Source organism: Aethalodelphis obliquidens, unplaced genomic scaffold, assembly GCF_003676395.1.
Source record: "Aethalodelphis obliquidens isolate GAN/ISIS:26980383/991018 unplaced genomic scaffold, ASM367639v1 scaffold18, whole genome shotgun sequence".
NCBI lineage: Eukaryota > Metazoa > Chordata > Mammalia > Artiodactyla > Delphinidae > Aethalodelphis > Aethalodelphis obliquidens.
The window spans coordinates 3,785,472-3,857,560 of record NW_020837962.1 but is presented as its reverse complement, the minus strand read 5'-3'; the positions used below and the strand labels follow the sequence as shown (position 1 = coordinate 3,857,560).

Below are 72,089 nucleotides of genomic sequence, written 5' to 3'. Positions count from 1 at the left end.
TTGCAAGTTTACTTAGAAAAGTGAAACCCAGAACCATAAAGGAAAAAAGTATTTTAGTATGCAAGATTTCATTAATTAAAATAGGGTAACTGTTATATTTGTATCATTAACACACACACACATGTATATAACACATGTAGACAAGAGACATATAAAACATATGTAGATCCCTAAAATACAAAGAACTGCAAATCAAGGACAAAAATCCAATAGCCTAATAGAAAAGTAGTCAAGGCATAAGAATAGGAGACCCACCTCTGAAGAAATGCAAATGTAAGTTAATACACATAAAAAGATATGCAGCTCAACCAACAATAATATTATAAGAAGCACCTTTAAGTGACTTTCAACACACTAAGCAAAAATCAAGCTACTCATTTTATAGAAGAAATGATAGTTTCTCACACCTGGTCCAATAGGCAACCGTTTAAATTTTTTTTTGAATATAAGAAATAATTTCCCCCAAACAGCCAGTTACCTTTCAAGCGAAATGTCTTTAGATGAAAAGAGAGTCAACATGGTTCTGTGTTTCTTTTTTATGATTTAGGCTCTTGACTGGATAATTGAAATAACATGGGTTCTCATGGGGAACAATTTTCACACATCAGATTATTTTTTTTTCTGGTTTAATCCGATAACGTAAATACCTTGATTCTATAGATTTGAAGGAAATTCCTAGCAGTGAGAGACTAGGGCCAAATGCATATAGTTCATTCAAATGTCCAATGTAAAAAAATAATAAGAGGAAGTAAAAACTCGTTTACTCTGTCTTTTACTTGGCGGTTTCATTTGATTTCACCTGCTGAGGATTTGGTAAAGATGTAGTGGAAGCAACTTTTTACTACCAGGTTCGTTATACCAGTGTTTCCCTACCTCGCTGAGCATAGGACTCATCTGGCCTCTTGTTAAAAACACAGATTCCTGAAACTTCCCTGGTGGTCCAGGGGTTAAGACTCTGCGATTCCACAGCAGGGAGCATGGGTTTGATCCCTGATCAGGGAACTAAGATCCCGCATGCCACTCAGCACATCCAAAACCCAAAAAAATACACAGATTCCTATGTCCCACTGTGTGTAATTCCAGTGATTAAGTGGGCCTGCAATGGAACCAGGAGTGTGCATTTTTCAAAAGTGCCACCCCTCACTTCCTAAATAGGAAATAGGAAATTTCCTATTTCCTCTGTGCTCTCAATGATAGACATTTAAGGGAGTAAATTGCAGGAGTACTGGCGTTTGTCCACTGCAAAATAATTTCACTAAAGAAATGTTAGAAAATATAGTTTAGAAGAAAAATACTTATGCATAGGAAAAATATTGTAAGAAAATATATCAAAATATTAAAACATGAACTGTGCTTATGTTTGAGAGGTGAAATTATGGGTATTATTTACAGATTTTCAGACTAAAGACTGCAGAGCGCACTAAAAATAGTTCATGGCAGTATTCCCATTTCAGAGATGGAAAAAACAAGCACAAATATTTATGGTTGTTTCAAAACAGGATACCTCAAGAGAATGAGAAGACAAGCCACAGACTGGGAGAAAATATTTGCAAAAGGCACATCTGATAAAGGACTGCTATCCCCCAGTATACAAAGAATCCTTACAACTCAACAATAAGGAAACGACCTGATTTTTAAAATGAGCCAAAGCTCTTAATAGACACCTCACCAAAGAAGATGTACAGATGGCAGATAAGGACATGAAAAGATGCTCCACATCATCTGTCATCAGGGAAATGTAAATTAAAACAATGAGATACCACTACACACCCATTACAATGGCCAAAATCCGGAACACTGACAAGACCAAATGCAGACGAGGATCTCTCATTTACTGCTGATGGGAATACAAAATGGTGCAACTAATTTGGAAGACAGTTTGGCAGCTCCTTACAAAACTAAACATACTCTAATGATATGATAAAGCAATCACACTCCTTGGTATTTACCTAGAGGAGTTGAAAACTTACGTCCTCACAAATAGCTGCACATGCATGTTGATAGCAGCGTTATTCACAATTGCCAAAAACTTGGCATACAATAATGCTAATATTCCGGGCAATGGAATATTATTCAGCACTAAAAAGAAATGTGCTATCATCAAACCATGAGAAGACATGGAGGAATCTTAAGCACCTACTACTAAGCGAAAGAAGCCAGTCTGAAAAGTCTACCGACTGTATGATTCCAACTCTATGACATTTTGGAAAAGGCAAAACTATGGAGACAATAAAAAGATCAATGGTTGCCAGGGGTTCTGGTGCAGGGAGGGGAGAAGGATGACTAGGCGGAGCACAGGTGATTTTTAGGGCAGGGAAAATACTGTGTGTGATACCATAATGGTGGATACATATTATCAACATTTATCCAAACCCATAGAATATACAACATCAACAGTGAACCCTAAAATAAACTACGGACTTTGGGTGATAATGACGTGTCCGTGTAGGTTCATCTGTTGTAACAAATGCGCCACTCTGGTGGGGATGTTGGTGATGGGGGAAGGCTATGCATGGTGGGCATGGGGGTGGAGGTGTATAAGAAATCTCTGTACATTCTGCTCAATGTTGCTGTGAACCTAAAACTGCTCTAAAAAAATTGTCTTAAAAACAACCACCACCAACACAGAAGACTTACATGCATACACGTAAGAACTGCTGATATGTAAGATTCATGAGGAATGACCAGGTGGTACTCTGAGATGGAAAAACTAGATGTCTTTGCTCTACTCTCTAGCTCTTTGTCATGAGGGTTGAGGGGTGTCTTTTGACAAGTTTCACTTCTTGTAACTTTTCAGTAAGTCATGAGAATAAGGAGAGAAACTCAGTAATTTTCCTTTTATTTTTTAAACACTTTTTTCTGATTATAAAACTAATTCCTGTGCCTTTTGGAAAATTTAGAAATTATAGAAACACAGAATAAAAACAACCTATAATTCACCACCCAGAGATAAACGTTATTAGCATTTTGTGGAAATTAGCTTTTCCAAGTCTTTTGGTGCACATATTAACTTTAAGACAGAACTGGAAAGAGATTGTATATCATGTAACTTTCTCTGTGCCATCAATAATAAATAGTAAACATCCCACGTTTATTAATTTAAACATCGAATTTAAATATTTCTTAGCATACTTTTCTATAACATTTGTAATGATTGCATAGGTTTTCAATGAATTGCTCTGTGTCCAAACCATAAGGATTTAACCAAATCCTTATTGTAATACTATATTAAATTTGTTTTCTGTTATTTTTCAAATATTAAAAATCAGTACACATTACATATAGACCATGGCATGCAACTTTGATTGTTCCACTAAAATAATTATCTATTCCTAACAGTTTAATTGCTGTGTCAATGAGTATGAACACTTGAAAGCTAAAGCCATTCTAGAATGCAGGCTTAAGGCTTCATTGCAGGCTCTAAAGGGGAACGTCAGTTATACTTGTCATCAAAATAGATATGACTTATTAAGTACCTACTACATGCCACTTTTTTTTAACTTTGCTTACCTTTATTTATTTATTTACTTAATAGATATTTATTGGAATATAATTGCTTCACAATACCGTGTTAGTTTCTGTTGCACAACAAAGTGAATCAGCCATATGCATACACATGTCCCCATATTCCCTCCCTATGAACCTCCGTCCCAGCCTCCCCATCCTACCCACCTAGGTCATCGAAAAGCACGAAGCCGACCTCCCTGTGCTATGCTGCTGCTTCCCACCAGCCAACTATTTTACATTCGGTAGTGCATATATGTCGATGCTACTCTCACTTTGCCCAAGCTTCGCCCTCCCACCCCATGTCATCAACTCCACTCTCTATGTCTACCTCTTTATCCCTGCCCTGCAACTAGGTTCATCAGTACCTTTTTTTTTTTTTTTAAGATTCCATATATATGCATTAGCATACGGTATTTGTTTTTCTCTTTCTAACTTACTTCACTCTGTATGACAGACTCTAGGTCCATCCACCTCACTACAAATAACTCAATTTCATTTCTTTTTATGGCTGAGTAATACTCCATTGTATATATGTGCCACAATCTTCTTTATCCATTCATCTGTCGATGGACACTTAGGTTGCTTCCATGTCTTGGCTATTGTAAATAGTGCTGTAGTGAATATTGTGGTGCATGTCTCTTTTTGAATTATGGTTTTCTCAGGGTATATGCCCAGTAGTGGGATTGCTTGGTCATATGGTAGCTCTATTTTTATTTTATTTTATTTTTATTTTTTTTGCTGAACGCGGGCCTCTCACTGTTGTGGCCTCTCCCGTTGCGGAGCACAGGCTCCGGACACGCAGGCTCAGCGGCCATGGCTCACGGGCCCAGCCGCTCCGCGGCATGTGGGATCCTCCCGGACCAGGGCGCGAACCCGTGTCCCCTGCATCGGCAGGCGGACTCCCAACCACTGCGCCACCAGGGAAGCCCTGGTAGTTCTATTTTTAGTTTTTTAAGGAACCTCCATACTGTTTTCCATAGTGGTTGTATCAATTTACATTCCCACCAACAGTGTAGGAGGGTTTCCTTTTCACCACACCCTTTCCAGCATTTATTGTTTCTAGCTTTTTTGATAATGGCCATTCCAACCGGTGGGAGGTGATATCTCATTGTAGTTTTGATTTGCATTTCTCTAATAATTAGTGATGTTGAGCAGCTTTTCATGTTCCTCTTGGCCATCTGTATGTCTTCCTTGGTGAAGTGTCTATTTAGGTCTTCTGCACATTTTTTAACTGGATTGTTTCTTTTTTTGATATTGAGCTCCATGAGCTTTTTCTATATTTTGGAGATTAATCCTTTGTCTGTTGTTTCATTTGCAAATGTTTTCTCCCATTCTGAGGGTTGTCTCTCTCTTTTTTTTTTTTTTTGGCCACGTTGTGTCTTCGTTGCTGCACACAGGCTTTTCTTTAGTTACAGCGAGCAGGGGCTACTCTTCGTTGTGGTGCACTGGCTTCTCGTTGCAGTGGCTTTCTCTTTTTGCCAAGCATGGGCTCTAGGCGCGTGGGCTTCAGTAGTTGTGGCACGCAGGCTCAGTAGTTGTGGCTTACGGGCTCTAGAGCACAGGCTCATTAGTTGTGGTGCATGGGCTCAGTTGCTCCGCAGCATGTAGGATCTTCCCAGACCAGGGCTCGAACCTGTGTCCCCTGCATTGGCAGACAGATTCCTAACCACTGTGCCACCAGGGAAGCCACTGTCTTTTTGTCTTGTTTATGGTTTCCTTTGTTGTGCAAAAGCTTTTAAGTTTAATTAAGTCCCATTTGTTTATTTTTATTTTTATTTCTGTTACTCTATGAGGTGGGTCAAAAAAGATCTTGCTGTGGTTTATGTCAAAGAGTGTTTTTCCTCTAAAAGTTTTATAGTGTCTGGTCTTGCATTTAAGCCTTTAATCCATTTTGAGTTTATTTTTGTGGATGCTGTTAGGGAGTGTTCTAATTTCATTCTTTTACATGTAGCTATCCAGTTTTCCCAGCACCACTTATTGAAGAGGCTGTCTTTTCTCCATTGTACGTTTTTGTCTCCTTTGTCATAAATTAGGTGCTCATATGTGCATGGGTTTATCTCTGGGCATTCTATCCTGTACCCATTGATCTATATTTCTGTTTTTGTGCCAGTACCATACTGTCTTAATTACTGTAGCTTTGTGGTATAGTTTGAAGTCAGGGAGCCTGATTCCTCCAACTCCATTTTTCTTTCTCAAGATTGCTTTGGCTATTCAAGGTCTCTTGTGTTTCCAAACGAATTGTAAGATTTTTTTGTTCTAATTCTGTGAAGAATGCCATTGGTAGTTTGATAGGGATTGCACTTATTCTGTAGATTGCTTTGGGTAGTATAGTCATTTTCACAGTATTGATTCTTCCAATCCAAGAACATGGTATATTTCTCTACCTGTTTATGTCATCTTTGATTTCTTTCATCAGGTTTTATAGTTTTCTGAGTACAAGTCTTCACCTCCTTAGGCAGGTTTATTCCTAGGTATTTTTTTGTTGTTGTTGTTGCAATGGTAAATGGGAGTGTTTCCTTAATTTCTCTTTCTGATTTTTCATTGTTGGTGTATGGAATATCTTTTTCCATCCCTTCACCTTCAGTATGTATGTGTCCCTAGGTCAGAAGTGGGTCTCTTGTAGACAATATATATATGGGTCTTGTTTTTGTATCCATTGAGCCAGTCTGTGTCTTTGGTTGGGGCATTTAACCCATTTACATTCAAGGTTATTATTGATATGTATGTTCCTACCATTTTCTTAATTGTTTTGGGTTTGTTTTTGTGGGTTTTTTCTTCTCTTGTTTCCTGCTTAGAGAAGTTTCTTTAGCATTTGTTGTAAAGGTAGGTTATTGGTGCTGAATTCTCTTGGCTTCTGTTTGTCTGAAAAGCTTTTAAGTTCTCCATCAAATCTGAATGAGATCCTTGCTGGGCAGAGTAATCTTGGTTGTAGGTTTTTCTTTTTCATCACTTTAAGTATATCCTGCCACTCCCTTCTGGCCTACAGAGTTTCCACTGAAAAATCAGCTGATAAACTAATGGGGATTCCTTTGTATGTTATTTTTTGTTTTTCCCTTGCTGCTTTTAATATTTTTTCTCTGAATTTAATTTTTGGTAGTTTGATTAATATGTGTCTTGGTGTGTTTTTCCTAGGGTTTATCCTGTATGGGAGTCTCTTTGCTTCCTGGACTTGGGTGACTATTTCCTTTCCCATGTTAGGGAAGTTTTTGAGTATAATCTCTTCAGATATTTTCTCAGACCCTTTCTTTTTCTCTTCTTCTGGGACCCCTATAATTCGAATGTTGGTGAGTTTAGTGTTGTCCCAGAGGTCTATGAGATTGTCTTCAATTCTTTTCATTCTTTTTTCTTTATTCTGCTCCTTGGCAGTTATTTCCACCATTTTGTCTTCCAGCTCACTCATTCGTTCTTCTGCCTCAGTTATTCTGTTATTGATTGCTTCCAGTGTATTTTTCATTTCAGTTGTTGTGTTGTTCACCTCTGTTTGTTTGTTCTTTAGTTCTTCTAGATTTTTGTTAAACATTTCTTGTATTTTCTCAATCCATGCGTCCATTCTATTTCTGAGATTCTGGATCATCTTTACTATCATCACTCTGAATTCTTTTTCAGGTGAATTGACTATTTCCTCTTCCTTTATTTGGTCTTGTAGGTTTTTACCTTGCTCCTTCATTTGTGACATATTTTTTGCTGCCTCTCTCTCTCTTTTTTTTTTTTTAATGAGTGGGATTGTGTTCCTGTTTTACTGGTCTTTTGGCCTGAGGCTTCTAACACTGGAGTTTGTAGGCTATTGGGTGGAGCTGGGTCTTGGTGCTGAGATGAGGAACTCTGTGAGACTTCACTCCAGTGAATATTCCCTGGGGTCTGAGCTTCTCTATTAGTCCAATGGTTTGGAGCTCCCACCGCAGGAGCCTCCGCCTGACCCCGGGCTCGTGAATCAAGATCCCCCAAACTGCGTGGGGTGGCAAAAAAAAAAAAAAAAAAAGAGAACAATAACAAAGTAAAAAATAAAATTAGACTAGGAAACTAACAGATATGTTAGAAAGAATATAAAGATAAAATATAGATGAATCAACCATCAGAAGGTACATCAGTTCCACAATAGTAAAAAAGAGGAGGAGGGAAAAGAGAAAACAAAACAAACAAAAAAAACGGGGAAAAGGTCTTGGTTGTGGGGGGCGGGGCTTAAGCAAGGGCGAGGTTTGGGTGGTGCGCGGGGCCTATGCGCAGGACCCACAGGGCTGGAAAAGGTCCTGGGGGGGTGGGGGTGGGGCTTAGGCTCCAGGAACAGAAGGGGGCCAGGTGAACCCCCCACCCCTGGTCTCAGAGGGCAGGGGACCTCACCTGGGAGCCCAGCAGGCTTCCTGGGCTCGAGTGGGTGGGGCAAACACCCTCTGCTCCTCTCCCTTTCCTCCCGGAGGGCCCCTCCCGCCTGCCTCTCTTGATCTCCCTGGCCTCAGGGGTGCCGATCTTGTCTGACCTCCACTTTTCCTCCCCCCTCAGTCCCCCTACATCCTACCAGTTCACTCTGGGGTTCCTCCTGTCTCCTTGGGGGTCAAAGTCCCCCAGCAGCGGCTGGCGGGTGTCCTAGTTGTGGGGAGACGCTAACTCCGCATCTTCCCACAGCACCATCTTGACTCCTCCCCTCTACATGCCACTTTTATAACTCTAAATCTTGTGAGTACCCTCTACAGTAAGTACATTAATTCCCATTTTATAAATTAGAAATCTGAGGCTCAGAGAGGTTAGGGTTGAGTGGTGGCGCAGAAACAACAGAATTAGGATTGAAACTCAACTCCATCTGGCTCTAGAATTATTCCCTTTCTGCTAACCCAGTAGGTACATAGTTTCCTCACGTTAGGGCGTACTTGGAACATGTCAGCATCTGTGTGGTACACAGAGAGAAACCGGAAGGGATTTAGAGGCATCCATATGAGATTTGTGGGGAAAATGCAAAACATTCTTTACATTCTAGAATTATATTAAAATAAAATATACCCTGTTAGGTGATATTAAATATTGAATAAAACTCCCAAATGTGTTTTTATATTTGTAAATGAGAAGTTTGAACTTGCTTCTGTGAACATAAATTTTTCTTATCAAAGCTGTATTGAGATATAATTCATGTAACATAACATTTACCCTTTGCAAATGTACAATTCAGTGGTTTTTAGTATTTTCACAGAACTTTACAACCATCACCTCTAATTCCAGGACATTTTCATCATCCCAGAGAGAAACCCTGTACCCATTAGTGGTCACTTACCATCCCCTCCCTGCCCCTGACCTTGGCAACCAATAATCTACTTTCTGTCTCTATGGCCTTGCCTATTCTAGACATTTTATATAAATGAAATCTTACAATATATGGTTTTTGTGTCTGGTTTCTTTTACTTACCATAGTGTTTTCAAGGTCCATCCATGTTGCAGCATGTATCAGTAAGTCATTCCTTTTTGTGACTGAATAATATTCCATTGAATGGATATGTTACATTTTCTTTATCCATTCATCAGCTGGTGGACATTGGGTTGTTTTCACTTCCAGTCTACTAAGAATAGTGCAGCTATAAACATTCAGTTGCAAGTCTTTTTGTGGACCTATGTTCTTAACGCTCTTGCGTGTATACAAAGGAATGGATACAGTAACTCTACGTATTAAACCCTTTCAGAAAATGACAGACTTTCCCAAAGCAGCCACACCATTTCATATTCCCACCTACAATGCAATAAAGGTTGCAATTTCTCCACATCTATCTTGTTATTGTCTTTTGGATTACAGCCATCCTAGTGGTGTGAAGTGGTACCTCATTGTGGTTTTGATTGGTATTTTCCTGATGACTAACAATGATCATCTTTTCACGTGCTTGTTGGCCATTTGTATACCTTCTTCAGGCAAATGTCCATTCTGATCCTTTCCTCATTTTAAAAATTGGATCTTTTTGTTACTGAATTATAAGTTTATGTATTCTAAATACACATTCCTTCTCAAGTACGTATTTCCTTTCATTCTGTAGGTTGCCTTTTCACTTTTTTTTTTTAAATTTTTATTTATTTTATTTATTTTTGGCTGTGTTGGGTCTTCACCACTTCGCGCGGGCGTTCTCTAGTTGTGGCGAGCAGGGGCCACTCTTCATTGCGGTGCGCGGGCCTCTCATTGCGGTGGCGTCCTATTGCAGAGCACGGGCTCTAGGCACGCGGGCTCAGTAGTTGTGGCTCACGGGCTCTAGAGCACAGGTTCAGCAGTTGTGGCACACGGGCCTAGCTGCTCCACGGCATGTGGGATCCTCCCAGACCAGGGATCGAACCCATGTCCCCTGCACTGGCAGGCTGATTCTCAACCACTGCGCCACCAGGGAAGCCCCACCTTTTCACTTTTTTGATGGTGTTTTTTAAGGCACAGAAATTTTAAATTTGGATGCAGTCCAATTTTTCAACTTTTCTTTTAGCACTTGTGTCTTAGGTAGCATAGCTAAGAAACTACTGCCTTACCTAAGGTCATGAGGATTTACTCCTGTGTTTTCTTTTAAGCGTTTACATTTAGGTGTAGGATCCCATTTTATTTTCCATTAGTTGAAGACTGTCTTTTCCCACTGAATTGTCTTGGCACCCTTGTCAAAAATCAGCTGAGCTTAAACGCAAGGGATTATTTCCGGATTCTCTATTCCATTCCATTGGTCTATATGTCTGGTTCTTTTTCTAGTCCCTTCCTACGATCTCCACTAGCACTTCCTTCTAAAAGCATATTCTACATTTAAAACATTTGACAGACATCAAGAGAAGTTCCCTAACCCCTGGGCCCACCTCCTTGCAGCCAAACTGTGCCCCTGTATCAAAATTCTGAGGATGCCACTCCACTAACTAGACTAGGGCATCTCTTGAAGGGCAAAGCTGTGTTTTGTGAATTAGTTTTTCAAATCTAGTACCTTGGCAGTTTGTAGAAACTTAATGGTTAAAGGGTATGTGGGTAAGTGGCTGGCTGAGTGAATGAAATAAAAACTTGGTAGCTCAACAGCTGAGCTCAACAGTTTTTGAGACTGTAAGGTTGAGTACACTGGAGGAATAGATTTTGAGGGAAATCTGTAATGAAAAGTTGATTGTTTGATTCACATAAGCTAACATCTTTTAGATAGCTAAGAAACATCTTTTTAGGTGAGTCAAAATCATACACATGCCCTATTTCCTGTATCTTCTAGTACAGAAAATGCCCCGAGTTATACAAACAAGGATTAATCTTTTTAAGATAGTGTTAACTAAGATGTAGAATCTGGGATTAAATATATCCACCTAAATAATTTGCCATTTTCCCTCCAGGACCATTATACAGAAATCACTATAACCAAAATTTTATTTGTGGTCTTTTATCACATGCATTCATTCCTTTAAGATCCAAGCACCGATGAGGGCTTCTCGCATTTCTTAAAGTCCTAATTGGGAATCTTGGCACTGCGACTACTAACACACTAATTGCAGGCAAGGAAAACATAGCAAATTTAAGAGATAAAAATGCAGGTAGTGCAGAACGTTCAAATATTTAATTAAATGACAAAAGACTTCTTTGCTAATTAAACCCTAAACATCCATCAACTGAATGAAGTACATAAAGTGGTTTTGGTCTGGTGACAAGACAAAATGACTTAGCAATTTCTTTGCATTCAAATATTTCTCAAGACTATGAATAAAATGTAACCTTTATTAAACACTTGGACAGTTTTAAATACATTCAAGGCATTTAAAATATTAAAATTTCCATGCTTATTACAGTTCCTAAGAAACAAATTAACTAAGATTCAATTACTTCTTCAGAACAAAAACGTGGCAAATTTCTCCCACCAGATCTGGTTTTGTCCATTAAATCTCTATGGCATGGAGGATGAATCCAGAAAACCCAGTGTTGACTTCCACTGAAACATAAGCCACATACTCAACCTCTTATCCCACAAAACAATGTAATTTACTGCACAGATTTCCAGTACTCCTCTTGGCCCCTGGATAGGCCATTATTGGCTCCCAGCCCTCGCAGCCATGAGGTAAGGTGCCTCCCAAGCTTAAGCCTTGGAAATCTAGCACCATGATGTGAACATTTTCATTACAATTCAGAATTATCTCTAACTCAACTGTGGCCTTCAATTGTCAAAAAACTATCATCCTACTCAAGAAACTTAAGTAAATCTGCTCTTTTCAACATAGAGAGCTATGAGAATTTCTACAGAGGGAAACTAGACGCACAGTGGAACAGGAAGGTAAACATCTGCTTGGTATTCAACAGGGACTAAGCTACAGGCCAAAGAACCACTGGGTGTTGCAAAGTCTTTAGGTGGCTAGAGGATGGGATTAAAAAAACATACAGCTAACCCCAGAAAACTGTCAGGGAGAGCACAGACTATATGATTAGGTAGGTAAGTTTGCCCTAAGCAAAGCAGTAGACTTAAATCTTCATCTTTGAATAAGTTAAGTTTCTATGGTAAACAAATCAATTACACTAAAACCCTACATTAAATGTAGTATACTCACTTTTACAAGCCTAAAGGACAGTGGAATGAAAAACAAATTATTTTGTATTTCAGAGGTTTTCATGATTTAAAAAGCTGTCTCAACTCCTTGACTTGCTGGAGAACCATCTGAAGCTTTGATTCCTTTAGTCGTTATGTTCACGAACCCTATTACCTTTGAAAGCATGCCTCACTGGCCTTTCCTATACTACACTGACTATGTCACTCACTATTAGAGATGCGTACCCCAGTTCAAATGCAGGGAAAGGCCGAGTACCTGAAAAGTCACGTACTGCCTCAGGATATATTTGACAATGACCCAAAGTTTAAGAGTCTACTCTCCCAAGCTTCCTACCCTAGAGCTCTCACATAAAAATAGGTCTGTTTAGGGTGAGGAGGAATCTGGAGGAAGATGGAAAGGCTTATGGAAGACAAATATTTTCTTGCCTCCAGCGTTCAGGATTCGATCCAGTGCCTCTGTGAATGACTCCATGTTAATCTCCCCCAACAAATGTATGCTAACTCAGTGATCTGCAACCTTGGCTCATCACCATCCGGGTCCTGGAATCGATTACTTTAATTTCGATTCCAAGGCCTTTTCTAAGACCCATCTCAGCATGAGGGCCACGGCTGACTTGCACGCAGTGAGCCCATCAGTGGCCTGCAAACAAGCTTTGGATGTGTCTGCACAGATTACTGTGATGCAGCTGTCATGTGAACAAATGGCTTAAAGCAGATGAGGAAAAGGGTCACATCATAGGCATTCAAGTGAAACCAACAAGACATGGGATGCCAATTTTATACTGAGAAACAAATGTTTACTTTAATAACAAAAAAACACAACCACAGAGAAGCACTGTATTTTCCCTCTACTGCATTAGCAAATACAAAGAGCAATGAAATAAATGGATTTACTTCAAACTACTGGTTCTTACACCCATGAACATGTATGAGAATTACTTGTGGAGGTTTTAAAAACTATTTAAGTCTAGGCCTCACTCAGCGGTTCCAACAGGGGTCAGGACCCAGGTATTTTTTACAAGCTCTTTAGATAGCTCTGATGAGTAGCCTGCTGTTTGAGTCTCTGACTTTAGGTTGACTGGGGTACTTTGGGATTTTTGGGCCACTGTTTGGGGGTACGGGGAGCTTTTTTCGCAGATTTACTAGCAGTAGTGAAGAACTTGGCCTCTGGCTTTTTAGGAGTCTGTCTTGGGTCTTTTTTCCCCAGCGAAGAGGTTCTTTCTTTCTCCAACTCTTCTCTGATTCTTGCCTTCTTCCCTGGGCCTTTACCTGGGGTCTTGGGCTCCGGAGCTGTTGGGGTCTCCAAAGCTGGGGAGGCCTTTCTCTTCTTCCCATGAGGTGTGTTGGGACCAGGACTCTTCTTTCGAGACTTCTTTCCTGCAGCATCTTTTTGTGTCTAAGAAAAAGAAAAAAGTGTGTGTGGTGTGGGACAGACAACTGATGATGTAACTCTAAGAGTTACTGTTTTTAAAATTTAGGGAACCCCTAAGAGGGAAACTGCAGCACGATGAATGAGGAATGGCTTTTTCCTCCTGCCTCAAAATCATTTTGAAAGGCAGCTGTACTCCACTATTAATGACTGTAAAAAGGACTCTGGCACCTCCCTGGTCTAACCATCTTTCCTTATGGCTGCGGCTAAGGACTCCTAGAAGCACTGGGAGCACAGGAAGACCTGTGACCTAAATACTGACTCTTCTTCACCTCCAGTTGTAAATTCCTCGCACGTGGGTTATGGCAGGGGGTTCCGTAACAGTGTGTGTGAAAACCAACTGGGGTGCCTGTTAGCAAAAGGGAGGACCGTGTTCCAGACTGGAAATCCTGGATTTTCCAAGCACCCCAGATGATGTGGCTGATGATCCAAGGACAACATTCCAGCAATGGACTCTGTCCCACACAGAAAGAGGTTATACAGACAAAACAACCAACAAAACTTTGTTTTTGAGTTAACATAAAACAGATGGAAAATTTGAAAAACATTGAAAATATAAAAAACAAAACTCTCTAAAAACTTTACCACACAATATTAATATTATTCACTACCTTTTCCCCATGAGTATGTATTTAAAAGCCAAGTATTATGCTCTTTCCCCAACTATCTCATTAGTATTTCCTAAGCACTATAAACTCGTACTAAACGTTATCTTGAATAACTTTATAAAAACTACCGCAAGGGTACATTAGCATTTTCTCACTTTTGCTTCTACAGTGAACAATGCTGAAACTTTCATATCTTTCCCCTCATCAAATTCCCTAGATGGGTTCAAAGGGCATACACACTTCCACACTCTTTTTTAGGCCTCGCCTCGTCGCTTGTGGTATCTTAGTTCCCTGACCAGGGATCGAACTCTGGCCCCTGGCAGTGAAAGCGCTGAGTCCTAACCACTGGACTGCCAGGGAACACCCAACACTTCTACACTCTCGATGCGTATCACCCACTCAGGAAGCTATGCTTTCCACTCTTTAATTTCCAACACATTACCTGCCAGTCCCATTATAACAAATATAGCTTACTTTTTCTAGAAACAATTATACTGCCTACAGTTAATATACTGATCAACATTAATTTCAAATATTTTTTAAAAAAACCTCACTAGCAGCTTGGGGACACTGTAAAAGGAATACTTCACTAGCAGAGGAAAATTATAACTCCGTTGAAGATGTTAAGGATTACTGTGAGGAAAAAATACATAACAGGTAAAGCGCAGTAACAGCCCTGGGTTGACTCTAATGGGCTGTGCCAAGGGGCCATGTGTCTCATGCGCACATGGTGAGGGCAGCCCTCTACTCTCTTAGGGACCCATTTCTCTCCTTATTTTCAAGAGGTCTCCCCCCAATATTTGGATAGATACTATGAGTATGAGCAAAAACATTATCAAAATGGGAATCCCCTGGCTGTCCAGTGGTTAGGACTCAGCGCTTTCACTGCCATGGGAACGCGGTCGATCCCTGGTTGGGGAACTAAGATCCCGCAAGCCTCGTGGTGCGGCCAAACAAAACAAAAACAAAAAAACATTATCAAAGCACCCCAAAACAAAAAAACTCCGTTCCTTTAAATCACCTCCTCTGAAACCCATGAAGTCAGATTTCTGTAAGAACCATGCAGGGTGGGGTGTTTGAAAGGTTTCAGAGGCAGACTCCAGCACCCAAGTTTCCCTTGGTAAATTTTCTGAAACTAATTATGTGGTGACTGAGGACTCACCTTCAGAAACTGAACCTGCTTTTCAAAACCACAGGCAACGTTTTTTAGAACTATTAATATGGCCGAGTCTCCCTTGATTCCAAGGTACACAAAAGGCTGTGCTGACTACACATCGCTTCACTATTTAGGAGGGGGACAGAGTCAGTCGGGGTTCTTGGGATTTACCCTAGTATTTTTCATCCATGACTTCACAATCTCTGGCAGAACAGACTTTTATAAACGATGCCTCCCAGCTGCATAGCACTTCCCGTCCCTCACCAAGTGCCTGCCTGGCACACGGAGCCCTGGAATCCGTCCATGATGGATATTAAATATTAATGAAAATACCTCTATGCTTCTTGCAGCTGGAGTTTCCTTCACTGCTACCAGCAGTGGGATTTCATCTTCAGACTCGTCTTGAGCTTTAGGGGGGGTGCTCACCCCACCGGTCTCCTTCTGGGGTCCAGGGTCCTGGGCTGGAGCACCACCAGTTTTGGGGGCCGGTGCATCGGTAGTCGGGGCTGGTGCAGCCTTTCCAGCCTGTTTCATAAGCTTCTTGTTTCCTTTCTTTTCCTGCTGTCTTTTAAGACGTTCTTTCTTCTTTTGGCTTTTCTTTGATACCTATCAAAAAAAAAAAAAAGCATAATATTAACGGGGGACTCTTTTGTTGGTAAATAAATGGCACAGACTTAGCACGCGCAGTCAGGTCATCCATAAGATCCCTGAAAGGGCCTTGACCTGTACAAGATCCAAGCACATGAGTCCCATTGCCAGCACTTGAACCCCAACTCTGCTTTGCCTCAGAGTCCCAGCCAAAGATGCATTTTATGTGGTAAATTATATTCAGAATCTAGGTATCTGAAGTGTGCAGTCACCAGCTGTGTGGAAGTCAACCTCATTTACAGGCGAGTTACGAATAATCCAGAATTGTATAGTATGTGATGTGTTGAACTTCCATATATGCAGGTTCCACATCTGCAGATTCAACCAAATGTGAATCAAAAGTATTCAAGGGGGCTTCCCTGGTGGCGCAGTGGTTGAGAGTCCGCCTGCCAATGCAGGGGACACGGGTTTGTGCCCTGGTCCGGGAAGATCCCACATGCCGTGGAGCGGCTAGGCCCGTGAGCCATGGCCGCTGAGCCTGCGCATCTGGAGCCTGTGCTCCGCAACGGGAGAGGCCACAACAGTGAGAGGCCCGCATACCACAAAAAAAAAAAAAAAAAATTCAAGGGAAAAAAAAAATTCCAAAAAGTTCCAAAAAGCGAAACTTAAATTTGCTGCACTCTGACAACTATTTACATAGCACTCACATTGTATTAGTCATAAGTAATCTAAAGATGATTTAAAGGGCGTCCAGTGATTAAGACTCTGTGCTCCTGGGAGTGCTGGGGGCCCGGGTTTGATCCCTGGTTGGGGAACTAGATCCCGGATGCTGCAACTAAAGATCCCGCATGAGGCAGCGGAGATCCTGCGTGCCGCAATTAAGACCCGGCACGGCTAGCTAGCTAGCTGGCTAAATACACAGATAGATAAATAAATATTAAGAAAAAAAAGATTATTTAAAGGGTGCCAGAGTTTATGTGCAAATACTATGCTGCCTTATACAAGGGACTTTAGCACCCACAAATTTTGGCATCCTTGGGGGGGATCCTGGAACTAATCCCCCCATGTATGAGATGGGTGACTGTACATCTCCGTGAAGCTGCTACAAAAACAAAAAACCCTGATATTTTTTTCCTGCCTGAGTTTGTGGTTGAGAGTTAACACAGTAGCAAGTTTACATAGCTAGAGGTCCATTATCCTTACCACAGAGTACTGTTAGATAACGTCTATAACTGTGACAAAATTCCATTTTAACCAGCAATTCCAACATTGTCACCAAGCCCTCAACTGAATCTGACAAACAGCAAAAAATTCAGACTTCTTGTTTCCAGTAACAGCAGTTTATGTTATTTTGGATTATGAAAACAAGTAAAAAGTAGGGTAAAATATTAACAACTTTTTTCATAAAAGCACTGATGAGCTGATTACACTGTAAGAAATGTTTGCCCCGAGAGTATTTGCTGATCCCTAACTTTTAACAGCTGTTATGACTGGGCACAGGAGGGCAGGGGTGTGAAGTGGAGAAATCAAATCCTAATGTCCATACCAGGCAGGGATTCTAAGTAAAAACCTCATTACAATAAGCTGGGACCCCAATGAGTCGGACCCTCAGGATAGAGACGAACAGGGGGCAGAGCCGTGAGGATCTGTCACCGTGGGTGGATTTGAATCATTCAGGGAACCTCAAGCCTTGAGTGTGCTTCTAGGTGGTTCTGGGTTGAGAGTGCCCCAAGGTGCCTGGCTGCCATAAGTCTAAATCCTCTCGGGAAAGATCTTCATCCCACCCCTCAAGTTACTTCTACAAATAATTTTCCAAATGGACTATCCACGATACAGTCCACAATAACTAAGTACACAGGAACCAGCAGGTAGAGACAACCCGCTACATCACCAAGACGGCTAATGGTCTGAATTATCAGACAATAAAACAACTATGCTTAATGGGTTCTAAGAATTAAGACAAACTGGAAGACTATTTAGATAACAGGAAACCAAAAAAAGGTAACGATAATTTGAAAAAGAACAAAACACAGAACTTCTAGAAGACAAAAAATTAAAAGACTGAGTCTAAAAACTCATTGGACACATCGATGAACATGGCTGGAGAAGGACCAAATGAACTAGGAGATTGGTCCAGCCAATAGCAAAAAGTTCCATTTTCTCTCATGCGGCTTTCTGCAATATTACCAGCAGCACTGAAAACCTACAAACCAAAACCAAGAGGTATGCCAGCCTCATACGATCTTGAATTTCGCCCATAAATAACCATGTATGAATACTGAATAGACTCGATTTCGGTTTTCCTCTTTCTCTCAGCTCCTCCTGACACTGCACAGGCCCCTTCTGAGCCTTTGTTCTCTCTTCCTGGGCTGCGCTTACAGCCTTGATTACGCCTGCCTGGGATGTGAACTTCTACTAACCTTTTTCTTCTGACTTTGTGTGCGTAGTCTCCTGGCTTCACCACAACTGCTGACAAATGAAGAAAAGACAGGCAGGGAAACCGATCTCTCAGTCTTCACGTACAAGAGCTTCACGCTCTCCCACTTCTGAAACAGAGAGAAGAGTAACATCATTTGTAGGTCTTTTGTTCCTTTAAACAAATGGCCAGTGGAAGCATCTGCGAGACCGTACCTCCGGCAGTTTCTGTGAAAGCCTTCTTGTGACGGCAACAACGTTTTCCACGATGTGCTGAACTTGCATCCCAGTGTGACCAATGCGGATGGTACTGAAATTTAATAAAGCATTAGATACAGAGAGCTGAAAAAATAACTTGGTTTTCAAAATAAAGCATAAGCAGGTATGTGAGAAATACACAATCCTAAAAAAAATTTTTTTAATGTAAAATCATTGAAATCTTTAGGTTCTCAATTTATTTTAAAGGAAGATGATCATCCTTCATGTTCTAGAAGTGCCCTCCTCCTGAAATATGCCCTACCATCAAGAGGTGACTGAGGAGCTGGCACCTAACCATGTGAGGCTGGGAGGGGCAGTGGGGAGGGCCAAAGGGAATTCCACCTTCATTCTGGAAAACACAGGTCACTGAGTCAGCCCTCAAGCTTTCCTGAGGGCAATTACCCCCAGCAGCGGCTGTTCTGAAAAGGACCACCCCCAGGAGGACTGCTTGCTACCTTTATAGCTCCACTGACCTGACACAGCGGCCACCTCTAAAATGAACAGTTGCTCGTGTAATAGCACCTTCTGGCCAAGAGCAAAACCATCCCCTCAGCTGAAGCAGAGGGCAGCCGCAAGCCAACGGGGAAGCCCAGAAATGCCCACTGCTCAGCCACTGGGTCCACTGGTCCTGGCAGCCCCCACTCTCCCCACCATGGGAGCTAAAAGGCAGGCTGGCTGTCGGCAGGATGAGTGCAGAATGAGGATGAGACGGGCTGATGCTCCTACCTCCCTCCCTCCAAAGATGGGGCTCTGCCCATTCTGTGTGCCCACTGTCACTGACCTGCATGTACACCCTGAACCAGGCTTATTCTCCTGTTTTCCTAAACATCTAAAGGTGCCCTGTACAGGGACTTCCCTGGTGGTCCAGTGGTTAAGACTCCATGCTCACAATGCAGGGGGTGCGGGTTCAATCCCTGGTTGGGGACCTAAGATCCCACACGCTGCATGGCACATCCAAAAAATTAAAAAAAAAAAAAAGGGTGCCCATCCAGTACAGTAAAAATCAGCAGACGTGCCTTTTAAAATTTCAGTTAGTTAAAATCAGGTGAAGTTAGAAGTTCAGATCCTCAGCTGTGGAAGCCATGTTTCAAGTGCTCAGCAGCCATCTGTGGCTCATTCTTCTGCATGAGACTACACAGCTATAGACCATCTCCACCACTTTGGAAGGTTCTAGGGGGCAGCACTGTTCTAGAGAATTGAATACTTCTAAAGAATGAATTTTAGTTTTAACAGAAGAGTCTGGTTTCATTAATACTATCTTATTTTAAAAAGTTTATAAAATCATTATTAAATATAAAATGAAACAGAGGCACACCTTAACGCCTTTTACCTACCTGCAAGAACCACTTTTAGAGATGTTTAAGACAGTTCCCCCTACACAGTCACTGATCTCTCTGGATAAATTCTTGGCCTGAAGGTTTACAGGTACTGGAACTCTAAAACAATACAAAGGCGTTTACAGCAGCACATACACACCCATAAATTTCACGCTACTAAAGTCCAGTCATTGCTGAGAAACTTACTTCTTTCTGTTGTAGAAATGTCTCCCGAGGTGTGAGGGTAAGAGCCGCCTGATTCTGGCGTCCGTGATGAAGAAGTCGAAACTACCCAAGAGGCGGAGCTTAGCTTCATAGGCTTTATATTCCTTTTTTAAAGTTCGGAGGGGGATAATCTAGAAAATGTAAAAACATGAATCTATATACAAAACAGAAACAGACTCACGGACACAGAAAACAAACTTATGGTTACCAAAGGGAGGGGAGGGACAAATTAGGAGTTTGGGATCAACAGATACAAACTGCTATACATAAAATAGATAAGCAACATGGATTTACTGTATAGCACAGGAAACTATACCCAATATCTTATAATAACCTATAATATAATCTGCAAAATAAACAAACAAAAAACCCTGAATCACTATGCTGTACACCTGAAGCTAACAATATTGTAGACCAACTATACTTCAATAAAAAAGAGAGAGAGGGGAAAAAAAAGGTATAAAAACAAAAAATTAAGAACCTGAACAACAAGAAGAAGAAATACTGGGGCAATTTGTATTTGGATTTTAAAATGCCCTGGGGTCACAGTTTAGTGAACATGTGAGTATCTAAAACAGCACAGGCACAGGGGCAAATGAGTCGGGACCTCAGCTAAAGAAACCGAACCAATGACTACAAAACGGGGGAGGGGTGCCAAGTCAGAGGCAAACCCAGGATGCTCTGGAAGGAGAGAGAAGTGACACAACGGAGCAGCGTTCTATAAAATCTTCAAGATATAATCATTACTGATGCACGTGTTGAGCTTTTAGGTCAACATACCTCAACAGTCCATCTGTCACAGGGAAGAGGGAATATGCCCTACCTAAGGCCAATGAGAATTAAATTAAAAAGAGAAAATTAAGTTAAAAATTAAATTCCTAGGAGAGAAACATGTACCAGGAATGTCACTTTAATTGAATCCAATCTTTTAGTTGTCTTGAAAATATTAACCTGCTCCCTACCTGAGAAATATGCTTTTTTCCCATAACATATTTTATTGAACACAACAGATCTAAAATACCATGTTTAACTGTAATTTACAGAAATTATTTTATATTCTTTTTCCATATTAAGTCCTTAAGATCCAGTATTTGTGTTACATCTTAATTCTGACTAGCCACGTATCAAGTGCTTAATGCCATGTGTGGCTAGGTGCTACCATGATGGACAGCTTAGCATTCGTCAGTTACAGCTATTCATTACCTGAGAAATGATTTTAACTCCATGCTTGTTCAAAAGCTTCTTATAAAAACGTTCTGTCTGTTCGGGAGTTAAATTAGGTTCATCTTTGGTAAATAAACAGATATCTGCTAAATCTGATCGAATACCATGAGGCAAGGACCTGCAAAATACATGAGAACGAACCAAGGAATAAAGCATTATAACTGATAACATGTATGTTTATATGCCACAGAATACACAATAAATTCACTGTCATCTCAATAAACTTCATTCATGCTTTTAAAGCAAATACACTACTGAGAACATTTAAAAATATATCTAGGGCTTCCCTGGTGGTGCAGTGGTTGAGAGTCCACCTGCCGATGCAGGGGACACGGGTTTGTGCCCTGGTCCGGGAAGATCCCACATGCCGCGGAGCGGCTGGGCCCGTAAGCCATGGCCGCTGAGCCTGCGCGTCTGGAGCCTGTGCTCCACAACGGGAGAGGCCACAACAGTGAGAGGCCTGCGTACCGCAAAATAAATAAATAAATAAATAAATAATCTAGTTTTCAGTGGTACAGAGGAGAGATTTAACATTCAAATACTAAATCACCACAAATATCTGCAGGCCAAAACATCAACTAATATTTGGGATACAATTAAGACTTAAAATATAATCAAAGATACTCAAAGTAGTGCACATGTAATTATTATTATTTTACGTGTTGCTATATAAGCATACGTACTACCATGTGCTAGAATAATCTAGTTTCATCAGGACAGTTCTGATTCAGAACTCTACCTTGCAGAAACCCCTGGGCTCCATAAACATAACTCTCAAGACCAGAAACAGAAAACGGAGCAAACCTACAGGGACCAGCAAACATGAATTATGTTGAGTCTCAAAAAGGTTTAGCTCACTTTCTAGGCCTACATGTTCTGAGGAAACATTTCCTCAGTTTAAAAAGAGAGCAATCCGCAGTAGCAGGACTTGGCAAACGAGATGGCAAGTGGCAGAAATCACCAAGAGGTGAGCAGTTGGAAAAACACCGCGGAGAAAGTAAGGGCTTTCCAGAAGCAAAAACCCGCCTGGGCAGAGGTATGGAATAAAGAACGCACCCAGATACATAAAGCAATAACTAAGGCAATCTGGCTGGTGCGGTTTGTGAGAATGAGTTAAGAGAGAGTCTGAGGGTCAAAAGGGTCTTTCCAATTTGTAGTCATTCTTAACCCCTATCACCCACCTTTATGGGGAAAAGAAAAAGAAGTTATCCCACACACTGCTTTCTATAGCACAGCTGGCTTTTTAACACCCAAGAAATGAGAGACTCCACAGAGAGGCAGGGTTACCAGACAGAATATAGGACATCCAGTTAAATCTGAACCATTTTTTAAGTATAATTATGTCCCCAACATTACATGGGACCTACTTATCTAAAAAATTGCTTGTATTTTTATTTGCTAAATCTGGCAACTCTGCAGAGAGGGCATCTCTCACCTACGAGTCCTAGCAATAAGAATGTGCTATCACCATGGGTTTTTTTCTCTTAGGAAATCACGGCCAAATTTTTAATTGTCTGTATAAAGGAGTGAGTTCAGGACCTCAGGGATTTTAGCTTGCAACTAGCTTGACGTGGAAAGATAACAGATCCTATGAAAATATGAAAGCTGTTGCATTTATTCTAACCTCTGTCCTCTCAAAAACCAGGTTTTCAGATTCAATAGAACAGCTTAGGTCAAACTGTCCACCAAACATCCAGAAAACTGGTGACATTTCTAGAAAACTTAAGCACATCTGAAATCCTAGAAAACTTAAGAATGTCTGAAGACCTATGTTTTTGGGGGGCACAATTATTTCAACTCAAGATATCCTGAGTTTGCAAAGTTTCCACCAGAAACTAAGCTGCCGTTTGTTAAAGTTCCACGGAATGGCCAAGCCGATAAAAAGAGCAAAGGTAGAAAATCAGAACTTACAATCTGACCCTCAGTTCTTTACTTGGAATTTTCCATAATACCACCATTAAAAAGAAATTTTCATTCTCATTCAAAAGCAATCCATTTGCGTTTTTCCTGGATCTGGAATGTGCCAACAGAGCTTCTACTGCCTTTTTAATCTGCAAGGTGGAGATACACAAATAAATTACATCTCAATCGAATTTAAAACTTGCCCCCGCCCCAGAATTTGTCCCTGATAAATTTCTATTTTAGCAGGTAACCTCCACAACCGTATCCATTAGGATCCTGCAATTTGTAATCAGAGGAATGTAGCCACCTAAGTATCCGCTAATAGCATCGTCTACAGAAACGAGCCTCTTCTAAATATAACATCGAGACAGAGAGAACGTGCTTCCCCTGCCCTGGATGATGAAGGCAGTAATACCAATAAAAGCGCAATACACCTGCATCTAGTATTTCTTGAGCGCTTATTATGTGCCAGGCTCCCTGGGTACCGCGCTCTAGGTGCATCACCTCCTCTCAGAGACCATTTTAAATGCGAAGTTACTGAGGCTGGTAAAAATCAAGCGACTTGGCCAAAGTCAAAGGCAGGGAAGCACAGCCAGGTGGACCTCACCCCAGGATCCCAAGTTATACCTGCAATCCAACTCAAGATAAGAGACTTCCCTGGTGGTCCAGTGGTTAGGACTCCGCGCTTCCACCGCAGGGGACACAGGTTCGATCCCTGGTCGGGGAACTAGAATCCCGCAGGCCGCGCGGAGCAGCCAAAACAAAAAAATCCAACTCAAGAGAGCCAGGCCGCAGGGCTGGAGGAGGCGGGCGTCTACCCGCGAGTACAAAGCAGCGGGCGAGCCGAGGGCACCGCGAACGAGCGACCCTCCCAAAGCTCCGGAGGCGCCCACACCGGCCCGGAGCCCGCATTCCGCACCCGCGCCGCCCAAGGCCACGGCCATCCCGCTTCCGAACGCCCCTCCCCAGAGGCCACTCACCTGCTCTTCGTCCAGCTGCTCCAGGCCGGCCGAGGTCGCTGGAGTCGAAGCTGAAGTTGCGGTTGAGGTTGACGGTGGGGTAGAAGCCGAGGCCTCCATTTCGCGTTCACCTCGTGGAGACGCGCATCCGGATTCCAGGAGCTGGTTCCTGAGGCGCACGCGCGAAACCAGGCCCGTAGCCGGAAGTCGGGGGGCGGGGACTAGGCCCTCGAGTCACTTCCGGGAGCGCGGGGTCGAGTCTCTGGGCGTTGCGGCGACAGAGTTTGGCGGGCGAAAGCAAACAGAGGTAGGTATTCGCCCCGCCTGTGGTCTGTCACTTCCCAGAGGGATTACTTCTCTTTCTCTTCTTTTCCCGGTGTCTGTGAGGCGCGGGGAGCAGCCTGGTGACATCTCGCTCTCACTCTTCCACCGAAGAAATCGAGCGCCCGGAGGCGGGAGATGAGGCCTGTCCGCCCACCCCGTGGGGCCACCTGCTGTCAGTGGACTCCCCCCGCCCTCGACTTTAGGCTGGCGGCGTGGGGCGTGGGGAGCGCGGGGAGTGCGGCCTCATCACTCACCTGCCGGGTGACCTTGGGCGAACCTAGCCACAGTCCCCGCCATGGCCAGGGTGGCGGGCCCCTCCCCGCTGACTGGTGAGGATTCCGTGGGCTCGTGCGCGGGAAACACCAGGCGCGTCGTTAAGCGGTGTGGAGCCCGAGCGGTGAGCCGGAGCCAGTCTCCTGAGCTTCGGGGCTCACAGAGGGGGGAGGTAAGAGCATGTACACGTAAAGGTGCAGGCTGGAGAACGGGAGGAAGCCTCCCTTCCTCCCCACGGCCCCAGAGGTGACCACTGTTACCTGTTTCTCCTGGAACCTTCCAGGGATGTGCTAGGCATGTTTAGGAAATACTTACACTTTTTTCTCTTTAGCGATGGCTGGGTTTCAATTTTCTTTTCTTTTCTTTTTTAAACACAAGTAGTAGCCTGTACGCCCATTGTTCTGTACGTTGTAGAACATATAATATGTTGGAGGTTGTCCAAGTCAGTACCTAAGGCTATGCCTCTTTTTTAACAGCCGTATGGCCTTTCACCATATAAATAAACAAGAGGTAATTTAGGAACTTTTTGATGGATATTCAGGATGGTTATTTTTGCAATTAGCTACAGAAGATTTTGAGAGATCAAAGAATGGGAGTAGGATGCTTTCCGTGTCAGTTGCTTCCAAAGAAATGCTCCTTCCATATTGCCAAAGCTGGAGGAAGGGGTGTTTTGCTGCTGATCTCTAATACTGGCTTTGTCTTTTTTTTTTTTTTATTTTAATTGGGGTATAGCTGATTACCAGTGTTACGTCTGGCTTTGTCTTTTTATTTTAATTAATTAATTAATTAATTTTTGGCTGCATTGTGTCTTCCTTGCAGTGCGCGGGCTTCTCATTGTGGTGGCTTCTCTTGCTGCAGAGCACGGGCTCTAGGCGCACGGGCTCAGTAGCTGTGGCCCATGGGCTTAGTTGCTCTGCAGCATGTGGGATCTTCCCGGACCAGGGCTTGAACCCATGTCCCCTGCATTGGCAGGTGAATTCTTAACCACTGTGCCACCTGGGAAGTCCTGTCTGGCTTTGTCTTTAACCAGAAACTTGTAGGAGAAGTGTTCTAAACCTTTGGCACCTACTCGCACTTGTCTGTTTTAGAATCTAGTATAAGATGGAATTCGTTTTAGCATGATATTATGAATTGTCACGTTAGGCTTCATGTATCTGTGTTTCCTAGTATTCTGAAGAGAGCATCGGGGCTGTCACATGTTGTGTCACCTGAATTCAAGTTTGAGAACCAGACTTTCGGGCCAGGGGAACAGCATGAATTCAGGTGAAAGAGGATGGTGGTGTTTGGAAGTAGTAAGTGGCTGGAGTAGGGATGGCAGAGGAAAGAAATGGGAGATGAGGCTAGAGTGGGGAGGTTAAGGAATTTATTATCAAGCTGAAGGTTTATATTTTGGAGAAATCATACAGATACAAGGTTTTTGAACTGGTACTAGGGAAGAAGAGGAGGTGATGAATTATGCTTTAGGAAAGCTAATATTGCTGTGGTATTGTAGTGGTTAAAAAAAAATGTCATATGCCCACAAATTCTTTGAAACTTAAGTGATGGAGTTTCGTTCCCCTCCCCTTGAGTATGGGCTGGACTGAGTAGACTTGCTTCTAGCAAATAGAATAGAGCAGAAGTGATGGGATGTCACTTTGGAGATTAGGTTATAAAAAGACTATAGTTTCCACCTTAAGTGTTCTTTTCCCCTCCATCTTCCCCCCCACCTCTCCCTCCGTCTTTCCTTTGTTCAAAATTACTTTCTCTGGGTGAAGCCAGCTACCAAGTCCTGAGACTACTCAGGCAATCTGCCAGCAAGTGAGCTTGGAAGTGGATCCTCCTCCAATCGATCCTGCAAAGTTGTTTTTTTTTTTATTTTTTTTTTATTTATTTATTTTTGGCTGCGCTGCGTTTTCATTGCTGCATGCGGGCTTTCTCTAGTTGCGGCGAGCGGGGGCTACTCTTCATTGCAGTGCATGGGCTTCTCATTGCGGTGGCTTCTCTTGTCGCAGAGCATGGGCTCTAGGCGCACGGGCTTCCGTAGTTGTGGTTTGCAGGCTCTAGAGCACAGGCTCAGTAGTTATGGCGCACGGGCTTTGTTGCTCCGTGGCATGTGGGATCTTCCCAGACCAGAGCTCGAACCCGTGTTCCCTGCATTGGCAGGCGGATTCTTAACCACTGCGCCACCAGGGAAGCCGATCCTGCAAAGTTTTGAGAGATCCTGAGCCAGAACCATCTAAGCTATGCTGCTTCCAGATTCCTGACCCACACACATAAACTATGAGATAATAAATGTTTGTTATTTTAAGCCACTAAATTTGGGCTTGGTAATTTGTTATCCAAAAATAGATAACTAGTGGAAATGTGTAGCCCTCCCATCTTCAGACCCATCAGCTGTGTTGATGTAAAAGTCCTGTTAGGACCTCACACCCAAAACAAGTTCCACCATGAACTCATTATCTTCCTCTCAAACCTGCTCTTCGTATGTTTTCTGTCTCAGTTCATGGCACCACAAACTCACTGCCTAGTTGCCCAAGCCAGAATATGGGAATCCTCAATTCTTTTCTCCTCATCCTCCATATATGGTCAATAACAAAGTCCTGTTGTTTATTTCTTCTAAATATTTCTTGCATTCATCCAATCCTTTTTATCCCTTCCAGCTTGTGATGCAAACTATCATTACTTTTTTTCCTAGACTACTGTACCAGCCTCCTAAGTTGTCCTCCTACCTCCAGTTTTGCATATTATAGTCCATTCTTTGCCCTTCGGTGGGAGTGATCTTTGTAAAGGGCAGATGTGGTCCTATCAAACCTGATCATGCTTAACCAACTTCCTTGCAATATCATTGTCATTAGGATGAAATACAGATTCCTTAATTTGCCTTCTACATATCCAAGTGTGCATTTGTTTTCTTGTGTCCCATCTGGTTTAGAATTTGTCCTGGAAAAAAGTGTCCCAGTTTGAAAAATAAATTTTATGGTCAACCTCAACATATTAGGCACTCTTCATCTGCTGCCTCCCTTATTACCTCCCTGACTTCATACCCTGCCTCTCACCCCTTCAGTCTTTAGATCCTGGTTTCAACTCTGCAGTTCCCACTTGTCTTCATACCTTCTAACTTCTAACTTCTAACTGTAACTTCTTCCTGGAGCACTACCACCTGCAAAGTCGTCCTACCATAATTGGCTGTCCCCTGCTTGAGAATAAGCTCGAGAGGGCAGGGGAGAGCCAATTAATGGTAGGAAAACTATAAATGATATCTTCACCATTGTATCCTTAGCACCTAGCCCATATATAACATAATGAATATTCACTTGAAGAATGAGTAATGCATTGTAATGGCCTGAGACAGGGCTTAGGTTGACAAGAATAGGAAACTATTGTGGTTTTCTAGGTATTGATCTAATAGCGTGATAGCAGTGAGGACAAAGTATAAGACTTGAACAAAAATTGGATAAACAAGAAGGGAAATTCAGATTATTCCCAAATTCTGAATAACTGGGCAAATCGGTGGTTTTGTTAATAGAGCTTGGGAAGGCAGGAGGAGCAGTAGATTTGGAAAGAAAAATATGATATTCTTTTTCAATATTGAGTTTGAAGTTCCAGGGGTACATCTATGTGGATCTGGAACGTGGAGGAGAAGGTTCCTGAACTTAAATAGGAAATGTGAAAGTCATGGAAATGATGGTTAAAATTGTGGAGAGACTTCCCTGGCGGTCCAGTGGTTAAGACTCCACACTTCCACTGCAGGGGGCACTGGTTCGATTTCTGGTTGGGGAACTAAGATCCCGCATGCCATGTGGTGCAGCAGAAAAAAAAAAAGCTTTGGAAATAGATGAGATAGCAAAGAGAAGAAGCATAGAGTCAGAATAGGGCTATGGAGAAACCCTCAGTAGGGGACAGGAGGAAAAAGAGCCTGTAAAAGAGAACTAGTTGATGTAAAAGAGGGTGCTTAGGAATGGAGAAGTGAGGATGTGTTAATACCGTCAAATACTGAAGAACTTCTAAAAGGCCAATTTGTTGGGCAGTTAGGTCATGGCGACCTTACAGAAAGCAATTTCAGTAAAGGATTATGAGGAATGTGAGTGAGAGAGGAAAACTGGAACATTGGTATATTTTAAACTTTTACCATTAAGGCAAATGAAGTGAAAATATTTTTGTGTCCCAGGGAATTCTTTATATTGACAATTCTCTTTACTATCAATGATAACGTATATAATAGCACTTGCCCATCTCTCTATATGGCATTTATTTTTAAAATTTTATTTATTTATTTATGGCTGTGTTGGGTCTTCGTCGCTGCGCATGGGCTTTCTCTAGTTGGGGCGAGCAGGGGCTACTCTTCGTTGTGGTGTGCGGGCTTCTCATTGCGGTGGTTTCTCTTGTTGTGGGGCATGGGCTCTAGGCATGCGAGCTTCAGTAGTTGTGGCACACGAGCTTAGTTGCTCCGTGGCATGTGGGATCTTCCCGGACCAGGGCTCGAACCCGTGTCCCCTGCATTGGCAGGCGGATTCTTAACCACTGCACCACCAGGGAAGTCCCTATATGGCATTTATTGAGTTGTTAGCATTTTTGATTTCTCCAAAGTTTGAACGTCTGTGGCCTTATCCTATTCACTTTCAATCCATAGGGCCCAACTCATGTGTAGGTGCTTACCACCAGTGAGCTTACAACTTAACAGGGCAAAATAAGGCATACGAGGCAGGAAGTGATAAATGCTGAAAGTGGTATAAGATGCCACATGAACTCAGATTACTTAAAAACTGAAAGAATAGCAGTAGGAAGAAGAGTTCTTAAAATTAGTGTTTCACCTGCTTTGATAATAACTGTTGCTTAGTTTGTTTTCTCTATGTACTAGATTGAATCTTCGAGGACCAGAACTAGAGTTTAGTTATTTTGGTACACACAGGGTATGCCTGGCCTGAGGTGAGCAGAAACTGCGTCTGTGAATCCCTTTCTGCTGCCTTAAGGCTTTACTCTTAATTTTCCTCTTCCTGTTCTGTTTTCTTCATTTTCCCCTTCTCCAGTAGCTGTCTTTGTTTCATGTGTGTTATTAAGAGGTAGTGTCATGCTACTTCTCCTTTTTTCCCTCTACGTTTTTTTTGTCCTTTTGTAGTCAAGTGGTTTCTCCTGACTCCTTGGTTTCAATCACACTATTCCTATTCCCTTTAAAGTCACCAGTGACCTTTTAAGTCAAATAATTTTAAAAAAATCCTTGTTCTTCTTGACCTGTTGTATTTGAAACCATTCTAATGTACACTGAAATTTCTCAAGGAATTTTATCCCTTCCTAAATATCCGTGCCTGCTGTTTATTAAGACCTGGGTTAGCCATTAGTGAGCACTAGTTTTAAATCTGAAATGTACTCAATTTTTTCTGTGTAAGTATAGTTGCCGTAATATGTTATTTAACTTTGGGATTTATGTTGGAAAATATTTTACTCCACCAGTTCGTTTTTTATTTTTATTTATTTATTTTTGGCCACACCATGCGGCATGCGGGATCTTATTTCTCCCACCAGGGATTGAACCCAGGCCCTCTGCAGTGGAAGCGTGGATTCTTAACCACTGGACCACCAGGGAAATCCCCCAAATGGTCCTTTAAAACAAGCTAATCTGAAAAACTAATCCATATTATTTTATCAAATTTCACTCAATAGCCTGAGGGTAGATAGTTCATTAATAAATTAAATAACTTAAAATTTTCTTAAACTGCTGTCAGTTCTACTTTTTCTTTTTAAGGCTTTTCAAACTCAAGATACTGCTGAGCACACACAAGATTAATACTATGTAAACTCTCTCTATCCAGACTCCACATATTAAATTACATTATTTATGCCTATCCTTTACCCCCTAAAAATAATGAATTTTTAAAAGAATTAAATATGGTAATTGCCAGCCAAAATGAACATAGTATTGTACTTGTAAAGGAATACTATAGGTAGTCCTAATAATGGAGATTGAGTTAAAGGAAAACTAAATGTAATTAAGTATCCTGAACCATGTATGTGAATTACTTTTTAAAAATTAATACATACATTAACATCTGGGAAGAAATGAAAGTAATTAGCATGTACATTTCTAATGGAACAATTACTAAGTTTTGTGGTATGATTTCTTTTTATAGTAAACATACATTAAGGAAGACACATTCAATATTTTGAGTACCCAGGTCTCACTGAATACCATTAAGTTGTTTCTCTGAAGGTACTGAAAGAGGTTTCTGTTTAAACTTCTTGAAATTTTTTTTTTTTTTTTTGCGGTACGTGGGCCTTTCACTGTTGTGGCCTCTCCCGTTGTGGAGCACAGGCTCCAGATGCGCAGGCTCAGCGGCCATGGCTCACGGGCCTAGCCATTCCGCGGCATGTGAGATCTTCCCGGACCGGGGCACGAACCCACGTCCCCTGCATCGGCAGGCGGACTCCCAACCACTGCGCCACCAGGGAAGCCCTGAAATTTTTTTTTTAGTAGTTGCAAAATCTGCCTGCCTAACAAAATGGCATTAACTGTATGCAAAGTAGTATAAATCATAGTGCAACTACCTGCAAAGAATGTATGAAGATGTTGCTAGACGGTAAACAAAGTTTAAGAAACAGCAAACTTAATAATGGAGCTCAAATTCCAGTTATTTGAAAATAAATATTTGCTAGAATCAACTAGTAAATCTAAACAACCCTGCAAAATTAGAATAATTACAAATGACAGAACAACAACAAACAAGCCATATAATTATCCATGTCTGGGTTATCTAAAAGCAATTTTAAAAATCTTAGTGTCCTCAAGATACTCATCCTGGTATTGAAATCTGCTAGGAGATATTAACCTAGACGTAGTAGAATTAAGAGGTGAAACAATATTGCTCAAATACAGAATGTGACATTTTAAGGAAGGTAGGAAGAGCATGGTCTTTTTGGTCAGAAAGATCTGAGTCTGAATCCCAACTCATCGATATACTAGTTATTTAGCTTTGGACAAGTTAGCTAATCTCCCAAGCCTCAGTTTCTTTATCTGTAAAATGAAGCTAGTTCTCCATAGGAATTGTAAGAGATTAAATGAGATATCATATATATCAACATAGTACCTGGCACATACATAATAGCACAGGGCCCTTTGCTGAAAATAATCATTAAATGGATTAGAAAGTGAAATGTGCATCTTAGGGCCTGAAAGAGGGGAGGCCTGTACCTAAACTCAAGCAGGGAAGAAGAGGCTGGTAAGTCAAGAAATTTTCATTAGATTCTAATTAAAAAAAAAAAAAAAATGGGGAGGGCCCTAGGGAAGGAGAAGCAAGAGAACAATGAGATCACCAGAAAGGAGAGAAGAAAATGAAAAGGTTTTCAGTAGAGAAACTTTATCAGCCTGTTTGCTGTTCCTCTTTAGCTCTCTTCTTGTACCTATATAGCTGTGTGGGTACCTTGAGCACCTCTTGTTGCTCAGTCTCATGATGTACACCAACCCTTCCTTGTACACCATTTAGGTAGACAACTTTTTAATCCAGTCAGTCTCAATTTAGAGGAATTATATTCCTTGAGAAATGTTATTAAGGCTATTAAAAAAAAATCTTATTTATCTGGCTGTGCCGGGTCTTAGTTGTGAGATGCGGGATCTTTAGTTGTGGCATGTGGTATCTAGTTCCCTGACCAGGTATTGACCCGGGCCCACTGCATTAGGAGCGTGGAGTCTTAGCCACTGGATCACCGGGAAGTCCCATTAAGGCTATTTTAAAAAGTGACCTCTAGGCTTTAAAAAGAAAAAGCGTTTTCAGTACCACTGATCATCTTTTATCTTTGAAGATAAGCAGCTGACAACTTCTTGGAGGACTGTGTTCTTTTAACCATACCAGTATATAACTGGTGAATGTTACTGACAGTTCAAAGTGCATCTTTACTCAAATTAGGAAGGTTTTCAATAGCCACTGAAAGTATTATGCTAGGTCATCAATAAGGGATCAATAAAAGAACTTCTAAAAGTTATTCATACATGTAATTTAATAAAATAAATCTACCAAAAAAGAAAACAAGGACTTAGCCCTGAGGTTTAAAAGAGTTAATCAGTAGAGGTACAAGTCAGGTGAATTTGCCTCTAGCAACATGAAAGTGTGATAGGGACAATCCAGTTTTATAATTGACAGGGCACATCAAAGGGAACAGAGTGAAGCAAGCACTCAAGACTGATAGGGAGATCAGAAGGGAGCTCACGTTTTTTCACCTTTGGGGAGGCTAAATAGTCTGTTTCTGTTTGGTAACAGCTTTACAAAAGCAGATAAAGGGAGAAGAAGTAAAGCTTTTCTCTCTGGTTTATTTACTCATTTGCATTTCTAATGATAAATTCAAACGAGGCTGTTTGTATTTGCAACCAACAGGAGAAAAAATCCTAATTGGAAAACAAAATTAAAATTTTCAAGGACGGACAAAAATTTATGGGATATACATCAAATAAAATTATTACCCAGCAAATATAAAGAGAATAAACTGTTAAGACATGTGGGTTAATCTCTAAAACATGCTTAAAAAAAAGACAATTGGGTGCATAATATGATTCCATTTATGTGGAGTTCATAAATGGGCAAAACTGGGACTTCCCCAGTGGTCCAGTGGTTAAAACTCTGCTCTTCCACTGCAGGGGGTGCTGGTTCCATCCCTGGTCCGGGAAGAACTAAGATCCCACATGCCACAAGGTGAGGCCAAAAAAAACAACCAGGCAAAACTAATCTCTGGCAGAACTGTGATTGCCTTGGCAGGAGGAAGGGATGGATTGGAAACAGGCAGAAAGAAACTTCCTGTAGTGATGAAAATGTTCTATATGTTGATGGGGGTGTTTACATAATTGTATACACTTGACAGACTCGTTGTAAACTTGAGATCTGTGCATTTCACTGTATGCAAGCTTTATCTTAATAAAAAAACACTCTTGTGTACACCTTCTGTTTGCTGGACCTTCTTTAAAACAGTAATTACTCCTACGAACCTAATCCTTTCAAAATTGCTTTCTCACCCTAAAACTTAGTGTATTTTCCAGGGAAATAGCAAAGATGGTGGAGATTGCTTTTGTTCTAAGTAACTTGTGTAGTTTGGAAGCAAACAAAGTCCTTTAGGAGGATTGTACTACTCAATTCAGAGGGGTGAAATCTCAACCTAAATATAATCACAAATAAGGGTGCAAAGCAAGTTCAGTATATGTTTTCTTCCATTATGCCCTCTCTAGCTAATCTATTTTGCCAGTAGACATATTATCAGTAGCCTCACTCTTCTCTAAACTCAAAGAATACAACTTATTTCATTGTAATTTGGCCATCATTTATTCTAGACTGGGAGATACAGTTCTTCACTACAAAGCTACAACATCCAGGGTACTGATGCTATTTTTCTGCTTTAAGATACATTGATAGAGAGAACTTGTGTATCTGAAACTGGTTCCACAGGCCATGAAGTGTAAAATCTTGTACACACTGCAGTACCGTGCCTATGTGTGGTCTGATGCCCAAACACGACATTGAGCATTGTAGAGAAAACAGGTTCACTCAGTGTATGATACAATACAGGTGATATAAAGAGACAAATCCTTCAAAAGGGAAGATGACAATTTTTATTGTTATTACAAAAGCAAATTTTTTTTTAACATCTTTATTGGGGTATAATTGCTTTACAATGGTGTGTTAGTTTCTGCTTTATAAAAAGCAAATTTTTTTAACTTCAGTCATTTGAATAATTGCAAGAGCAGACTAAGGGCTTAATCCTCACACAGGCACCAAGTCAGGCACAGTAGGTAGCTACAAATCATAAGAAAAAGGTTTCTTTACCTTGGATTCCTGTAATTCCTACCTAGAGCATTCTGCCATGCTTTGGAATTAGTTAAAAACCCAGCAAACCTAATCAGTTCCCTTTAATTCTGCTTTTTAAAAAATGAGAGCTAGGTATTAACCTGCTGTCTAGTGAAAACTAGTCACTAAATCCTGGCCTGAGAGAGAGCCACATTTGTTTTAGAGCAAAGAGAAGAAAGTAGTTAACTAAGAGGTGTGTCAATTTCTGAGAGCCCCATGTGAGTCCTTAAGATATAGACCTTCTGGACTCAGACCTCAGTTTCACCTAATGCATGTGGATGGTCACCTGAGGAGTGCAGGAGCTCCAGCTCCAGCACAGACACTCTTTCCGGGGAAGCAGGAAAGGAGGTAGCAGGGACTTGGGCTGACATCTGAAGCACTAAGGTAATGTGCCTGGCAGAGGGTAGCCTCAGGAAGCACAAAATGTAATTCTACCTTTGCTGTCCACAAACCTGAGGTTTAAAGGGCACAGTGGCATGTGTGGCAAGGCAGAAAAGACAATTACCATTCTGAGAATTGATGAAGAAATCCTGCCTAATTTTCTGCCTAATCAGACATGGTGCCTATCTGCTTCTCCCTTATTTTGGAGAACACTCCCAACACTCCCACACCTCCAGGCCCTTAAAACATTTCTTAGTAAACAACTCAGCTAGCATATTACTGTTTCAAGGAAGCATAGGATTAGAGGTATGTGAAAAGTGTATTTACTGAAAGGAAGACTCAATATGTTCTAGCATATTGAAAATTAAGAATATCCTAGAGCCAAAACCATCACAAGTTGAACCATATTTACCCTACCTGAAATTTGGCAGTAAACTGGTTCAAATGGAATCCACTGAACTACAGGAAAATAACACTTCCTATTCCATTTACCATGAAATCTAATATAACCAACTGACTGCTAAAGTTAAACCTACTAGGTTTTTGAACTCAGTTGTGCATGTGTAATTACATTTATATAACAAGTTGCTGCCATGGCAAGATTTCTAGAGAAAGAAACAAGATCATAAATGTATTAGATGGCATCTGCTATAATCACTGAAAAATTAGCTGGAGGAAATATAAGCCATATTATTTGGAGACAGAAAATCGTCCCCTAAATTCTGTTGATTGCTATCTACCTTAAGTGTATATGTCTGTGAGAGGATTAATGGCACAGTTTATTCTGATAAGATAGGCCAACGCTGAAAATTTAGTCATCCTACAGTCAGAGCTATAGTGCTGTTACCAGAATTTTCACAAAGGGTTTTTAAAAGCTGAAAGTTGCGTGACGTTAAGAGCTACAATAAAAACTGTCCCTTGACTACCTTAAATTCCTACCCAAAGCAGTGAAGCTGTCATCCACGAAGCAGCGGTCCACAAGGAAGTCCATGCCAATGAGGAAAGGTGCTAGAGTGCTGTCATGTGGAACAGCCATCAAAGACCACAGAGTAATTACAGTCGTAACTAGTGTTTTCTGAAGATTGCCAGGGAGTTTAGTTGATTTTTTTCAAAAATTCATCATGGAAGCAGTTTTCGACCATAAGTTCACCTTTTTCTTGGGTTGCAAAACTGCGGCTGGTTGAAAGTATGACCCAGAGTATCTGCAGTACTTCAGCTGAGGATGCCTGTAACTGTTCAGTTGCATCACGTTCAAAGTCCATCCCATATTGTAAAAGCAGTTCTTGTAGTTTATGTAACTAGCAGACAAGTATGAATTACCTTGTTACAGTGAACAACCTGTATCCTTTTATAATTTACAAAATTTTTACATTCAATTATCACATTTCAATTCAAAACAAATATACATGGGCTTATTTACCCAAGAACACTTTACTATTTGTCACTTAGTTTCGTGGCATTATATACTCAGTCCATCTCTTTTGGTTTGATTTTACATAATTTTCATTGGATGAGTTGTTTGCAAATTAAAAACAAGAAGCAAATGCTGTATTTCCCCTTCTCCCACAGTAAGAAATAGGATTTAAAATGGCCATTACTTAGATGTTTATTTCAGTATCTTTCTTAAATTCATTTCATTAATTTAAAAAACTATAATTAAATAATATATCATGAAAGCTGTATAAAGAACATCATTAATGCAAAGAAAATTGTGATTCTAACATATCTATGCTAAAGAGGAAAAAAATGTTTAGGTCTGTAATATCCTAAGTCTACAGCCAATTACCCTATTTTTGCCTTGTCAACAATGTAAACACGTTTGTACTTACAGAAGACAAAATGACAGCGTAGGAATCTGTATTGCTTTTTAAAGGTCCAACATCTCCACACACTCCCAGTTCACTTCAGACATTATATTTGCCCATCCAAGTAACCAGGCAGTGTAATGAGTTTAAAATGCATCAAGTTTAAGTGAGCATTCTTCCCAAAGAACTTAAAAGCCCATAAAAATGTATGGTGTTGGTTAACAATGAGGTTTCTTCTAAATAATCTTATTTGCATAAATATACAAGAATCCATTGAATTTTATTTCATAATTATCCTTTTTTTTTTTTTTTTTTTTTTAGAGGTAGGCCCTTAACAGTTGATATCCATGTCATTTTACTTGAGTCTTGGCAACATACACATAATATCCTAAAAGTGTAAATGTTTTAATAGCAAACATAACTGTTTTTTAAAAAATGTGTTCAGTTTAAAAATGGAAATCTATCTCTGGAATTAATTTCAATGACTCTTGAGCTTTTAAAGATTCATTAAAATCCAAGCAATTGCTAGTATTTTGTTCTTAATAACTTGGAAGTAGAAAAAGAGTTACTATGCACTGATTAAAGCTCCCACATATCCCAGAAAAATAAAAGCCCAGAGATTTGCAGACATAATAAATTTTATTTAAATTTCATGCAGTTTTAATAGCCATGAGTATAGTTATAGGAAGCTGGAGGACAGTAACTATGCTCTGTCCATAAGATGTGGCCTCATTCATGAAATGAATGGGAATTTTACAGTTAAGAAAACAGGATTAGATTAATTTTTATGTTTTGTGACTGGAAATACAGTCTGACTAGGCTTTTCTTTTCTGAGGCAGATGATTACATGGAAGGGACATGTCATTAAATACACAATTACAAAGTATCTTATTTAGAGATAAACCAATCTAAAAGAGGCCAAGTCTTTGATAAAGGGGGCATCCAATAAACCCAGAAAGTGTCCCCTCCATTTCCCATTTATTCTCATTAAAAAATTTCAAAGTTGTGACACAGTTTTAACAGAAAGTCAGCCTTTGATCTAAAATCCACAATGCTGCATTGCGGTTCATCCAAATCATAATTTAGCAAATTTCAAGAAAACAGTCAATTTCGAAAAATTGAGAAAAACTTACACTGTGCTTGATTCTATTTATCACTGTTAACTTTAGTCTGTGCAGATTCTGATGGTTCTAAAAATATGTTCATTTAGTTGCTGGATGAGATTTAGCTTTAATCAGCAAGAATCATCCAGCCTTTAAAATTACTAATACAAACAATAAACTGAGTAATTTGTAGAACTGGCACTTGCAGTTGATACAGTTTTCATATTAGATGCATGCAGCTCTTATAAATACTAAAGGAGGCATTTCTGCCACGTCTCAACATGCTGTCTTTATTGTAAATTCCATTAATTTAACAAGTTAATGGAATTTTTCGTAGGGGTACAATTTTATTATGCTTTATACTTATAAAAACTACAGTATGCTGTTCTTGTATTTTAAAACCACTTACTGTGTTTAAGAAATCATGTTAAAATATAAATTGGCAGAAACTGGTAGACCTAATAAAGCAGTGTCACAGTTGCATAAAGATACTGTATGTATGCATTAACCATCAAAAGAATGGGGTCAAACTAATTCTTTCTTTTAATACAAACTTGAACATTGTTTGTAAATGCCTCATTTAAAGTAGTGGATAAGGAAAGTTTAGAAAAGTCCAAGTAATAAAATGTACTCAATTACTTGGTAAAGTTAAAAAGCTAATGCAACAATGTTACATCCAGATAAAAAACATTATTCAAAAGCAATTCAAATACCGAAAAGGGTTTCAAATTGAATATTTTATTAACATGGTAGTTGTCTTTGTAACATGTGCACACACACTCGCACACTCAGAATGATCTGCCTGGGGGAAAAAAAGACTAAGTATGCCTAAGGGAAATGAAAAATTAAAAAATTCCTGGTAGGTTTTCATTATTGTAGGCAATTATGTCCACATCACTTACAAAGCTATTGCCAAATCTGTCCAAGGAAGCAGAGTTTGAGAGGGGAAGAAAAAAATCTTGGGAAAAATTCAACAGTGGCATAGCAGAGCTCTCAATATGAGAAAGCTGACATATGTGGACTTTTGCTGTGAATTTTTGTCTTTGCAAAACATGGGGAGAGGTTTGTCAATGGGCAGAAAATAAGAGTAGGCGGTGTGAAGTAGGCTTTTGCAGTCAGTTTTCCTCACAGTATTGTGCAGGGTCATCAAGAAAATGCTTAGTCTTTCTCTGGAACCAGTTTCAGAACTTTTCCAATTGCAATGGTCTTACCTAGAAATGAAATTTTTAAAAAACCTTTTCAGTAGTTAACAGCAAGGCTATGTAAGATATTAAAATTTATTATTTTAAATCATATTTTAAATCATTATTTTACAATGTAAATGACTAACTGGCTTTACCATCAAAGACATGATTTCTGATTAATGGAGGGGAACTGAAGATATGATTTTCTTTCAAAAATCTATGCTTGGAGAAGTAAAATGTGGATATCCGTACAATGGAATACTATTTGGCAATAAAAAGGAATGAATTACATACAGTACAAGCCACAACATGACTGAAGCTCAAAAACATGCTGAGTAAAATAAACTAGACACTAAAGGCCACAAACTATATGATTCTATTTTATATGTCGTGTCCCAAAAAAGGCAAACAGAGAGAAAAAGTAGGTTTATGGTTGCCTAAGGCTAGGGGTGGGAATAGGTGGTGACTTTGTGAACAGGTATTAGGGTTCCGTTCTAGATGTTATAAAATTAGAATGCGGGGATGACTGTACAACTCTGTAAACATATAATTCACTGAATTGTATACTTAAAACAGGTCAATTTCATGGTATGTAAATTATCTCATTAAAAGCTGTTAAACAGGGCTCTCAGTCCTATTATAAGAGATAGAAAACCCATGTAGATCTTGTGAAAAACCTAAAAGCCAACTACTCTTTAGAAAGAAAAAAAATTCTCGGGTTAAAAATTCTTGCTACATTAATTTCTTCTGCCTGATTTTATCAGGTAACTAAAATTCTCGTTTTGTTATATTAATGGGACAAACCCAGTAACCAGTTTCACCAAGAAGAGTTTTAAGATAATGACTTCAAATGGATACCACCTTTACACAGATTTCTCCAAAATAAGGCTCAGGGACCATATTCATCATATTCCCAGTGCTTGGCATGGCTCCTGCCATGCAGTAGATATACAGTAAAGTTACTGCTGAATGAAACTGGAACTAATATGTGAACTGACTATTCTATATTTCAAGTGAACCATGAAGTTTTATGTAAAGTTTTCCATAGTCTTAAAAGTTATCTAAGTTAATATAATAATCTATAGAGAAATGTCATTTTGTTTCCATAATACCAGAGTTTCATGGCTGTGAGATAAGAAAATTACAGCTGTTCCAATCCACTCAGATAGGCAGAAATGGACACACACACAAAAGAACATGAATATTAAACTTCTGAAATATTAGGTGTTAAGACTATCAATCTATGTACCCCTTTTATCTCCCCCCATTTCGATGTGGTTAATGTTTATCATATTTGATTTTAAAATGATTTCTTCTGAGCATAAAAAAAGATGTCTACCTCAGAGGCTTGCTTAGTAAAAATTTTCTCTACAGGATAGAGTCCTTCAAGATGAGGGTTTTTTTTTTTTTTTTTTTTTTTTTTGCGGTATGCGGGCCTCTCACTGCTGTGGCCTCTCCTGTTGCGGAGCACAGGCTCCAGACGCGCAGGCTCAGCAGCCATGGCTCACGGGCCCAGCCACTCCGCAGCATGTGGGATCCTCCCGGACTGGGGCACGAACCCGTGTCCCCTGCATCGGCAGGCGGACTCTCAACCACTGCGCCACCAGGGAAGCCCCAATATGAGTTTTAATCACACATATTACAGAGGATTTCATCATAGAAATGTCTTATTTAGTAATAAATAAAATGACTCTCAAAATCCACTGCTTGCAAAATATTAAAATTAAGATTATTCATCTAGAGCATCACTACTAAGATGTGTTGTCAAGTCTGTCTGCTGTTCAACTCATTCAACTCATAAAACATTTATTATATATTATAAAACAAGTATCCAAGTTTCCTATGAACTTGCAATGTGCGCTGCACTCAGATGAAGATTACCAAAGCTAAGCATCTTAGATATAACACTAGACATCAATTTAAAGGCTTACCCTCATCTCTTAAAGTAAAACGACCCATCTGAGGGAAGTCTTTAAAGGTCTCAAGGCAGATGGTTCCTGCTGTTCTCAAGCGGGCAATGCATACTTGATCTTGTTTCACAAAGCGGGGTCGAGTCTTACTTTTTTCTCCTGATTTTTTGTCTACCAAGCAGATTAAGGCCTATCCAAGAAAAAAGGATGAGATTGGAATAATGTCAAATAAAAATCTTTAATACTAGAAGTGCAAATAAGAATACATCACTGTTGCTGATCAAAAATTATCAAGATGAAATGGTCTTAAAACAAAAACCTCAGTTATCTTAAAACTCACTGTTATTTCGACTTCTTCAATACAGGTATGGATATGCAGCACCGCATTATAACCTGGGCAGATGATGGATTTGTGCTCTATAATCACTATCTGTCAAACAAAAAAATTCACATCTTTATCCCTAGGTAAAAAAGAATTGAATGTGTAACTCACAATCTCAGTAGGGCACCAACTTATTTTTGTGTTGGATCAGGTTGCCTTACCTCCAAGCATGAACTTTGTATCCTTACCTCACTGATCTTCTTGGCAAGCACACAAACTTTAAAGACACAGGCAGACTTTCTTCTCTGGGAAGGCTTTCCTCTATACTCCCCACCAAGGAATTAATCATTGCTGCTCACATGCTAGGTTTTTTCCTCCTAGATGTGAACTTATAGTTTTATCCGTTTCCCAGTATCCAAGGTCCAAAGTTAACAACCTTGTATCTGACATCAAAATCTAACTTGATTAGTCATCGTATCTTAGAACTCAAAAATTCTGCGAGCTGTACCAATCACTTACTCTTTCATTGTCCTGGGGAGGTCAGGTTGCTAATAACATCGAGAAATTATGTGTGTTTTTCTGTCTGGAAAGTTATTTGCTCTGAATGAACAGACAAACCATGACTTCCACAGCAACTACTCTCTACTTAAAGTGAAAAACACTTTGAGCAAAATGTAAGTATCAATATATATTATCAACAGGAAATAAATAGGGAACTTACAAAGCATACTACCTACCCAGTACTTGTACCATCTTAAAGACTTTATGTGTATGAGATATACATCACAGTTGTGATCTCTATATATGGTTTATTCTATTTTAGTTCCCCTTCTGCACACAATGGCATGTCACCAATAATCAGGACAAAGGAGAATTAAATTCTAGTTTCATTTAGACAGTGAACATCATCATAATAATTACAACAATTGGTTTACCTGGGCATCAAATGTGCGACCAGAATGACAAAGATTATTAGGATCACAAAGTATGAACCCTGGAAGAATCTCCTCCTCTTCAATTCCTTTCAGTCTGATTTTGAGGTTTTCACCTGGGGCTACAGAATCAGTTTCTACATCATCAGAAAGGATTCCAAGAACTTCCACGTTGTGCTTAAAAAGAAACCAAGATTGGAGATTTTTTGACACATTCACTGCATTATAGAACAGAAAATTATCTGTTTGCTGAAGACTTGCAAGTCACATTTTTCTGTGGTTGTTGATTAGCCAAAATAATTCTTTGAGTGTGAAACTTTATAACATTTGTATGACACGAACTTAATGAAACAAATCACATCCTAGAAGTACAACCTGCCAATTCGAAGATTTATCTGTCACATCCTAATAATTTCCAAATAGAACAAGTATAAAGTAACATTTGTCTTTTTCAAAATTACAACATTAAATCTAAAATTTGGATTTTAATTTTATGGATGTAATTATTATTATTATTATTGTTAAATTCCAGGAGTTAACAGACATAGTTTCCATTACCTATCAATCCCCCAAACATCCAAAGAATGTACTTTTCTAAGGTTATTTGAACAGCTAAGCTTTAAAGCACATTGACTGTTTAATAGGTAGTTTCCTTTTGGGGTGATGAAAATGTTCTGGAACTAGACAGTGGTGACGGCTGCACAAAACTGTGAATGTACCTAAATGTCATTAAATGGTAAAATTTATATGTCTTTTACCACAATAATTTTTTTTTTAAAGAGCATATAGATGGGGAAAAAAATGTTAAAAGCAATACTCACTAGTATTCCCTCATTTTATTCCACTTCTGCCCTTAGAAGTAATTCATATTTTTAAAACACATGGCAGAAAACAAACAAAATAAAGCCTTCAGGACAAAAATGAACTTTCTCATGATGGTGGACATACAGTAGAGAATCCAGAATCACTATATTCCATACGAGAATTCTACAAACTGTCACTTGCTAAACTCTAGTAGTTTCCCCATACACACACATACACAAATAATGGCTTTCTTTCCCAAAAGGCAGCTTATACCTTACTGATACCTGTCTGTTGAAATTCATTCCAAGAACTGGTAATATAGCCATATTTGGTAGCAAATTCTTTACAGTAATGGGATAAAGGGGTAGAAACTAGCAGTTCCACCATACACAACTAAACAAGTATTGTTTAATACTTTTTGCCCAAATAATCCAGCATAATTAATTCCTCTCCCCAAATAAGGACTTTTATAGCTAAACAAAATAGAGCAAGTCTAATCTCTAATCCATACTTATGAAAAATTAAGACCAACAAATTCTTAGTTTATGAAAGGTATTAAGGATTTTACCTACTCTAAGTACCTCACATAAGTGGAGTCATACATGATTTATCTTTCTGTGTCTGGCATATTTCACTTAGTATAATGCCCTCCAGGTTCATCCATGTTGTAGCCTATGTTAGAATTTCCTTCCTTTTTAAGCTGAGGTAGTATTCTGTTGTACGTATACACCACATTTTGTTTGCTTATTCATCCATCAATGGACACTACAGGTTGCTTCCACATTTTGGCTATTATGAATAATGCTGCTATGAACATCAGTTCTTTTAAAATTTATTTTTGGCTGCGTTGGATCTTTGTTGCTGTGCGCTGGCTTTCTCTAGTTGCGGCGAGTTGGGGCTACTCTTCATTGCAGTGCGCGAGCTTCTTGTTGTGGAACACGGGCTCTAGGTGCACGGGCTCTAGAGCGCAGGCTCAGTAGTTGTGGTGCACGGACTTAGTTGCTCCGCAGCATGTGGGATTTTCCTGGACCAGGGCTCGAACCCGTGTCCCTTGCATTGGCAGGCGGATTATTAACCACTGCGCCACCAGGGAAGTCCCTGAACATCAGTTATTCAAGGTCTGCTTCCAGTTCTTTAGGGTATATACCCAGATGTGGAACTGCTGGATCATGATTATTCTATTTTTAATTTTTTTGAAGAAATGCGCAGCTGCACAATTTTACATTCTTGCCAACACTGCACAAAGGTTCCAATTTCTCCACATCCTCACCGGCATTTGTTATTTTCTGGGGTTTTTGATAGTAGCCATCCAGATGGGTGTGAGGTCTCACTGTGGCTTTGATTTGCATTTTCCTAATGATTAGTGACGTTAAGTATCTTTTCATGTGCGTTTTGGCCACTGTACATCTTTGTAGAAACGTCTATTTAAGTTCTTCGCTCAGTTTTTAGTCAGTTTGTTTTTTTTTTTGTTTTTTTTTTTTGCGGTACATGGGCCTCTCACTGTTGTGGCCTCTCCCTTTGCGGAGCACAGGCTCCGGACGCGCAGGCCCAGCGGCCATGGCTCATGGGCCTAGCCTGCTCCGCGGCATGTGGGATCTTCCCAGACCGGGGCACGAACCCGTGTCTCTGGCATCGGCAGGCAGACTCTCAACCACTGCGCCACCAGGGAAGCCCAGCTTGTTTTCTTTTTGTTGTTGAGTTGTAGGAGTTCTTGATATATTATGGATAGTAACCCCATATCAGATTTATGATATACAATTTTTTACCCACATTCTGTAGGGTGCCTACCTATTAATTTTTAAATGTAAAATAGCCTGGCATCTACATCTTTTAAAACATTTCATTCTATTCCACTGAGACTCAGGGGACTAGTGAACTCAGTGAACAGAGTTTTTAAGGCTTGATTAACAACTGTAAGATATGCTACATTGACCTGCTTAGTCATTAGTATAAAGGGACAGCTTCTACAAGAACTAGTATATTAAGACCCTTTACCTTTAGCTATAGCCCAGCTCTAGGTTCACTTGCCCATAATAAGTACTTTTCTTTTCTTTATTGTGATAAAATACTCATAAAATTTACCTTTTTAAACCATTTTACATTGTACAATTCAGTGGCATCTACGTTCACAATGGTGTACAACCATCACCAGTATCTGGCTCCAAAACACCTTCATCACCCCAAAAGAAAACTCTATACGCATTAAGCAATCACTCCCCATTCTTCTTCCCCAAGCCCCTTGCTTCCATCTCCACAAGCAAACTCAACTTCTGTGACTGCTGAACAAAATAGAGCAAGGATTCAAACTGACCATTATTTCCATTCATTTATCATTGACCTTCAAGTTGCAGAGGTAATTACCTTAGAAAAAAGATTCTATGATAGGATACTCTGATCTCCAAGGCATCAAGAAACCCCAAAGTAGGGCTTCCCTGGTGGCGCAGTGGTTGGGAGTCCACCTGCCGATGCGGGGGACACGGGTTCGTGCCCCAGTCTGGGAAGACCCCACATGCCACGGAGTGGCTGGGCCCGTAAGCCGTGGCCGCTGAGCCTGTGCGTCCGGAGCCTGTGCTCCACAACGGGAGAGGCCACAGCAGTGAGAGGCCCGCGTACAGCAAAAAAAAAAAAGAAACCCCAATTATACCTAAACAGTACATTGACAATTACCTTTTGTAATTCACTGTGCCTGGAATAAGCATGGTAAAGAAATTCTCAGGGGACCTCCCTGGTGGCACAGTGGTTAAGAATCCGCCTGCCAATGCAGGTTCAAGCCCTGGTCCAGGAAGATCCCACATGCCGCAGAGCAACTAAGCCCATGTGCCACAACTATTCAGCCTGCGCTCTAGAGCCCACGAGCCACAAATACTGAAGCCCATGTGGCTGGAGTCCGTGCTCCACAACAAAAGAAGCCACCATAATGAGAAGCCTGCACACCGCAACAAAGAGTAGCCCCCGCTCGCCACAACTAGAGAAAGCCTGTGCGCAGCAGCAAAGACCCAACACAGCCAAAAATAAATAAATTTATGAAAAAAAAAAAAGAAAGAAAGAAATTCTCAGTTAAATCTTAACAAAGTCTCTATTTGGAAGTTCTGATGATTCAGGCCTGTTTTCCTACATAACTAATACCTCTAGATTGTTAGAGAAGTCCTCTGGAAAACAGGTAACAGTTTCTTAGTAACACGTCATGTGCAATTATCAGCAACTGAGCAGTCAGAAATAACACAAAGGAATAGCTTGAGATTTTTGCATGTTACTTAATGAAACCCTCTCCAATAATGAAGAAATTACAATAAGGTAGAAAGAAAGAGTTAGGAACAGACCCATTTATGATAAAGGCAAATCCTCTTCTCCCAAAATAAATCAGGAACATAGGTTAGACACATTATTTTATAGTACCCAATATAACGATGTACAAAAAATAAAAGGAAGCTAATTATATCATGATTAAAGCTGAGTTTTCATCCCTGGCTCACTTACTAATCCAGTGTGTTAACAGAAGCAAGTCACTTAATCACTTCAGATTTCTATTTACTTCCTGTAAAATAATGGAGTTGGGCTTCCCTGGTGGCACAGTGGTTAAGAATCCGCCTGCCAATGCAGGGGACACGGGTTCAAGCCCTGGTCAAGGAAGATCCCACATGCCGCGGAGCAACTAAGCCTGTGTGCCACAACTACTGAGCATGTGCTCTAGAGCCCGCGCACCGCAACTACTGAGCCCACGTGCCACAACTACTGAAGCCCGTGTGCCTAGAGCCCGTGCTCCACAACAAGAGAAGCCACTGCAATAAGAAGCCTGCTCACTGCAACTAAGAGTAGCCCCTGCACGCAGCAACGAAGACCCAATGCATTCAAGAATAAATAAATAAATAAACAAAAACGGAGTTGAAGCTTTCATGATGATGAACCTTTTTTTTTTTCTTTGCGGTACGCAGGCCTCTCACTGCTGTGGCCTCTCCCGTTGCAGAGCACAGGCTCCGGACGCGCAGGCTTAGCGGCCGTGGCTCACGGGCCCAGCCACTCCGCGGCATGTGGGATCTTCCCAGACCGGGGCACGAACCCGTGGTCCCCTGCATCGGCAGGCGGACTCTCAACCACTGTGCCACCAGGGAAGCCAGATGGTGCACCTTTTAACTCTAACATGGAGCTAATACTGTCCCTTCTCCATTTGTCAATAAATAACATCACATATTCTTGATTAAATTTTGTACTTGACATTAATAAAACATAATCCTGGATTTAAAAAGTTGTTTCTTTTAATGAAATCCCTAAGACTGAAAAGTTCTGGCTCCTTGCTAATATTTTCAAGAGAAAATTTAAATGAGCAAGAGCATTACTAATTCTTACCTTGTTTGGCATCATAACAAGCTGCTGACCTTTACAAATAGATCCTGATTCTAGCTTTCCCAGGACCACAGTGCCCATATCCTGTTTAAATTTAAAATGAAAAACCAAATGTCAGACTTCTATTACTACTCTACAGCAGTTCAACAACCCAAAGTAAAATCTTGCAGGGCTTACTCATAAAATCTTTAGCTCAAGTGGTAGAATGCTTAGGATTAATCTCAAACACAGGTAAATACTCTATATCTGTGTCATAAGCATATGTATAATTATAATACTGAAAAAAAGGAGGCTTAGGATTTAAAAAGAAAGCACACTGCAGGAGACAGGGCAGAATTTTGTTTGAAGATCTGAATTATTTGTTCAAATTCAGGTTCTCTCAAAAATATCTGAGACTTTTCTCTCTTTTATAAAATTGGAAAAATACTTGTTCAAGAAATTTAACATGAAGCTAATCAAAGAATGAAGTGTTTGAGAAGGGCAAAATATTACATATTGATAGTGCAATACTTAAAAACCTAGTTAAAAATAGTGAAGCTTATTTTTTTAAAGATTAACATCCAGTTGGTTCGTGAGGCTATGGGAAAACTAGCACTCATATACTGCTTGCTGGTGGTCATGTAAGTTAGCACTGTATTCTGGAAGGCTGTTTGTCAGTATCCATCAACGTTAATACACAAACCCTTCCAGCAGTTTTACTTATAGGAGTCTCTCTCTAAAACTGATCATTGGCTCACTGGAAAATAGCTGAAATAAACTAAGTTTGTTGATTAAATTATGGTCTATCTATATCACTGAATAATATATAACCATTAAAAAAGAGACATCTATGTTATGTTGTTAATTATTAAAGTTATTTCATAATTTAAAACAAAACAATTTATCACCTCCCATAAAACCCAAGTTCTTGAACATTTTGGGTACCTTGTACTTATCCACAATTGGCAGCCTGATTGGTCCATCAACTGATCTACTGAAGTTTGGCAAATTATCCAGATATGGAATAAATGGTAATCCACTGAGAACATAACAATATCCATTAAAGAGAGTCAACATAAATGTTAAAGTTTTAAGAAATTACATGACTCTAACTTTATACAAAAAAAAGTGGTTATAACAATATTTCCATTCTACCCATGTAGTCTTCTCATTCAACCTTTTTATTATCCAGTTCATTTCACTTATTCCTCAGAAAAATTTAAAAAAATAACAAAATAGCTCAATATAATGAAAAAGCTTCCCCATAAACTTATTTTATTAAAATTGAGAAAACTATTTTATGGCAAATAACCCACATGTAATAAAATGACTCCACTCTATTACTTAATTTTTATGGAGTTTTCCAGCTCTGAAATCAGGATTCTATAAAATATTAATAGTTTCCCCTTTAAAACTACAGTATATGGATTGGGAGGCTTAATATTGCCAAGATCGCAATGCTCCCCCCAAACCAATCTACAAATTCAATGAAATCCTTAGTAAAATCCCAGCTGCCTTTTGGCAGAAATTGATGAGCTGATCCTAATATTCATATGGAAATTCAAGGGACCCAGAACAGCCAAAATAATTTTGGGGAAAAAAATAACAAAATTCAAAGACTCACACTTCCCAATTTAAACACTCATGAAGCTAAAGTAATCAAGACTTTACCTTACAAAAAATTAATCCAAAATGAAACACTCCCCTAAGAGCTTCAATAGGCTTAAATGAAAATAACAGGGCTAACTCTTTATGACCGGATTAGGCAACACTTCCCTAGGCATGACACCAAAAGCACAATTAAGAAAAAAAATAAACTAGACTTCATCAAAATTAAGACCTTTTGTGCTTCAAAGGACACCATCAAGAAAGTAAAAAGACAGCCCACAGAATGGGAGAAAATACTTGTAAATCGCATATCTGATAAGGGACTTGTATCAGGTGAGTAAAGTACCCTTAACAACTCAATAACAAAAAGACAACCCAATTAAAAGACAAAGGTCATGGTATTTTTAACGCCAAGGTTACAGTCAATATTTTCTTAAATTACTAAGACACAAACTTTTAAAAAGGTTACTTACATGTACCAAGGACAAAAATCTGATTGCTCTTTAAGATTTGCTCCAGTCAGTCCTGAGCAGGGCATGAAGTGAATGTCCTTTTTGGGATTGAAGCCAACTTTTTTCAAAAACGGCACTAGTTTCTCTTTACATTCTTCATATCTATTAATATTTATAAATAACTCAATTATAATGTAAAGCAACTGAACTCTAGTTTCAACACTACACAAATTAAGGTTTAGAAAAACCCCAGGGGAAAAAAAGCATACAGTAACAAAACCATCCTTTATTCCACTAACATGTCTATTAAAAAAAAAAAACAGTAAGACATCCAAACTTACCTCTCATTGCTCCAATTTACTGTTGGATCATCCATCTTATTAATAAGCACAATTAAGTGTTTTACACCTGCTGTCTTTGCCAACATTGCATGTTCTCTCGTCTGTCCTCCTTTTTCAAATCCAGTTTCGAACTCTCCTTTCCTGGCAGAGATTACCTATTCCAAGAAATTAAACAGTTTATTCTTACACATTCAGGTACACTCTTCTAGCAATAAAACATCTTTCCTTTCAGTTTTATTAGAAGCTTCTTCCAAGAAAATATAAGTAAATTAGTTATAACATACATACTTTTGAACATCACAATGTCTAAATGCTTTAAGATTTTGGTAAATGTTTCTTGATTCCCAATTTTCCAAAATCTAGTACGCCTTTATATTTTAAAATTCTATGTATGTGATTTAGTGCTAGTACACTGACCACCCCCCGCCAAAAAAAAATTGCAAAATGACTGAAGACCTTAAAACGGATAATTTCTTATTCATTTTTGTACCCACAGTACATTTATTGACTACAAAATGGATTAGGCTTGGCAGTCAGTGGACACTAATTTCTGGCACAGTAAGAGGTAATAAAGGGCAGAGAAAAACTGGAACATTTTCATGAGTAAATCAAATTATGAAGATTTATTGGGCAGATTAGAGACACAAAAGTGAAAATTGTGACTATGTATATATTATAGTTCACTGTAACCTAAATTCTAGCTTTTAGAAGGTAAATTCAAATGTTTACATTTTAGGATTTCCCTGGTGGCGCAGTGGTTAAGAATCCGCCTGCCAATGCAGGGGACACAGGTTCAAGCCCTGGTCCGGGAAGATCCCACATGCCACGGAGCAAGTAAGCCTGTGTGCCACAACTACTGAGCCTGCTCTCTAGAGCCCGCGAGCCACAACTACTGAGCCAATGTACCTAGAGCCCGTGCTCCTCAACAAGAGAAGCCACCGCAATGAGAAGCCCACGCACCGCAACTAGAGAAAGCCTGCGTGCAGCAACGAAGGCCCAACGCAGCCAAAACAGAAAAATTTACATATTAAGTTGGGCTGTTAACAAATACACAGATGAATTGGAAATGTCTTCCCTTACCAGTACAGCCAAATCTGCTTGAGAAGCACCACCAATCATATTTGGGACAAAACTCTTGTGGCCAGGGGCATCTAGAATTGTAAAATGCTTCTTTTCCGTTTCAAAATAGGCACGACCCACTTCTACTGTTTTACCCTTGTCTCGTTCTTCCTGATTTGTGTCTAAGGCCCAAGATAAGTACCTGAAATAATTTTAAAATAAGAATAATACTGGTAAGTACATGAAAGTTTTAAAAACATTCTTCTACCAACATTTAAATCATGAACAAGACTGGGTAGAAATAAAAATTAAATGACTAAAACTTGTATTCTTGTGACTCAAACACTCAGTGCTTTTATATATATCCAGTGTCAATTATATATTCTATAAGCAAACATTATGTATGAGAACAAGCTGACAACAAAGAAAGATTATTTAGTACCAATGCCAATATCACCATGAGTTAAGTAATAAGTTCCTTTATATTTCATTTTAAAAATCATCTAGCACAAAGTATAATACAAATAAGGCTGTCTAAGGGTATCTTTCAAAAGTAAAGGCCACTAATCCACCATTTGGGAGCAATGGTTACTTGCTAAAAATTATTTTGATATTTCTTCGCTATATAAGAATTACTTATATAAATTTAAACCATCTCTAACAGTAGGTGTTAATTTAGATGACATCATCTGTATTTCATAGTAAGTAATCCATTTTTTAGTATTATACTGATTAGGATTTTTTCCCTTAACACAGAAATACAATTAAAAAAAAAAAAAGACCATCAATGTCCTATTTAGATAAAGCTTGTTAACTTAAATAAGGTTAGAAAGAAGAAAAAAGCTGACCCTTTCTCTCACCATGCAAAGGCAACCACTGTCAATAATTCCATCTATTCTTTTTTCATTATTCACATAATGATCATACCCTAAAGTACTATTATGTTACCTGCTTTCTCCCCAAATTCCACTGTAACATCAGTTCTATTCCTGGTTCCTATAAATTCTATAAATGAAATTTTAGTGGCCAGATAATGACTTAATTAAATAGATATTTTATAATTTATCCCACAAGCCTCCTATTATTATCCTGGATGTTTGGATATTTCCAGATTTTCTCTGGGTAAAGTTATGAAGTCATCAGGAACTGATCTACTAGGTAGTATGAGGGGAAGGGAAACTTTTCCTTTGTTATGACACCATTTTAGACCTCATGAACTTACATCTTAGTAGACTACAAAAGCATTAAGTAGGCAGAGTTTCCTTAAAAGTAATTTATAGTGTCATAAAAGTTTACCAAGTTTCTCTGTTTTTTTCTTTAGCTTCTCTTTCATATTTCTCAAGTGTCCTCTTGTCAACCATTCCAGTCAAATACCTGAAAATGTTGAAAGAAAAGAGAACATTTAGTTACTCGCAAATTATTCAGTTGTGAAGTGAGGAAGCCTTTAAACCTCTTTTGAGTGGAATTTGAACTCCACAAAAAGCTACTTTAAAGTACAAGTACCACTGGGATAGATGCTGAATTAACGTTTCAGTGGAAAAGATATTTACAGTCTCAAATTACTTCCCCCAAGATAATGGGGAAAAAAATAACTTTCCAGTGGAGAATTCTGGCAGACAACACCTTAACTAAGTAGTCATGGCTATTATTACCAGTAATAAATAAAACATACTGAATATTGCTATTTTGTGCGCCCTGATAGGATGCTCTGTTAAGAGCACAACATACCTTCTGTGACATTCTTATCCAAAATGCATACCCTCTATCTAATTGTTAACATCAGTCAAACCCAAATTGAGGAACATCTCATAAAATAACCAAATAACACTCTTCAAATTATGAAGGTCATGAAAGACAAGACTGAGAAAATGTCACAAGTTGGAGGAGACTAAGGAGACGTAACAATTAAATGCAATGTGGAACTCCAGAACAGAAAAAAATGACACTGGTGGAAAAACTGGTAAAATTCAAGTAAGATCTGTAGTTTAGTAAACAGTATTGTGCCAGTGTTAACTCCCTAGTTGTGATGATTGTACTATGGTTATTTAATATGGTAAAATTAGTTGTATAGCAACTCTGTACTGTTTTTGCAACCTTTCTGTTAAGTCTAAAATTATTTCAGAATAAAAGTTTAAAAAAGCAAATGTAAATACTGTATAAAATAATTCCAACTGTTGTCCAAGCAATTATGTCTTACTAATACATTTCAATATTTAATATTTTAAAAATATTAGTCAAAATGAGATTATAAATTTTTAAATAATTCTTTAGTAATACCTAACTGCTTCCCTTGACCCAATCCAAATCAAATCCTGTTCTTAGCTTTAGTCTCTATGTGTTGTTCTCTGCAGAGTCATCTACAGTGCATACTTCTAACCATTTTGGTATAGAATCTTGGTGAAATGCCAATGAAAATTCCAGCCCATAAGCAAAAAATATACACTCTCCTAAAACACAACATCAACTGGGCCTGTCACTTCCTTCCACAGAGCCTTAGGTAATAAGGATTCCTGTGTAATGGCCTGCTTTAGGGTCTGTTGTGGAAATTTTCGAAAGTAATTGGCAAGATTACTGATTAAGATTACTTAACAAGGCAAGAAGACAATGAAGATATGCCCTCTGGATCCTCTGATGACACAGTTTAAAGAAATGAGTCTAATTTAGGAGAGATTAAAAAGACATTTTAATTATTTTTCAATTCTAGAACACATCACTGAAAGTCAACCATGGCATTGTCATACCTAGATACCTTCTGTATGTGTGATAAAAAAAACTATTCAGCATGTTAGCCAGACTGTCTGATTAAATCCACATATATTCAAGGAGTTGATGAATGAGGAAAAACCAGTTCCCCAGATTCATTATTCCCAAGAAAATCATATTTAAAGCAGACTAAGATTTCTTATAATCTAGGGTTCTATATTTTTATACACAAATCTAAAAGACAGCTATTAGAAATACATTTAATTAATGTTCCATGAGTCTTAAGATATTTAACAAAAAATATACTTACATTATTTGTCCTCCAATGGTTGACTTGCCAGCATCTAAAAAGTAACAACATCATCAACAATAGGCAAACCACAGGTGTAATAAAAACAAAACAAAACACCATCACTATATAGGAATACAACTAAAGTGGTTTAACATCATAATTACAGCTTGAAAAAGCAACTGCAATGATAGGAATTTGGGTCATAAGCTCTGGTTAGTCACCTTCTCCCTTTGAAGCTAAGACCCCCTGCAGCTCTACAGTGACTTAGCGCTACTTTACTGATAAAGAAAGAAAGACTTTAACAGATTGCTCCTTGACCTTCTGCAGCAGCAACAGAATATGAATTACCCAAGAGGAGCCTCGAAGGAGAAAAAAAGTAGCCAAAGACCCATGAACTACATTTAGGTAGTCTGCTTTTAGCCAGTATAGATGTTCCTTTACAAATTTCAAAGGAGTTCTTGCTACTAAAAAAAAGTAGAACGGTGTATCGTCAGGTCAAGGCAGAGATAAGATAAAGGGAAGAAAAAGGGGCACATAATTCCCTTATTTTCTTCTCACTTCTCTCTGGCAAGTGAGATTGGCAGAGAATATCTGAATAAATGAAATAGGGTTTTGTTTTGTGTGCTAAACCAACAAGCTGACAACATCCAGAAGTTACTCCAAATTATTCATTTTTTGCACACACAAAATTAAACTACCTAGTAAAGTTAATACCGCAAAATCAACTGAAGTTCACACAAAAAATATAGGTACATTTTCTATATTAATTAACAGATGTCGTAATATGTTGAGCCATCATCAGTGGTCTATAGACCAGTTACTCATTACATACAAATATACTGAAGCTTATTTTCTTCCAGCTTCCATGCCATCACAACCTTCAAAAATAAAGCACTGGCAATGTCTTGCCAGCTAAAAAAAAAATCTATTGAGGGCTTCCCTGGTGGCGCAGTGGTTGAGAGTCCGCCTGCCGATGCAGGGGACACAGGTTCGTGCCCCGGTCCGGGAAGATCCCACATGCCGCGGAGCGGCTGGGCCCGTGAGCCATGGCCGCTGAGCCTGCGCATCCAGAGCCTGTGCTCCGCAACGGGAGAGGCCACCGCAGTGAGAGGCCCGCGTACCGCAAAAAAAAAAAAAAAATCTATGAGTTAAAAATCAAGACATTTTAGGGCTTCCCTTGGTGGCGTCGTGGTTGAGAGTCTGCCTCCCGATGCAGGGGACTCGGGTTCGTGCCCCGGTCCGGGAAGATCCCACATGCCACGGAGCAGCTGGGCCCGTGAGCCATGGCCGCTGAGCCTGTGCATCTGGAGCCTGTGCTCCGCAACAGGAGAGGCCGCAACAGTGAGAGGCCCGCGTAACACCAAAAAAAAAAAAAAAAAAAAAAAATCAAGACATTTTAGATTAATTTAGTTCAGTTTCACGAAACACTTCCAAGTAGCTAAATAAGATGTTCTATGTTTGATGTACCCAATAACTTTGGTCATTTCTTATCACTGCTATGAGTACAACTTACCTACATGCCCAATGAATACTACATTTACGTGTTCTTTCTTAGGAGCACCTGGTGGTGCAACCACAGATTTAGGTTTTGGTATTTCCTCTTCCTCCTCCATCATTTCCTGGGCACTTTCCTCTGTGGGCCTTCCATCTCCCAAAGAACCACCCCCCGGCTCTGCTTCACTTATTTCTTCTTTGTGCTCCCATGATTCTTCTGGGGACATTTCTGTCTCCCCGTTTTCTACTGAAATAAGACATTTTAGCTTAGTATTCCGAAAAACGTTTATCATCTGTACTTTAAAACACAGATGCTTTCAAATAACAAATAGAACTTAACATATTCAGTTCCATTTCCTAACCTCTAGTGACACACAAGCAAGAAAATCTCTTTCACAACAGAAATGGACAAGCTAGCCTCCTCACTGCTGACATCAGAGCTCTGACTCAGAGACTAGAAGAGACTATTTTAACGTAGCATCTTCATAAGGACAAACAAAACATGAACAGCAGATCCAACATTCCTAACAGCCCAGTTATTCCATCGTCAAGATGTCCTGACAGTAGAAGAAAGGGGAAGTTCCAAATCAGAATACAAAAAAGTGTGAAAAGATTTAGATCTTTTCTTTCTCCTCTGCAAGTAACAGAACTTTGATATCGACGTTATTAATCACCTTGGGAATATGAAACCCTTAAGGGTAAGAACATTACAAAAAAGAAGAAAATTTTCACAAAGTAAATGGATCAAGTACAATTATTCAAACTGACTTTTGCATTTCCTCCATTCAATTCTTTTATATTTGCTATCAATAAATTTATCATGGGGCTTCCCTGGTGGCGCAGTGGTTGAGAGTCCGCCTGCCGATGCAGGGGACACGGGTTCGTGTCCCGGTCCGGGAAGATCCCACATGCCCCAGTAGGGGCTGGGCCCGTGAGCCATGGCCGCTGAGCCTGCGCGTCCGGAGCCTGTGCTCCGCAATGGGAGAGGCCGCAACAGTGAGAGGCCCGCGTACCGCAAAAAAAAATAAATAAATAAATTTATCATGGCAGTATTAATGCCCAATTAGTTCTGTTTTCTAAATCCTAACAGCAAAGATTCAGTTTTAAATGTAGGCATTATAATAAGCATAACACTTACATTTGTACCTTAAATCTTGAGAGTGAAAGAGTTTCATATTACTGTATTAATATGGTCAGAAATTTTCTTACCAACAGGTTCTGAAAGTTCCATGCTAACAGCTGAATTTGAACCTAGACAAGAAATTGAGATATAATATATATTTACAAAATAGTATCTAGCTTTACACACCACAGACAACTTAATGTTTTCTGAATTAGATGTTCAAAGAGTCACATCATAGAAAATTACCTTCACACAACAATGACTGTTCCTCTTGAGAAGGTTCCACAGGTGCTGTTTAATAGAAATAGCTTCTATTAAAAATTGAGACCTATACATCCATTTTACTTATCTTTTAAAATACAGGAAAAATAGAAGTTCAATAACAAAACAAAAACCTCAATAATTCAGAACAATGGCAACTAATTTAGGCTTTCAAATTAGAAGCCTCTGTTTAACTTATTAAAAAATCTACCCATCACAGCCAATTTTAAAACATTTTCAGTAACTAAAATGTATTCACAAAACCATGTTTATTCTCTGAATTTGCTTCATAAACTTTTCCTTTACAGATATTATAAAAGTAATCTACAGCCCAGCACAGATCAAATAAGTAAGATTCTGCTCAACAAATACACATTACTTCTCTAGATTCTCCCTTGGTAGCTCTAGCCCAAGAAGGCAATGATCAGTCCTTTTTAAGATTCTATAATCATATGTATTATCAAGAACCTTGAATAAATTCTATTCAATACCAATAAAATTAAAAGGACATTCATATAGTCTCTGAAATGCATATAAGCCCTTACATCATCTCATAAAAAGTGACTACAATGATGCCAGTTTTGTCATATATTAGAATTCTAAGGTCAAGCAACAATCCAGTTTCCACAAGTGTCATACTGCAAATCTTATGACATCACTGGAAGAGATGTATGTGAAATATACTCTAATACCCCAATACATAAGTTTATTTTTTATATCTGATAAACCTAAATGATACTCCAATATCTAAGTACTCTTGCTTTAAAGAATACACAAGGGCTTCCCTGGTGGCGCAGTGGTTGAGAGTCCACCTGCCGATGCAGGGGACGCGGGTTCATGCCCCGGTCCGGGAAGATCCCACATGCTGCGGAGCGGCTGGGCCCGTGAACCATGGCCGCTGAGCCTGCGCGTCTGGAGCCTGTGCTCCGCAAAGGGAGAGGCCACAACAGTGAGAGGCCTGCGTACCGCCAAAAAAAACACAAGATGCACAAAGACATCAAAGAATTTGAAGTCACATGAATCCTGCACACCAATAAAGAATAACCTGCAAAACTCACATTTAAAATCATTGCTCAGAGGACACGGGGGCGGGGAAGGGTAAGCTGGGACTAAGTGAGAGAGTGGCATGGACATATATACTCTACCAAATGTAAAACTTATAGCTAGTGGGAAGCAGCCGCATAGCACAGGGAGATCAGCTCGGTGCTTTGTGACCACCTAGAGGGGTGGGATAGGGAGGGTGGGAGGGAGATGCAAGAGGGAGGAGATATGGGGATAAATGTATACGTACAGCTGATTCACTTTGTTATAAAGCAGAAACTAACAAAAAAATTAAAAATTTTAAAAAATAAAATCAACACTAATATTGTATTATGGAATAGAATCTGGAATTCTACAGCTGCAATTTTATTAGATCTAAAATAACTGAAATACATTGTTGATTTGTGTGAAAAAAATAAAATCAATGCCCAGAAAGTATTAACACCCATAAGTCAACAAAATTTTGGGCCCAATCTTCAATAACATGAAGTGCTGAAGAAAGTAATTCCTGGGAGTTCCCTGGTGGTCTAGTAGTTAGGATTCCAGGCTTTCACTGCCATGGCCCTGGGTTCAATCCCTGGTCAGGGAACTGGGATTTTGCAAGCCAGCACGGCATGGCCAAAAAAGAAGGAAAAAAAAAATGTAATTCCTATCCCTGAAAGGTAAAGGGCAACCAATTTTTTGAGGAAAGAAGTGACATACCAGCCAAGTGTTACTTAGGAGGATCATTCTATGGTAGTGCATAGATGAACCAGAGAGGTAAAGACTACAAGGCAGAAAGACCAAAAACACTACTTATAAAAAGTATGCCATCAGGACAAGTAAGCAGTACAGTTAGAGGAGGTGTTAAGTGCAAAGATAATGGGAGCAATATCTGACAGGAGTAGGAAGAAAGGAAGTATGCAAAGTCTAAGATGACCCCAACTTATGTGGTTAAGCAGGGTATTTTAACAGAAACTGGGGGGAAAAAAATCCTTTGAACTCGGTTTGGAAGGTAACAGGAATTGTACTTCAGACGTAATATACTTATTTTGTTTTCCTATTTAAAAAGTTTATAGGTAAGATAAGGAAAAACTACTCAATTTTCAGAGAAAGCCAGGCAGTGCTATAAATGAATCAAGTTCACATACCACCCTAGGGATGGAGGAGGTGGCACAGGGTAGTAGCAAGAGGGCAGAACTGAGCTGACTCCTGGCTTTAAATCCTGGCTTGTCATTTATAAATTATGAGATACAATTATTTCACTGGAATCATGGAAATGGCATGCCATCTGCCAGACAAGATTAAATGAGAGAATACATTTGTATAGTATCAATTAAATAACTTGTGGCACCTAGTAGATATTCAACAAATATGAGTCTCCACCTCCAAACATGACTGAGTATCAATTCAATTCTATCAGCTAACATGCACTGAGTGTCTATTATGGGCTAGACAAGGATAAGAAGCACTCACCAATCCATACAGTGCTGGAGATAGGGGTGAAGTTGGTGGCAAATTACCCTAACTCCAGTTAATTTTTATTGAGCCCTTATGTGCTAACTGCTATCTCATTTAATTTCCCTGAAGACCCTATGAAATAGATAACTACTATCTAACATATCAGACTCAACTGGGCTTTTCCAAGTTATGTAAGTGTCATCTTGCCCTTCCTCAGACAGCCCCTGTTGAAAATCACTCAGAAAAAGTAAACCGAGGGCTTCCCTGGTGGTGCAGTGGTTGAGAGTCTGCCTGCCGATGCAGGGGACACAGGTTCGTGCCTCGGTCTGGGAGGATCCCACATGCCACGGAGCGGCTGGGCCCGTGAGCCATGGCCGCTCAGCCAGCGCGTCCAGAGCCTGTGCTCCGCAACGGGAGAGGCCACAGCAGTGAGAAGCCCGCGTACCGCAAAAAAAAAAAAAAAAAAAGAAAAGAAAGAAAAAGTAAACAGAGTAAGTGATGATGTACAAATATTTTAAGGCAGGAAAAGACTGAGATGACTGGTATGGTGGGCTCTCCTGTCACTTATTAAGATGACCCAAACTGCAAGTGAGCAATGAAGTAGTACATACACCTGATCACCTAGTTCTAGAACCAACTCTTAAATTTACAAGTATACAATACATGCATTAGGCTGTAAGGCACTTCTCATGACAGTGACATCAGTCATGAAATCACCCCCATGGATGCATAATGCAAAATCTGGTCATGGTTTTTCAAAATATCTTAACTTTTATAGTATGTTTGTTTTAAGTTTATAAAGCTTACAGAGTCAAATACCAAAAGCAATTAAATGCTTAATATACACCTCATGATATTATTAAAGGGGCCCCAAATAAGAAGTTGACCATAGTTTTCCCATAGTGGAAAAAAGCTTTCCATGCATTCAGACCACGGATAACATTATAAACTTAATAGCAATGCTAGAGACATCTGCAAAGTGATGGATGTTTTTGGAATAATGAACCAGAAAAATCACAGATATAATAATAAGATGTTCCCTAAATTTAAGCTTCTCAGTATGGCTGTACCCAGTCTCCACACACACACACACACACATGCAACCCCTTCTTGTTCATTCTACTCTGGTCTTACTCAAAGTGCATATCACATCCAGATTTACTGGCTACTATTGATCCTGGACTTAGAATTCTACTAGGCCCAAAGTCATTTGTTTATGGTTAGCAAACAGGTGACTATTAGTGCTTGATTTCTCAAGTCCTGCATGGTTCATATCTGTTAGTGAAAGAGAAGTAAACCTCCCAAGGAATGAAATTATGGTTTCATATTTTCCAATGGTATCTCCATGTTCAGAAACATAACCTTATCAAGTGTTCAAAGGAATAATTCTAATTAAGTAGGAAAGTTATCAGTGTATGAGTGAATAAAACTGCCACACCCTAAGTTAAAAAGAGAAGTAACTGTGGTAAAATTATTACCACAATTTTTAAAATAAGAAAAGATTTTACCAAAAAACAGTCGGGCAACAGTACTGACTGTGGTTTAACACAGATGATAATCTGGGTCTTAAAATTGCTAGTTAAATTTGACCATGGTGAAATAAGCCAGTCACAAAAGGTCACATGTTATACCATTCCACTTACAAGAAATATTCAGAATAGGTAAATCCAGAGAGGCAGAAAGCAGATTGGTGGTTGCCAGAAGCTGGAAGGAAAGGGGAATGGGAAGTAACTGCTTAATGGGTACAGGTTTCCTTTTGGGGTGATGAAAATATTTTTAAACTAGACAGAGGTGGGGACTTCCCTGGTGGCGCAGTGGCTAAGAATCCGCCTGCCAACGCAGGGGACACGGGTTCGAGCCCTGGTCCAGGAAGATCCCACATGCCGCGGAGCAACTAAGCCCATGCGCCACAATTATGGAGCCTGCGCTCTAGAGCCCGTGAGCCACAACTACTGAGCCCATGTGCCACAACTACTGAAGCCCATGGGCCTAGAGCCCATGCTCCACAGCAAGAGAAGCCACCGCAATGAGAAGCCCACACACTGCAACGAAGAGTAGCCCCCGCTCGCCGCAACTAGAGAAAGCCCACGTGAAGCAACAAAGACCCAACGCAGCCAAAAATAAATAAAATAAATTTATATATTAAAAAAAAAACTAGACAGAGGTGATGGTTTTTACAACACTGAATGTCACTGAATTGTTCACTTTAAAATGGTTAATTTTATGTTATATGGATTTCAGCTCCATTTTTTTAAAGAATATAAAAAAGTTTTTAAAGATTTGATCATGGATCAAAGGACTTCAACATGGAGACTCCTATTTTGCCAGTTCACAGTACAGGTTAGTCAAGAACATACATGTGTCAGGTAATGAAAACCATGTTTTAATTCCGGCTACATGTTTTAAACACAAACGTATGGCCAATTCTTTTTTTTTTTTGCAGTACGTGGGCCTCTCACTGTTGTGGCCTCTCCCATTGCGGAGATCAGGCTCCGGACGCGCAGGCTCAGCGGCCATGGCTCACGGGCCCAGCCACTCGGCAGCATGTGGGATCTTCCCAGACCGGGGCACGAACCTGTGTCCCCCCCTGCATCGGCAGGCAGACTCTCAACCACTGCGCCACTAGGGAAGCCCCAAACGTATGGCCAATTCTAGAAAAGTGCTTAATCCATATATTTCATAAATAAGCAATTTAAATCTGCACTGCTTTAGATATAAAACCAATCTCTAATCCTCTTTACACACTAAATACAGATATTTAAAATAGCCATCCTAACTAAAATATCTTACGCCTGTTAGCTAAATGGTGTGTTCATTAAAGAAAAAAAATAAAAACTTCAGTGTTGTCACAGAAGTCACAAATGTCCTACACTGCATGGAAGTGAGAAACAGTGTGACAATTCTGTCCAATACGAGTTTCTACAATGGTGGAAATGTGCTATATCTGTGCTGTGATGATAGTCACTAGCCACATGTGGCTACTAAAGCACTTGCAAGGTAGCTACTGTGACCGAGGAACTGAATTTTAGATTTTATTTAATTTTAAAATTAAATAGCCACATGTACACAGTTCTAGTTCCTCTGAAGGAGTAGTCTCCTCAATTGCGGTAGGAACTTGCCTTATCAGGTTTTCCACTTCTATCCCATTCCCGGTCCACCCCACCACCCCGAAGGGCTAATGAGCTCTCTTCTGAACTCCTCTAGGATATGACCCTTCTTTCAATTATAGACCCACCTACACACATAGCTTAGTTCTTGTTCCCTAGGAGATTATGGACTGCCAGAATGACTGGTTTTCTGAAATATGGAGGCTTTTTTGTCTCTACTCTTGTAATCTCCACAGGTTGGCACAGTGTACTGTATAGAATAAATATACAGTTAATTTTTACTGAATTAACTCAAGCAGTTTCCGTTAGGGTTCAGTAGAGTAAAAACAATTTTATATGTGCCAATTTTCTAAGAAAGGAGCTAGAGAAACAATACCCAAGAGGTGTTAAAGTACAGCTTGAATAAAAAACTAAAATTCTCTAGCACACAGGTGACCATATAGTCTTACCAAAACTGCACGTTGAGGCATTTTTCTCCCACAGACAACACTGTTAAATAGTAAAGGCAGACATCAGAAAGAAAAGCCCACAGAACATATACAAGTGTCCCTGGTTTTGCCTTAACTACCTAACACTCTAAAAATAAAAACACACAATGTTACAGACAGTGGTGAACAGAGCTGTTTAAAGTATTCTACATGATTTCCTAAAATGTATGAAGAAGTAATTTCAAAATATTACTTTAAATTAGAGCATTGCCTACTTATGACAATGTCACCCAGCTACTACTGAGAAAGAACATAGAGACGGTGCATAGTGCACAAGCTCATAGGCCCAGTTTCTGAAAAAGTGTCTCAGCCAAAAAGGTCTTTTAATATCCAATCACAAGGAAACTAGGAGTTACTATTACTCGGAATAAGCTTTGAAATCAGACCTAGACTCTAATCCTAACTCCCCCATTTATTCATGGATGTCACCTCGCCTGTTTATTTAGCTTCTCTGAACCTTAATTTTCTAATCCGTAAAAATGGGTCAACAGTACCTATACCTCAAGAGGTTGTTGTGAAGATAAGGGCATATTAACCACATGGTAACTGCTCAATAAATTTATTATTACGAGGGCTTCCCTGGTGGCGCAGTGGTTGAGAGTCCGCCTGCCGATGCAGGGGACACGGGTTCGTGCCCCGGTCCGGGAAGATCCCACATGCCGCAGAGCCCATGAGCCATGGCCGCTGAGCCTGCGCGTCCGGAGCCTGTGCTCCGCAGTGGGAGAGGCCACAACAGTGAGAGGCCGGCGTACCACCAAAAAAAAAAAAAAATATTATTACAAGCATTTCAAAGCCCCATAATAATTACAAAAACTTTTAAGAATGAAATAAAGAAAAGCAAATTCCAGGGCCATTCTCTCAGAAAATCCATGCAGGTTGTAGTAATTAGCTCTAGGCATGCCCTTTTTCCCCATTATTAAACAGCATGGTGTGGCAGTGAGAGCACTAAATTAGCGCTGGCAAATTTGGATTCTAGACTCAACTGTGTCCTTAAATCTGTGAGTGACCTTAGGCATTCACTCAGCATCTGTAGGGTTCAGTTTCTTCATCTGAAAATGAGGCTGTATTACTGCCAGGTCATTTCTAGCCCTAACATTCTAAGAACCTATTTATTCAGTCACTAAAGCAATGCCACATATCAACCTGATTAGGCTTTTCTGTAGAGTAACTAAAATTCCCCTCTTTTAAAACAAACCTAAAAGATAGTCTTATTTATGATTTATATCCTATCTACTGCAAAAACAATGAGATATTTAATTTCAGATACCACAAAAAAGTACAAAGAAAACAGAAAAACACCCATGTGCAACCAAACTCTGCAAAGAAGATGGACACAGACTACTTAGCAGTACAGTAACCCACTGGAGTTCTATAGAACTAGTCAACTGGGAATTTTCCCCAGTGACATCCTAAGGTACGCACTTTTTTTTTTAATTGAGGTAGAGTTGATACACAATATTACATAAGTTTCAGGTGTACAACACAGTGATTCACAATTTTTAAAGGTTATACTCCATTTATAGTTGTTATAAAATACTGGCTATATTCCCTGTGCTGTACAATATATCCTTGTGGTTTATTTATTTTATACATAGTAGTTTGCTAAGGTATGCTTTTTTTGTTTCAAGTGAAGTGACATACAATTACTTTTTCAGAATGTGGTCTGGAATTTGGTGTGACCACTCTCAAGCTAGGCTAGTGAGAGATGCTCAAAAAATCCTTGCTAAGTGTTTCTCTCACCTAGGAAGTAGAGTATAATGGGCACTGGTTTAACTTAGAGTACTGTAATGACTAGGTTTCCTTAGAACAAAGTGATTTATGGAAAAAACCAACTACACATCTGTAGTCCAGCCACGCTTTGTTAAAATCTACTGAAAACAAGGACACACCTTTTAAGAAGCTTTGGTATGAATCAGCAACTGACAGCTAAAAAAGGAGTCTGAGGACGGCAGAAAGATCAAGGGCCTTCAACTAGTAGCCAAATTCTTGCTTCCCCAACATTTCTAAGAACTGTGAATAGAATGATGAAATTCTAAATTAACATGCCCAATAGACAGCCAGAATCACAGTAACTCACTCCTGTTTGATATGAAATAAGCAAGCTTCTACTTACAAGTAGTGTAAAGATGACTGATGCTCTACTTTAGCAAATTTCTAACAAACTTAAAGGATGAATTTTATATGTTAATTATAGCTCAAAAAACTCACCCCCAATCTTATGGTATTCACAAAGAACACTTAGTAGAAAACAGATCTTTGGTTTTAAGATTTCATGACTGAATATATACAAGGGTACCTGTGAACAATTCTTCTCAGCTTTGAAAGCCCTCTACACCCTGTACCTGGCCCTCTTACCAAGAAGTGTCTTCCATTAGAGTAAACTGGGTATCTGATCCCTTTTTAGACTCCTTGAGAAACAGTTCTCCATTTTGGTGGTACCACTTCAAGTGCCTAGCACAGCATCCTGCCTTCTGTAGGCAGGCAAATGTCTGTTCACTAATTGCTATACATATATCTGGGCAAAACCAGAGATTCATATCTCAAAAAATTTCATTCTAATACTGCTAACTCACCCCAAAAGTTTATCAAATCTCTTCTTCCTTCCTTTCTCTCCAATCAGAAAGACAACGCTATTTTAACTTTCCTCCCCAGCAAAAAAAAACAAGGCTAAAATCTGTTCTCCCTAACTCGCTGTGATATGTTTTAATTGTTATCTTTTCATGCAGTACAATTCCAGAAAAGGTGAAAAATAAACAAAGGACACACACACACACACAGAAGCAAAAAGCACTGAATAAAACCTGCTCTAAAGAAGGTTTATTCACATGGGATTTCCCTGGCGGTCCAGTGGTTATGACTCTGCTCTTCCACTGCAGGGGGCACGGGTTCCATCCCTGGTCAGGGAACTAAGATCCCACATGCAGTGACATGGCCAAAAAAATAAATAAATAAAAAATAAAGAAGGTTTATTCCCAATCAAAATTTCTAACAGTTTAAACAGCTGCTCAACATGGCATAGCACTAGCGGATGCCCTCACTTGTTCCCTATATCCTCACACCTGAGCCGTTCCAACATGTAAAATCATGAAACAAGAGCCAAAACCGAATGATCTCTAATAATCAGTAAGTCAAGGTAGGAAAAGAAATAATACTCCAGGAACAATACTTTCTCTAATCTCCTCAACCCACGTATCCCATTCACTGTCCCATCTGAAAAATCCTTTCTATTAGAATTGTTATTGCAGGCATTTCAGTCACATAGGAAAAGAAAAACAAGTGTCAAGTGGAGAACCATATCTATCATCTATGTAAACTTAACTATCAGTCAGCTGGTGTTCTTTAACATAAAGTGTAAGAGCCCTTCTGGACAAAACAACCATTACTTTGACTCTGGATCTTCTCTACTCTGGTGGCCCTGAGGAGGTCACCTTTGGGAAAATTCAGTGATTCACAAGCATCCACCAAGTGGGGACGGTAGCACAACTTTGTGAATATACTAAAAAACCGCTGAACTTTTAAAAGGTGAATTTTATGGTATGTGAATCGTAACAATCATCAAAAAAAAGTCCCTTCTCCACAAGGCATTCAGCAAAAACCAAACACTACAAAACAGAACATTTCTCTTTAAAATTCAATATAATTCGTTATATTTGGGAGATAAGCCCCCTCTAAGGGCTCACTGGGGACTGCTACTTTTATTCTATACCCATTTTACAACCGCAGAGTTTTGAGAGGCATTGAGGGTGGGATGACAGAAAGAACTGTACGAACTCTACGCCATTACTTTAGAAGCTCTGGCAGTGTCTAAAAGTCCAGATTCCATGGCCTGAATGTTTTGCGTTCCTCCCAAAATTCGTATGTTGAAATCCTAATGCCCAAAGTGATGGTATTAGGTGGGGCCTTTGGGAGGCCTTAGGTCATGAGGGCAGAGCCCTCATGAATGGGATTAGTGCCTTTCTAAAAGAAGCCCCAGAGAGCTCCTTTGCCTCTTCAGCCCTGTGAGGACACAGAAAGAAGTCAGTATGCATTCTGTTACCCAGAAGAGGAAAGAGGGCCCTCACCCATCCAGGCTGGCACCCTGATCTCAGACTTCCAGGCTTCAGAACTGTGAGCAATAGATTTCTGTTGCTGACAAGCTACCAAGTCTACAGTATTTTGTTATAGCAGCCCAAACAGACCAAAACACCAAGTAACCCTGATTAACATTGCTGAACCTGTTTCTCATTTCACACTAAAAAAGACAGAGCAAGACTGAACTTGGTGCAAATTGAAACTGAAAATAAGTACATTCGATCACAGAAAATGTTTGTTCTAGCACACACAACCCTTGTCTACATTTTCATTCATTTCAGGGACTCTAAACGACCATCACTTAACCACTTTACTTGCATCTGTAGAGAACTGCTCTTAAGTGAATTATACTTAATTACACTTACATGAGTTCTACTTAATCATTTCTCTGGAAACCTATATTAAAAATTTTCAAAGGGATCCAAGGTCAACACTGAATCCCAAGTTCTGACTCGAGATAGCTGGATATAAGCATTAACCAGCAGCCTGCCAGTGAAAGTGAATGACGCTTTGTGCCAAAGCATCTTCCTCTACCTGCTGCTCAAAGCACCACTGAAATAATTTTAAAAAAAAAAAAAAAAAAGAAAGAAAAAAGAAAGGAAGAGAGAAAAAGAGAAAACTAGCCCTCTTTCCAGAGAATGACAGATATTCATACCAGACACATACATTTTAAAAGTCGTTCATTCATTTTAAAAGTCATTCATTCTAGTGCTCTACCTCTAGACTCCTTCAAGAGCTCCCCTGGTATCTAGTTTAAAAACACACCCACCACCAATTTCAGCTATGGGTTAACAACAGAAGAAAACATGCTAGCCCTACAGTCCCTTTCCTCAGTATAAAAAACTTGCAAACTTTATGGTTTCCCCTTTGTAAATTTCAGCCTAAGTGCTATTTCCAATTTTTTCCCTGCTTCTTCCATAGTTCTCTGCTCTGATGCTGGTAATTTATGGACCTGAATGAGCTGGAACATGCAATCCAACGGTGCCACATTAACTCTGGACCTCAATTTAGAAAATCCATTCTTTTCCAAACAGACATCCTACAAAGGATGGGTTGTTGTTGTTCCTGTTGTTGTTTTAACATTAACTGGCATTTTGCAGAAGCAGCTGATAGAGTCAGTAACACCAAGATAGGTTTCTGATTAAAAAAAGAAAAAACTGACCACAATGTAGGGACCATAAGGTAGGGACAACCACTTTCCTATACATTCTTACATCTCCAATTTCTAGCAGTGTCACAGAGCAAAGGATTAAAACTGCAAATTGGCAAATACCGGGAAGAGAAAAGATAGTCCTTCTACATAAGAGGTAATGCCTACTTACTCAAGAATGACCACCATTCCAGACCACTGCTCTAAGGACGATGGTCCCTTGATGACTGGCAACTCCAGAGTTAGGAGGGAGGGCCAAAAAATAAAATGGCTGGATAAAAGCAAACTTCATGATAAGGTTTGGGGAAAGAGGCACTTTTAGGAGTTAGTAAGCGAACTAGTTTATGTGGCCCAAAGGACTTGGTCTAAGCAAAGCTAAGCTTCCTTATTCAAAGGGCAAACTTCAACGGCTTCACACAGTAAAAGAAATACCAGTCAATAAAACAAGCAAATCCGAACTGTGTGCTCACAGACATACTTCCCAGAAACATTTCCCCAAACTCGCTTTTTGCCTCTAGAGAGAAAACTGTAGCCAAAGTCTCTGAAGAAACTAAACTCCTAGAGCACTTTTACAATGTCTACTTGTCCAAGAAATGCTACAATATAGAACTTTAAAGAGAAATCAAGTTCACTCATTTGACATTCCTACAAAATCAGTACCTGAAAGCATGCCATCACTTAAGCAGCCCCTAAATACTCAAAGAGTTTTGAAGACAACTTAACTTGAAACCACAGAAAGCCTATCTACTCCCTATGGTCAAAACGACGTGTGACACCTAATAAGTTTGAACAGACTAATTCCTGACACAGGAGCACAGAGAGAGAGTTACACCAAGCAACCTTAATAAGGCAAACGATTCTAACGCAATAAAAATTCTAAACGTGTCACCAACTAAGAAGAAGAGTCCAAATCCCACTTATAAAAAGGGCACACAAATCAGCGTAGTCTCCTACACACTTTAATGTTAAGTGAGGAACTCTAACTTTGGGACACTGTGAACTTCACAAGCTTACAAAATGCTAAGGGTGAAAAAGATCTATAGATAGCCAACAGTTTCTGCCCCATCGCAAGACTGCAATGCATCCTGGGATTCCTTCAGGACGGTTCGGTGCCGTAGATCTGTTAAATGTAATTACAGTTTCAGTAATAGAAATTGCAGCGAGAGACGCTCTCTCGCCTAGGCCCAAGGTGAAGGGAAAACTCGACCAGTCGTCCTCCCCAACTCCTCATCTCTCTCAACGCCCATCCGGCCGACTCCTCCTGGCTCCATCTGTCCTCGCTTCTAGGCCTCGTGGCACTGACCCGCGGCCGTCCCCCTCTCCGTCCCATACTGTTCCCACTTCCAGCGGGGAACTGCGGCCCCGGGGGGGAGGAGCGGACACCAGGCCCCTCCGGTGTGCCCGGCACCCTGCTCCCGCCCCGACCGGCCCTCCGCCGCGGTCAGCCTACGCAGTCCGCCTCCCCGGACCGGGGCCGCCCCACCCAGGACAGCGGGCGCCGCTGTCAGCACCCCACGTGCCGCCCGGCCCCACGGCCACGCGTCCCCGGCCCGGCGAGGCGCGCCCTCGACCCCATCCCGGGCCCCATCCCAGGTGAGCTCCGGCCCCCAGGCCGGCTGCTCCCGCTCTCGCAGCCCGGCTACCTCCCGCGTCCCGGGGCTGCCCCGCGTCCCGGCCCTTTACCCGAAGGGCCTCCCGCGCCGCTGCCGGCTCCGTGGTTGTTGGCGGCGACGCCAGGTGGGGGTGCCGGCGACTGGGCCGGGCCCCGCAGGAAGGACGGCACGAACTCGGCGGCGTGGACGTTGGGCACGAAGGGCTTGGCGTTGACGTTGAGTTGCCGGCTGAAGGCCGCGCTGAGGTGCTCACGCTGGGCCTCGGCCGCCGCCGCCAAGAGACCGCCGGCGCCGCCGCACGAGCCTGGCCCGGGGGCTTCCATGTCTGCCTGGTCCCAGCAGTCCGGTGCTGAGTCGCTGCTGCTGCTGCTCCCGCCGCCGCCACCGCCACCGCCACCACCGCCGCCACCACTGCCAGGATCCATGATCGGGGGGGCCGTGTGTGTGGTAAAGCGAGGGCGGGAAATGGAGGCGGGGGCTATGGGCCGGGGAGGAGCAGGCCGCGCTGACCCAGGGAAGCGGCGAGGCAGAAAGCCCGGGGGCTAGCGGCACAATTCCCGGCGTCGTCGCGGCAGCAGCTCCAGTCCCGACTCCGCACTCGCGACGACAACGGCAGCAGCGGCTCAACCCTCCTCGTGTGTGCGAGCGGATCTCCTCCCACCCAGCCCCAACCACCTCCGACCGTCTCAGCGCCAACCCCACGCCCGGAGCAGATTGACCCCTCGCCGCTACCCGTACCTTCGCCTCGGTAGTTCTCGGCCCCGGTCAACCCCGTTTCCACCTATGAAGCGCGGCAGAAGGCGGAACTACGAGTTCCGACAGGACCCGCGCGACGCCTCTGCGGTTTTCCCGGGGGCCGACGGGAGTCGGAGTTCGGGGCCCGGAGCAACCGGAAGCGGCGCCGGCTCCCGGCATGCAGCGCGAGGAGGCGGAGGTCTGGTCGAAGCTCGGCTGCCCCACCTGTCACCGGGTGGGGGCAGGGGTGAGAGCGAGCCCTGGTGCGATTCGGCGCGGGGCGGCGGACCGTGAGTCTCTCAGCTCGCGGGAGTGGCCCGCTCCGTCCTGTTCTACACAGGACGCGGGAAAACGAACAGCAGTTCTAAGGTGGAGAAAAAAGCTTTCAACTCCTGAAAATTCCTTCTTTCTCTTTTCATCAGCCCTCTGCGTTCCCTGCCTTACAGTCTCCGTACAGTGTTCTCTTTCTTTCCACCTTCCTCCTCCCCGCCCCCAGCCAGAGTTTGCCCTACATTTCAAAGGCGACGCAGGGCGTCCTTCATTTTCTGTATTCATTTGGTGGAAGAGACAATAAAACCGTGACCCATTACCACTAAAACTGCAAAGTGGCTCATAAAGCGCTCTGGCCCAGGTTCTACCCCGGCAGAGGGGATTATTAACTGGAAACTTACAATGACTCACTGTCTGTATGACTAGTCATTTAAAGCCTTCACTCAAACTTTTCCGTCCCTTCCTCCTCCCGGCTAAGGGCTTTGCAAACTAAACAGAAGTTTGCCATATTCCATGATGTAGCCAGCTGGACCCAACTGACAGGGTTATTTTTGTGCGTCCAGCGTCGTTATACACCTTCAGGTGAAGTGGTTTTCTTTTGAATGGTCGGATTTGCTCAGGTTTTCCCGAAATACTTGATTGACTGCATCTCACGCTGCCAGGTTGCGGTTCCGTAAACATGGGAAAAGAAAAAAAGCGAAAGATAAATACGTAGACCCAACTGCTCGAAGTAGGAAAGTACCTGTTAAGTTTTCTTTTAATTCACCCTCGTGGAGCCCAAGACAGAGAAAAACATATTGTTGATATTTTTCTGCAAGAAGTCTAGACAGAGTGCAACTAACCTGTTAGCTAGAAATAACAGAGTACAGGGGGGGAACACAGAAAGAATGTTTCTTAACAGCCTTATGTTAAGGTCCAAAATCTAGATCTAGGTATTAATTTTAAACATCTATTTTAAAGGTAAAAGAGGACTCAGCCTAATGAGACAAATCAAAAACAAAGCTGTCAGTTACCTTTGAAAACCAGTCCTAAGTGGTTTGAAATTGTGTTTAATATTAAATTAGCAAATTTGATGGATGTTTTGTTTCTTTAACACATAACACTTGGGAAATTGAGCTCTATAAATGTAAAGAAACCAGTGACCTCAATTATCACAAGGCTGGCTTTAAGTTTCTCGACAGGTCTGTGGTTCATGCTCCCTGAAATCTTCTGGACATGGATATTTTTTTCCTCCCCACAACAGAGGATTTATTCCTTTGATTAATACAAAAATCTGCTTACAGCCTATTAATATAGTTCTCTGAAGACCCCACTGGATCTTTCTTATGTGACCTGCTTTAAAGTTGGTATTAAGTGATTGCCCTCAGGTTTACAGAGAATTTACCAATGATTGATATAAAAATCAGACCTTCTTCCATATATAGGAGACCTGCCTTGCTATTGACTCAGAGTCACAAGAAGAAGAAAACACAATGTGTCAGAAATAAAGTGCCTAAAGTGACTTCTGACTCAAGATTTGCTCTCCCCAACCTACTCCTAAGAAAGTGTCAACACAAGCAACTGACTCAGATGGTGAACCGCACTGTCCTTCTTCA

The 72,089-nt window shown here is 40.4% G+C and overlaps 2 protein-coding genes across 4 annotated transcripts; both read right to left on the bottom strand.

Moving 5' to 3' along the window:
- Positions 1-11,171: 11,171 nt before the first annotated feature.
- On the bottom strand, positions 11,172-24,266 carry RSL1D1 (ribosomal L1 domain containing 1). Of its 2 annotated transcripts, none has more exons than XM_027117373.1 (9): positions 24,113-24,266; positions 23,142-23,281; positions 21,210-21,348; positions 19,989-20,137; positions 19,800-19,901; positions 18,424-18,517; positions 18,213-18,338; positions 15,538-15,810; positions 11,172-13,407 (listed from the first exon to the last, which is right to left on the bottom strand). In XM_027117373.1, the coding sequence occupies exons 1-9, from the start codon at positions 24,209-24,211 to the stop codon at positions 13,081-13,083; spliced, it is 1,449 nt and encodes a 482-aa protein (XP_026973174.1). In that variant the 5' UTR covers positions 24,212-24,266; the 3' UTR covers positions 11,172-13,080. The 2 variants fall into 2 exon arrangements, with proteins under 2 accessions (XP_026973174.1, XP_026973175.1); XM_027117374.1 differs by lacking the exon at positions 24,113-24,266 and adding an exon at positions 23,760-24,080.
- A 13,025-nt stretch (positions 24,267-37,291) lies between these two features.
- On the bottom strand, positions 37,292-70,167 carry GSPT1 (G1 to S phase transition 1). Of its 2 annotated transcripts, XM_027117371.1 has the most exons (15): positions 69,560-70,167; positions 56,565-56,609; positions 56,405-56,446; positions 55,215-55,442; positions 53,720-53,753; positions 52,003-52,080; positions 50,728-50,908; positions 49,648-49,802; positions 49,328-49,468; positions 48,192-48,285; positions 47,271-47,351; positions 42,126-42,299; positions 41,209-41,298; positions 40,890-41,058; positions 38,497-38,985 (listed from the first exon to the last, which is right to left on the bottom strand). In XM_027117371.1, the coding sequence occupies exons 1-15, from the start codon at positions 69,912-69,914 to the stop codon at positions 38,933-38,935; spliced, it is 1,920 nt and encodes a 639-aa protein (XP_026973172.1). In that variant the 5' UTR covers positions 69,915-70,167; the 3' UTR covers positions 38,497-38,932. The 2 variants fall into 2 exon arrangements, with proteins under 2 accessions (XP_026973173.1, XP_026973172.1); XM_027117372.1 differs by lacking the exon at positions 47,271-47,351 and having other exon boundaries at positions 37,292-38,985; positions 69,560-70,162.
- Positions 70,168-72,089: the final 1,922 nt, after the last annotated feature.

What these genes read in the sequence shown, in the direction of transcription:
- RSL1D1 (XM_027117373.1), bottom strand. Translation starts at nt 24,211, where the DNA reads ATGGAGGCCTCGGCTTCTACCCCACCGTCAACCTCAACCGCAACTTCA. An exon ending in AGCAGCTGGACGAAGAGCAG is followed by an intron (nt 23,282 to 24,112) that starts GTGAGTGGCCTC and finishes TCCACCTTGCAG; the next exon opens with ATTAAAAAGGCAGTAGAAGC. An exon ending in TTTCACAGAAACTGCCGGAG is followed by an intron (nt 18,339 to 18,423) that starts GTACGGTCTCGC and finishes TCTCTGTTTCAG; the next exon opens with AAGTGGGAGAGCGTGAAGCT.
- GSPT1 (XM_027117371.1), bottom strand. Translation starts at nt 69,914, where the DNA reads ATGGATCCTGGCAGTGGTGGCGGCGGTGGTGGCGGTGGCGGTGGCGGC. An exon ending in AAGCAGATTTGGCTGTACTG is followed by an intron (nt 49,803 to 50,727) that starts GTAAGGGAAGAC and finishes TTCTTGGAATAG; the next exon opens with GTAATCTCTGCCAGGAAAGG. An exon ending in GTAAATTGGAGCAATGAGAG is followed by an intron (nt 49,469 to 49,647) that starts GTAAGTTTGGAT and finishes AAATATTAATAG; the next exon opens with ATATGAAGAATGTAAAGAGA.